Source organism: Molossus molossus, unplaced genomic scaffold (genome assembly GCF_014108415.1).
Source record: "Molossus molossus isolate mMolMol1 unplaced genomic scaffold, mMolMol1.p scaffold_m16_p_4, whole genome shotgun sequence".
NCBI classification, from domain to species: domain Eukaryota; kingdom Metazoa; phylum Chordata; class Mammalia; order Chiroptera; family Molossidae; genus Molossus; species Molossus molossus.
Window position 1 is genome coordinate 23,982,721 of NW_023425377.1, and position 69,298 is coordinate 24,052,018.

Sequence of the window (69,298 nt, forward strand, 5' to 3'; positions counted from 1 at the left end):
GAGGCTCACAATACAGGATGTGATTTCCTCAAGGCCACATGGAGTTTTCTTCCGCTAAAATCTGTCTTTGTTTGTGCGTCTGATTAATGTGATAGATACTCTTGCAACCTTCCACGGAACTGTAGCACTGATAAAGTAACAGCGGTGATTGTGCCTTGGCCACATGGTCAATGTTACAGTAGGGTGTGGGGTTTGGGAAGCACGGGTGGAGGACAGAGGAAACCAGGACCACTTCACTTTGAATCCTGGCTCTGCCCACTGGGCAAGTCACCTAACCTCTCCGAAACTCTATTTCCAGTTACTTATAATTTCTATCCCTTAGCTCCTGAAAATGTAGAATAATTGTTTGTACTCGTGGGCTTGCTATGAGGATTCAAAGGGATAGAGTATCTGAGCACTGATCTTAGTTTAAAACATGCTGAATTAATTATGAATTACTTCATCTTTTATTTCATGCAATTAATCATTGATCCACCAAAAAACCAATTTATCTTTTTGTTTTAATCCTCACACGAGGGTATTTTTTCCATTGATTTTTAGAGAGAGTAGAGGAGGGGGGACAGAGAGAGAGAAACATCAATGTGAGAGACACATTGATTGATTGCCTCCCACACTTCCCCCAACCAGGGCCGGGGATTGAACTTGCAACCCAGTATGTGCTCTTGACTGGGGATCAAACCAAGACCCTTTGGTCTGAGGGCCGATGCTCTAATACTGAGCCACTCTGGCCAGGGAAAACCTATTTATCTTTAATGCAGGGAGGATGCCTCTCTTGCCAGCTTGGTAGATACAGTCAAGTCCCCTGAAGATTTGAGTAGCTTGAGCTAGTGGTTAGAGAGCAGAGGCTGAATCATAAAGACTGTTTCCAAAGTGAGTCACTGTGCAGCTAGCGTTTTGCCTCAGTAAGAGTCAGGGCTGGAAAGCAGGGAGACCCATTGGTGGGGTAAGGGTTGCGGTTGGGAATGAGACATCTGCTTTTTACAGTGAGCAGCTCTGTAAGGACCATGTGGCATTTCACTGGATGCATCGTTTCAGCTGATTGTGGCTTCTGATATTTACATGTTCCCAGCTTCTTTCTTTTACTCCTCAAAGAACCTGCTCTTGGAACCATCAGCTGTTCTCGCTGTGTGTTCTTGGTCAGGTCTGTTCCCCTCTCTGAGCCTCATTCATTCATGGTAAGTGTTGGGCTTGTGTCTGCTATCCCAGAGTTTTATTGTACTTTGGTGTTCAGACCCTCTGGAGTGGGGGCTAGAGACTCAGGTGTGTCCTTTCTGTGCCAAGGAGAAAGAATGACACAATCATCCCACCCATCTTTTCCTGGATTCTGACACATCACCCTGTGATCCCTGACTGGCTCCCAGGGCACCTCATGCCAGCCAGTGGTTTTCCAGCCCCCTGGTAAGAGGAAAATGGTGCTGGTGCTGGAGAGATTTAGCATTTTCTAGGGTCCAAATATCCCAAGGGCCACTTGCTTTTCAAGGTCCCAGGTGATATCTCAGGAGCCAGATGGATGGCCTCGACATCAAACAAAACCTCTTGTCCGGAGTCACTTTCCATTTATGGCCGGTTGTTGTGGTTACTAAACAGATGGACATATATGGAATTGTATTTCTCTCTCCCTATCTCATTTTTTTAAAATAGTGAGGTGGGGCCCTTGTAGGATTAGCTTAGAGCTATGAGTCACTTGGGTACATGTTTCTATTTGTCTTAGCATTTTATTATTATTATTGTAGTGTGTGAGCCTCCATAGATATGGAGCCATGCTTGACCACCTCTCCTCCAGATGCTCTCCATGTTCCAACAGATGTCACAAGCATCATGAGGAATGGCTACGTAACTGTTCAGCAATGTTGAATTTGGGCCCAGAATTCTTTATACCTGACCAGTTTGCAGGCCTATAATAGTTGACAAGTTTGGAGAATTTTCAGAAAGGGGCAGATGGACAGAGCACTGAATTGGGAATAAAGAGTTTAAGCTCACATACTAACCGTAATATAAATTTGGGTCAATGATTTAACCCCTTTAAGAGAACAGGGTGATTGGGACAGGTTAGAAAAAGAAAAAAAAAGTTTATCTAGCTTGCTAGAAAATTAATTCAGAGTGGCTGTCTGATGTGGTGTGCTGAGAATTATGGGACATCCCTGGGGCCCTGGAGAAGAAAGATCTGGGAAAGTGTCAGCACTGGGGCTCTGTGTGCAGAGCACTGGGTTTGATTAGTAATGTCTGCCCTGGACTCTTAGGGCAGGAATGTCAGGGGAGGGAGTGTAAGCCATTAAGGCAACAGACGACCTCTAAAGTCCCATCTAGCTCCAGACTTTGCATAGTTAGAAACTAAAGAAAATAAACTCACCCCAAATCCACCACCACTTCAATTTTCTCAGTGGGACTTCACCACCAGTGCATTTAATTGTCACACATAGCCACATCGCTGGCAAGGCGGATGTCTCTGAAACTTTTGCGCAGCACACATTAGATCTGAGTAAAAGCTCCAAATAAGAACTATTAGAACTCCAAGCTGTTATAAGAGAGGTGTCCTCTGCAGTTCTCAAGGGGGGCTGAATACAGGGTGGGTGAATGACAGGTGCCATTTGGGGGAAAATGTACATTCCTAATACTTACTATTTTCATACTATACATTGCAAAAACCTCTTCACCTTTCCTTCCCCCACCCCCTTCCAGCTCTTGGCTCATGGTAGGGGCATGTGTCTAAAAGGGGTAAGAAATATTGCCAGTCATAAAGTGGAGGCAGCCTTTTGAGAAGTCTAAACGATGTTTGGATGGAGAGAGGGGGAGCTGTCTGGAGGAAAGTGGTGTAGGAATCTTTGCTAAACACAAACTCCAATAAACCATCTGGATTTTTGGGCTGCTACAAAGCTGAGCTAATCTCCCCTAAATCAATAAAAGTATGATAAATATAAATTCCCTCATAGTCTGGCCTAGCAGGCCTACATTTGGACAACTATACTCACGTCTGAGCATCACTTGTCAGAGCGGCGAGATTGTTTGCAACCGTGTGTGACTCTGCGCAATTAGACGATTGAAGAGAACAGACTGGGGACCCATGGGCGATATTAGGGTTCTCTCTGGGTGTCTCATTTCAGCTGTCACTGCTTAGCCTCCTTTCCTCCTCCCAGAGGGGATCCCACCAGAGTGACATAGTTTGGGTTCCCTGGGAAAACAGGCCCTGTGTTGGAGGTTTGCTTGGAGTGTTCTTCGGAACCACAGCCTGCGGGAGGAGAGGAAGCAGGACTGGGTGGAGGGAGCAAGTGGGCCACGGTGTCTCACAACAAAGACCCCAGCCCACTCCATGTGGAGCTCTGGAGCTGGGAGAGCCCCTTGGGGTTGTCCCGAATCGAGGCACCTCTATGTTAACCAGTCACTGGATGCAGGCTGGCTCCACCCGGAAAGGGCATGAGCATGGGCAAGGGAGCTCCCTTTGCCCAGAGGAAAGACCTCACTGTGCGCCTCCAGCAGGTAGCACTTAGTCCTGCATCTGATGTGCCCACAGTGGGTCCCCAGTTCTCTAGTACCCTGTAGAGGGGGTTTCTGTGTTTGCATTATATCAGAAATTAATAAAAAGCTTTAAAAATGATACTAATCGCTGGGGTCTGTTATCAGAAATTCTGATTGGGTAGGTCTGGGGTGCAGGGTCCACCCCAGGACTCGGTATGTTTTCAAAGCTTCCCCTTAGAGTCTCGTATGCCTACAAATGTGGAAACCCCAGCATATAAAGCAGGTATTAACGAAACTGTTCTGGTTGAACTGTTTGTGTGTTTGGCGCACCCGAGGGAAATGCGGGGGGAGGGACAAAGGAACTGTGTTTGTCCACCCTGTCCTTCGAAGATTATCTCCAAGCCATCTCTGTGGAACAGAATTTCAAATCCACCAGCCTACGTTTCTAGACTGTATTCCAGCTATAAAGCTCATTGACACCATGAATATTCCAGGTGAGATGAAGCAATAAAACAATTCGCTGACATTTCTAAACTGGGACTTATTTGGTGAAAGGAAGAAATTGATTAAGCCTGTCTTATTTTGGAAAGCTCCCTCAGGCTTGCACAAGGACAGCTGAATGTGGGTTCAGGAGGAAGTCAGAGAAGCAACACTGAAATCTCTGGAGTCATGACAGCTCTCTTCTGATTCAGTGGAGGAGATAATTGAGGAGTGACCAAAGATATTCCTCCTTAAAAAAAAAAAAAAGTACCTACTTACATAACACTACGAGGCAACTGAAAATAAACTTGTTTTGAAGCTGTTAACCCTTGTGTGTGGTTTCTTCCTATTATTATCAATGTGCAAATGGAGATTTTATTCAGCCCTAATGCTTGGGTTTATCCAATCTACTGTTTCATTTTTTTTCCCACTTAGTATTACTTTATATATGTATTTTGATGGCCTTATAGTTCTTTCTTATATAGTTACACAGTACTCCATTGATTTTTTTTTTGGTACGTGCCCCCAGCGGGAACCGAACCCGGGACTCTGGTCTGCAGGCCAGTGCTCCAACCACTGACCCAAATTGGCCAGAGATCCATTGCTTTAATGTGCCATGCTAGACACATTATCATACTCTAATTTGGGACATTTGGGTGGTCTCCATTTTGTTACTGTGCATGGCATTGTCATGTACCATCTGGTACATGCCTTCACCTGAAACCACCCCAACTCCAGCATCCCCAAATCTAAAGCCCTTTTCTCTCTCTACAAGCTTCTCTCTGTTCCCACAACCCCTTTACATCTGATCCAACACCTGTCTGGCTCACCACTCACCTGCTTTTCCTAGTCCAGCTGAGGAGCTACTGGTCACTATTGCTATGGAAGGTTTTCAGCTTTAGCATATAAGAATTGCCCAAGAAATGTCTGCTCATACGATAATGATTGTGATGGTGATCATGACTACTGAATTCAGGGTCATCTTTATCCAATCCACTCACCAAGAGTGTCTGACTCACAGACATCATTCCAAAGTCATTTGCTCAATGAATAGATGAGCTTAACATTCATTATTTTTAATCAAATATTCCATTGCATGTTAAATAACTATCCTTTTTACCTTTTTAATAAAAATTGTACTGAATTCCTGGAGGACAGAAAACTAATTTTCCTTTGATTACCAGTGAGTCTGATTTCTGTCAAAGGTTGATATAATTTTATCATGTATTTTTGATGGTTTTTGCTTTGGTTTATCACGTGAGTTTTTTTATTTTATTTTTTTATTTTTCCTGTTTTACAATGGTAGGATGATCTGTATTTAATCACAAAGAATAATTCTCTTACCACATGGATGAATCCTATTTGCTTAGACTCAATTTAGAATAATCCCATAATAAAAATCAATTACTTCAAGTGATTTTCTTGTTATTTAAAAACATGGAGTTTTTTTGGTAAAAATTTGAAGGAAAATTCCCCTGTAATACTGATCTTTTCATGGTAACAATAACAGTTCTTTAAGACTTTTCCAAGTGTTCCCTAGGTTCATTAGTCAGTTTACATCTCTACTTCTTTGGGGGTCAATTTTAGTCATTTCTAGTTTTATGAAGTCTCCCCTATGCCACTTGAAAATGCCTCATAGATTTTTATCTTTTATATCTATTAATTTATTAAAATTAAAAAATGAAACAAACAAGAAACAAAAGCCAAACTGAGCCAGGTGTAGACAGTGAGGAATAAGACGGTCACCATCCCTGTCCTCCTGGAGCTAACAGTACATACAAAGAAGCAAACATTGACTTCTAGTCAAGACGGCGGTGTAGGTAAATGCGGTATCACCTCCTCCCACAACCACATCAAAATTACAACTAAACTACAGAACAACCATCATTCAGAACCGCCTGACATCAAGCTGAATGGAAGCCCTACAACTACAAAATTAAAGAGGCAGCCACACCAAGACTGGTAGGAGGGGCGGAGGCAGATGGGCTGGTCCCACACCCACGTGTGACTGGGAAGGTCCACCCTGAGGACTGAGGGGTCCCCATCCCATAGCAGGCTCCCAGCTCAGGGTTCCAGTGCCAGGAAGAGAAGTTCCCATAACTTCTGGCTGTAAAACCAGCAGGAACTGAGGCTCAGGGAGGCTGAGGCTGAGGGAGCCCCAGGCAGCTCCTCTTAAAGGGCCCGTGCACAGACTTACTCGGACTTGCTCCCTCTGAGCTTGGAGGGGAGGCAAGTTGAGGGGCGCCAGAGACATACAGGGAAGAACTGAGATGTTTGACCTTGAAACGAGGGCTGGAGGGGCAGCTTTCTCCTGGACAGAGGTGCTGGCGGAGACTGATGTTCCTTTGGTGAGCCCTTCCCTGGGGCAGCAGACAGCCGCCATATCTGGGACTCCAGCAACCTGGCTCACACTGTTGGCCCCCCCTGGTGATCCCCTGAGGCCCCACCCCACCCAACTTTCAGGCCCACCCAGGCTGTTTCCAAAGGATTTACCATAGAATTGGCCTGTCTTTAATCCTGCTTCAGAGTTTCCTAAAATCTCCCAAACAAGGAGCATCTGGTCTCAGCAAGCCTCATACTTCTCATTAAGTGTCTCCAGGCCTGGCACTAGAAGCATCCAGCCTTGGTTCACAACTTGGCTTTTCCTGGGCACTTCCAAGCCCAGCACAAGAAGCAGCCATCTGCAGATCACTTTGTAGCTTATGCCTGGTGGCCCTGAGTAGAACACCAGGCAGTGGCTGACCTTGCCCCAGAGCTAGCAACACCCAGTGGGCAGCTTCAGACCACATCAAAATACCACCACCCAACCACTTCCACAAGTGACACACTCAATGAGCGGACTCAGTGGGTACCAGAGCCCTGCTGAAGTAAATCTTGCTCTATCCCGCTGATTCTCCAAGGTAGTCAGAGGCCAACGGCCAGTGGGCACAGCCAATCCTTGCAGCTGATCAGCCTGAGTAAATCCCTCCCATTGACGTGCCAACAGCAATCAAGACTCAATTACAAGGGAAGGGTGTAGAGTCCACACTAGGGGTGCACCACGAGGTCCCAGCTGGGGTGATCAGGGAGACTGTGCCACTGAATCCTACAGGACACCTGCAATAATACATAGAAACAATCTCAAAAAAGCAGCCAAAATGAGGACACAAAAAAAATGTGTCCCAAATGAAAGAAAAGAACAAAACTCCAGGTAAAGAACTAAACAAAAGAAGTACAAATTGGTTGTTAGACTGATGAATCTCAAAGGGAAGGGTGTGGGAGGGCGGGATGAGATAAACCAAAGAACTTCTAAGCATATATGCACAACCAATGAACTCAGACAATAGTGTGGGGAAGGCAGGAGGGAGTCAATGGGGAAAAAAGGGAGAAACATTTGTAATACATTCAACAATAAAGATGAGTTAAAAATAAAAAGGAAGCAAATATTAATGAATAAATTATAGAAGGTGTGATTTCATCTGCAGTAAGTGTTATAAAGGTACACCAGAAACAGCTGAAAGGCGAGTCTAACCCTGTTTTCCAGGAGAACTGAATACAGTAGCTTATCATAAAGGCGTGCAGCGTATCTGTGTTTAATATGAATCAGAGGTACTAAAGGAAGTCTTAACATTTTTTTTTTTTTTTTATCCTCACCCGAGGACACTTTTTCATTCTTTGTTCAGATAGAGCAGGAGGGAAAGAGAGAGAGAGAAACATCGATGTGAAAGGGACACATCGAGCGGCTGCCACCCGCATGACCAACCAGGGCCGGGGCCAAACTGCAACGGAGATACATGCCCTTAGCGGGAACCAAACCCGGGTCTCTCCAGACCGCAGGCCGACGCTTCAACCGCTGAGCCAAACCGGCCAGGGCTTAACATTTTTTATTTAAAATGTAAATCAGTCCAGCTGGTATGACTCAGTGGTTGAGCATCGACCAATGCACCAAGAAGTCACCAGTTCGATTCCCAGTCAGGGCACATGCCCAGGCTGTGGTCCCGATCTCCAGGGGAGAGCATGTAGGAGGTAGCCAATCAATATTCTCTCTCATCGATGTCTCTCTCTCTCTCCCCCTCTCCCTTCCTCTCTCTCTAAAATCAATAAAGAAAAAAATAAATTAAAAAAATCAGATCCCTGAGAACACCAAGACCCAGAAAAGTTCAATGACTTGTAGTGTGCTGTTAGAAAAAAGTTAATATTATAATTTAAATCTGAATTATATTCGATGTTCTTTTCATTTCTAAACTATGCCATCTCCCATAAAACATGCATGCACACATGTATCTGTATCTATATATACAGATATATGACATGTGACTTAAATGATTAAAAAGTACATTTTATGGACTATGAGGCCATTTAAATTTTGGATTTCACCCATACATGAAGAACACATTGTATATCATTCCAGCCTTTTACCTAGGTTGTCATAGGCCACCTGAATTCCTTTTTGGAAATAGTGACCTGGACATCATTAATTATGGAGTGGTAATTGCATCTGTGGTCTGGGAAGGCTCAGCTCCTGAATCTGGGGAACGCTTCACTGATGCTATTACCCTTGTTGGGGTACCTGCATCACAGGCTTCCCTGCAGGGCCTGGGAGGATTTTCACGGTGGGAACATTATATTTACTTGCACAGCTCTTAGCCCTGGGACTCGCATGGCTCAGTCACCAGGACATCAGTTGTGACTCCTGCATGCCACACAGGGTCTCTCTCATGCTCAGCAAAGAGGTCTGCTCTCAGGACTGGCAGCCTTTCCTGTGAGTCGGTGCCACACAGGAAACCCATGTTTATGGGTACAGACAACACCCTCTCTTCATTGAAATGCTCTTCTGGAAACTACCGAAAAGCAGACCACCAAACAGCACGTTTAATTTCCCAATAATATTATTGTTGGTTCTTTGTTGGTAAGCAAGGATTCTGGGTCAAACCAGTTAAGGCTAGGACCAACCGGAGATCTACAGAGCAATGGTACTGCTACCAATGTCCTCACATTTAAGGTTAGTACATCATGCTTACTCCCCTAGGAAAACAGTCACAAACATGTTGTGGCCATGGATCATTGCAAGGGGCTCTATCTGCTAAAAATAACACACACAGGACATGAAACTTAACTACACCATTAGGCTGACATTCAGTGATTGATATTGCTTACGCAGAAAATGAGAAAGCAAATGAGTTTTGGGACCAGCTGCATGGACGATGAATCTCGACTTTATTACCTCGGGCCAGATCACCTGGGAAAGTTATAAAATCTCTTCTGAGGCTTGTTTTCATTCCTTGTAAAATGGGAAAGATACCTACACAACGGGCTTATTATGAGGATTAAAGTGAAGAATGTAAAACCCCTAGCACAGTGCCTAGGTATTGTTGACCCTCCATAAATATTAATTTGCTTATCTCGGCCTTTTCCCTTAATTGATCAAATACAGAAAGTCTGGAAGATAGTTTGAATAACTCAGATCTCTGAGAATAACTACTCTGATAAATTTGAATGTTTTGTGGGAATATTTTAAAAAATACTAAGCCTGTTGTTTCTTTTTTAAGTAACCTCTGATAATACCTAAAACTTTTATAGCCCATAGTTAAGCAAAACATAATCTGATTGGAAAATACTGTTTATCTGCAAAACAAAAACAAACCAATCTTACTGAGAGGGAAAAACATATATTTTTTTTGAATCTGAGCTTTACATGTAAAGAGCCAAGCCAGGAAAATCGCAGCATGGATTATACGGTGACCATGGATTTGGAAGGACAAGGATATAGAATAAGGGACACTGCTGTCAGCCAGGCCAGGGAGCGATACATGTAAAGCCGGGGCAGGGGGTGGATCCCCAGAAGGGGCAGGGGAAAGCTACAGGCTTCACATTGGCAAGGCACATGGCACCTCTGCCCCCAAGGCAGCTCAGTAGGAGAGTAATACCCCAGGGAGGTGCCTGGGGCTTGGGGAGTGGATGTGGGAGTTGGGGGAACCCTGATCACATCAGTTTATTAGTGAGAGTTACCGGGGTCCTAGACGGACGTGTGAAGGCGCTGAGTGGTTTGACAGACCGGAGGGACTGTGGTTGGGCTGAGAATGTCCGAGACTGCAGACATCTCACAATCAGAGTCCACAGTGAGTCAGTGGACACCAGCAGTGGACGCCAGTGCCATGCCCTCAAACCCAGATAGCAGGAGTCACACCCGGCTGAGACCAGAGTCAGGCCAAGAAGGTTCAGTGAGGTTCTGGATTCCAGCCCACAGCTTGGATATTCCTCACTCCCCAAAGCAACCGCGCCGTGCTTGCCTCCCCCACGCCCAGGGGCCACAGCAGAAGGAAGGGGAGTGGAGAAGAACCAGAGTGGGAAGAACAGTCCTGCCACGGCATCTTAATTATACATTGCTTCCGTTTGTACCTGGGGTGGGAAAAGTCCTAAATTTTAAAACAAAATTAACTAAATTTCTGCACCCATTTTTTTTTTTTTTTTGGAGGAGAGGAAGACGCAGAAAGAAAACAGAATTGTTAGAAAAATAAAGAAATATTCATTTCTGCCCATTTGAGTTATCGAGCGTGATTTTTGTGCCTGCTTCAAACACAGGCCTCCACCTTTCCGAAGCTGATCAGCAGGAGAAAGCCGCCCAAATCCTTCGTCACAGGCAGCACCTTGCAGTGCGGATGTCTGCTCGCGTGTCTGTCTCCCCCACCATCACGGAGAAACCTGAGGCCAGGACTATCTGCTGTCCACTCTCCCCACTGTAGACAGGACCTGGCAACAGCTTCAGGTTGCTTGGGACGAAATCTCGGCTTTGCCTCTTGGCAGTGAATCAACCTCTCAGACCTCAGATCCCACAGGGGAAATAATGATCCCTGCCTGGCTGGGCTGTTTACATGAGATGAGCCCTGTAAAGAGCTTAGTACTCGCCTGGATGAAATACTTATTTCTCTTAGTCCTGCTGTGGTTCTGAGTCACATCCTCCTCCTCCTGACCACTTCTCGGGAGACTTCTCAATGTCCCATGTGCATGAACTTCAGGCAGACCTGCTCCGTGACGGCTCTCCTTGAACCCTGCAGAGAACACAGCTGACGTTCAAGGTGGTCTCTGCACAGAACTGATTAAATGACAGTAATTTAGAATGTGAGCCAAGTATTTAAAAATACATTTATTACATAAATTTGTTTAACTGTTTACATTATTATACAAATGATACAAGCGCATGATATAATATTCAAGCAATATAAGAACATTTCCTCTCCCTAGAACCTCGGTCCCACTGTCTACTTACTTTTTTTTTAAATCCTTACTCGAGGATATTCTTTCGTTTATCTTCAGATATAGTGGGAGGGAGGAAAAGAGAGGGGGAGAGAGAGAGAAACATCGATGTGGGAGAGACACATCGACTGGCTGCCTCCCACACGATCCCAACCAGGGCAGGGGACAAACTGCAACCGAGGTATGTGCCCTTGACCGGAATCGAACCCGAGACTCATTGTTCCGTGGGCCGACGCTCTAACTGCTGAGCCAAACTGGCCAGGGCCCACTGTCATTTTTAAATAATTTAATTTTTCTTTTTATTGAATTTATTGGGGGTAACATTGGTTAATGGAATTATATAAGTTTCAGGTGTAAAACTCTGTAATACATCATCTGTATATTGCACTGTGTGCTCACCACCCCAAGTCAAGTCTCTTTCCATCACTGTACGTGCTCCCCTCTACCCTCTTCTACCTCCCCCACCCCTGTTTTCCTCTGGTAATCGCCATGCTATTGTCTGTATCTATGAGTTTGTTTGTTTTTTTCCTGCTTAATCCCTTCACCTCTTTCACCCAGCCTCCTAACCCCTCCCCTCTGACAGCTGCCAGCCTGTTCTCTCTCTATGAACCTGGAGAGCATTATGCTAAGTGAAATAAGCCAGTCAGAGAAAGACAAGTTCCACATGATCTCACTTATATGTGGAATCTAATGAACAAAATAAAATGAAACAGACTCGGTCTCGCTGTCCTGCGGCAGCTCAGCTGCCTGCAGCCGCTTCTCCCATGTTCTCCAGAAACCTCTGATACACACACGCTGGCAGGCACGTGTCATCGGAACAGGTCCCAGTTTACTCCATGATCCTGGTAAAATGCATGTCTCGCCTGCAAACAGGTTGATACCAAATGAAATCTTTGTGCTTGAGGGCGTGCTTTCCTTAGCGGGTATAAGACTCAGGAGCGTAAAGGGTACAAACAGTGGGGAAGACCTGGTCCTGACTTAAGGACCCACCATCATTATTATTACTGTGGCTGCTCCATGCTGCTGGCTGTCACTGGCCCTCCAGATGAGCTCAGGGGTGGTCCTCATACCCTTTTTCTGCCCGAGCCCAGGCTCAGCTACAGAGACCCTCTCTTCTTCTCTCGAGAACACATTATTTAGAGTCCACCATCTATAGACATTTAGCAGTCAGCACGCCGGAAAGCTTCCTGAAACCAGAGCACTGTTGATCTCAGGGAGGTCACCTCTCAGTTGGACTGTTCCCTTTCTTCAGTGCAAATCCTGAGCTCCCATCCCTTCTGGGAATGCGCAGAAGAACCCTTGGATGCCTAGAGAGGGCTGGGTGGGGTTAGTCATCTCCTCATCCAGCAACTTCTGATTTGGGCTGTAAAACCAAGAGCTATCAACAATTCTCTAGGCAGTGGTTCTCAACCTTCCTAATGCCATGACCCTTGAATACAGTTCCTCATGTTGTGTGTGGGCGTATCTGCATGTGGGCGGAGCCGCCTGGAGACATAGAGGAGCGGTGTCTCGTTCCTAAGACCATCGGAAATCATGTGTTTTTCGATGGTCTTAGGCGACCCCTGTGAAAGGGTCGTTTTACCCCCAAAGGGGTCGCGACCCACAGGTTGAAAACCGCTGTCTAGAGCAAGTGTGCTCTAAAATCCTGTCTGATAAAAGAAGAAAAATGCCCTAGGAGTAAGGAATACAAACAGACACAGCTCTTGCATTCAATAGTTTCCTGTCTCACGTGGAAGAAAGTAAAAACAGGTGTGCTAAGCATTCACATAATAGGATGCATGCATACAATGAAACGCAGTGGAGATCTCTAAGTGAGATCTGGGGAGCCTCCTGGAAGGCTTCATGGAAGAAGTGGTACATAAGTACAAAAAAAGTGTAAAACATTGTTTAAAACAATAAGGCCGTTTGTATTGGGTAAAGTGTTCAGGCACCAGAGTTAGACATACTTGGGCTACAATTCTGGCTCCACCACTTGCCAGTTGTATGACAATGAGTGGGTGACATGTGTATTCTTTTAAAACCTAGCTTCAGTCCGGCCGGTGTGGTTCGGTGGTTGAGCATCGACCCATGCACCAAGAGGTGGCTGGTTCGATTCCCGATCAGGGCACATGCCCAGGTCGTGGGCCCGATCCCCAGTGGCAGGCGTGCAGGAGACGACCAGTTGATGTTCTCTCTCATCGATGTTTCTATCTCTCTTTCTCCCTCTCACTTCCTCTCTCTCTGAAATTAATAAAGGGGGAAAAAAATAAAGCCTAGTTTCATCATCTACAAAAAGGTGATGAAAACAGTACCTGCCTTATAGTGCTACTGTGAGAATTAAGCATAAAGCACAGGCAGCTCCTAGCTTGGTGTCTGGAACACATTTACTCTTCACTAAATACCTATTTGTTATTACTTTTATTGTTATCATTGTTTCACACTCTCATCCGTAATGGCTCTAATTAGATTTCCTAAACATTCGGTCCTCTCTATATTTTCAGAAGTGTTTCAGAAAGGTTTTATTCCTTCCTCGGAGGGGATGTGGGCAGAGGTCACAGACGCATTTCGATGCACGAGTGGACTGTGTGACCGGGCAGGAGAGGGGGTGTGTGGGACCCTGGGTGAATGCCAGTCAATCGGGACTTTTATCTGGAAACCACCCTGTACTTGGGAAACGAAGCTAGAAGCTGAAGTGGGGAAGGGCGGGGCTGCTCTGGGCTTTCAGCATCCCTCACACTGCAAGGCCCTCCCTGCTGGAGTGCATGGTGGCCCCAACAATGAGGCGTGCCTGCACCCCACCTCTGGACTATCTCCTCCATCTCCGAGAAAACACAAAGTGGAAGGAAGGAAAAGACACAATGGGCACCATGTTAGGAAGCACTTTTTTTTTTTGAGAGTTCCTGGCAGTGAGCAAGCTTTTCTGTTTTGGGGTACAATTATTTGGACATTTAAAATATCATAGGGTCACAGGAGGAGCCCTTTATGGAAGCCTGACAAAACGAGTCCATCTACCCATTTTAGAGGTGAGAAAGCCGAGATCCAGACAGGTTCACAGAGGAAATGAAAAGAATCAAGGGTGATGAGAACTGAAATCAATTACCAGAAAGTAATGGCAAAAGATTGAAGACTCATGAGTGGTAATGTTAGGAGGCAGGTTTCATTTAATAGAAGAGGGTTAATAACCTTCAAAGCTGCTCAGAGACAAAAGGGAAAACCTTGGGAGGCTGAGCCACCACCTAATGGAGGGTGGACCAGCGGAGAGAGGAGAGGAATGGTGGGCCTGGTGACCTCCAGGACCTCTCCGGACACAGGGCTGCTAACTTGTAGCCAGGCAAGCTCCGGCCAGGTAGCTCAGCTGGTTACAGCATCGTCCTGATATGCCAAGGATGTGGGTTCAGTCCTCGGTCAGGGCATATAAGAATCAATCAATGGCCCTGGCCAGTTTGGCTCAGCGGTTAGAGCATCAGCCCGTGGACCAGAGAGTCCTGGGTTTGATTCCCACTAAGGGCACGTACCTCGGTTGCAGTCTGTCCCTGGCCGTGGTTGGGGTCATGTAGGTGGCAGCCACTCAATGAGTCTCTCTCACATTGATGTTTCTTTCTCTCTCTTTTCTTCCCTCTCTCCCTCCCTCTCTATCTGAAGATAAATGCAAAAATGCCCTCAGGTGAGGATTAAAAAAAACAAAAGAATCAATCAATGGCCCTGGCCGGTTTGGTTCAGTGGTTAGAGCATCAGCCAGTGAACCAACGAGTCATGGGTTCAATTCTGGTCAGGGGCACGTACCTCAGTTGCGATTTGGTTTTCTGCCCTGGTCGGGGTCATGTGGGAGGCAACCAATTGATGGTCTCTCTCACATTGATGTTTCTCTTTCTTTCCCTTCCACTCTATCTGAAGATAAATGGAAAAAAATATCCTCAGGTAAAGACTAAAAAAAAAAGAATCAACCAATGTGGAACACCAAATCGATGTTTCTCTCTCTCTCTCTCCTTTCCTGTGTCTCTAAAAAGAAAATGTTTAAAAAGCAGCCAGTCAAGGTACATTGGGGTCCTTATTACTTGGGCAATTCAGTAATTTACATTTTAGTCATTCAGTACATCTCCAGTGGTTTTAGTAAATTACAGGTAGACATACCTGTATTGTGACTTACCTGTGTTCCAGAGGTGGCAGATGGCAGAGAAGAGTATGTGGAGCTCAGACTGCTTTGCCGCTTACCTTTTGTGGGCTTTTAGGAAACTCACTGGCAAAGTCTCTGTGTCCTCACCTGGAAAAAGGCGGTCGTGTTGACTGAATAAGATAGTGTATGTGCAAGTGCTTTGCTAAATTGCTGATGTGATTAATAATATTTAAAGATGGAAAATAGCAGTGACATATAGGACCACGCAGGTAAGACATCTGTGTGCTGAAACTATTTTTAAAAATAATGATTTTCTTTCACAGCTAATTCAGGCCATAACTAGAATCTCAAATGATTCATGTCTTTTATGTGTGTATAGACCAGAGATAATCCCCATGTTTTTCCAGGTCAGTTTTTCTAGTTGGGAGGGAGCTGGGCATGTAAGTCACCTTACAAGAGAGGGACTCTTGTAATAAGCTTGAGAATGGCCAATGTTTGTTGTGGCAGAAACTCCTTTAAAGTCTTGCTAGTTAAGGTGACCTTGAAATTATCTAGTCCAACATCTGGGGCAAAAGTCCTGTGTCCACCACTTAGCTATGTAACCTTGGTTAAGTTATTTCAACTCTTTGAACGTAGATATTCTCATTTGTAAAACAGATGGGTTTTCGACTAGCACCTGGACCATAGTAAAGTCTTAATACCTATAAGTGGTTGTTATTATTACTACTACTGATGTTGTTCACTTTATTATTAGAAGCCAGTGCCCAGAGAGAAGAGAGGGCAGGTCCAGGACCACACAGGGAGGTGTGCACGCTGAATGGAACCCAGATGGTTTTTTCCTTGCAGGTTAGTTCTCTTTCCATGACCGCCCTTCTGCTTTCCAGCTAGAAACCTGTGTTCATAGATGCAGCTTGTAAAAGCCATTAAGCCACTCATCCAGTTTCGTACCTCCAACCCTCACTTCTACCAGCTTCCACTTAGTCTGTCACTTCTGTGAAACCTTCCGATATAGCGCCCAGAGACATACTGACAACTCCCTCCCCACTGAGAAGCAGTGATCTTAAAACCAGTCCAGGGCATTTTGCCAGATTTGCCACTTTCCCTCTCTGGACTTTTATTTCCCCATTTGCAAAATGATAAGGATGTTAAAAGTAAATAAACAATTGATGGTTGACCAGGAGCTGGGCAAGGTGCTAGATGACAGAACAAAAGATGACGTCGACCAGCTCCCTGCTCCCAAAGATTTTAGAGTTTTACTGCAAGAGACAGAGAGGATACAGAGAGTTAAATGTGAAGTTAGAAGGCCTGGTATAAAAGCAGCTGCTCCCTAAGAGATAGATCCTTAATCGCGATTTGAATGAATAGGCAGGAAAATGATTGAGTCAAGAATGTGGGGAGTTAGAAAAAGGGGAATTTGATTGAGGTCTTCTTAATAGGAAGGGAAGGAGGAAAGGAAAGAAGAGTAAACAGTATGTCCAAAGGCTCAGAGGTGTCAAGAAATAGAATAAAGTGGTTAATTATGGCAAAAAATTCTGTGTGTTAGAGAAAATTTAGGGAGGGTAGAGGAGGAAGTGGAAGAAGACGAAGTTGAAACTGGTCTCTGCCCCCCTCATTAGACTCGGCAATGGGAGGACAAAGATCTCGGTCACCATTTCCTCCTTTTTCTTCAGCACAAACACAGCTGCTTAAAAATAAAAGGAAAGATTCCTATGCCTTGAGCATCATGTGCCATGCCATGGAATTCAGGCTTTCTCTTGTCCCAAAGAGGGGCCCTGAGAAGCTGTTGAATAGAAATGGCCTGATTCGATTGGGTCTTTGGAAATGATGGCCCTGGAAGCAGAGTTGAGGACAAACAGAGAAGATTGAGGCTGGACATGGGAGTGTCTGCTAGGACGCTACTGTACTCGTTTGGGTGGAAAGGGCCAAAGCTCTGCAATTGGGTAGTAGACGAACAGAGGACGTCCTTTTGTTTTAATCCTCACCTGAGGACATTTTTCCATTTATCTTCAGATAGAGCGGGAGGGAGGGAGGGAGGAAGAGAAAGAGAAACATCGAAGTGAGGCTCATCGACTGGTTGCCTCCCACACAACCCTGACCAGGGCTGGGGACGAACCACAACCAAGGTACATGCCCTTGGCCAGAATCAAACCCACGAGTCTTTGGCCTGTGGGCTGACACTCTAACCACTGATGCAAACAGGCCAGGGCCAGAGGAAATCTTAAGGGAAGAATTGCTGGGACCTGGCTGGGAGTTGACTGTTGAGAGGGAAAAGCAGGAAGCATCAGGCATTACTGAGATTCCTTTCATTGGAAGCTGGTGAATGGTATTCTGCTTGGCCTGTTGGGTAAAGTACCAGTGTATCATCTAGAAGAATATGGCCCTGCAGGCAGCTGATGTCTAAGTCCCTTCCAGGTCTCTCATTGTAACCTGTTCTACCTAATTCTAACTTTGCGTTCGCATCTTTCCAGGAGACGCTAATAACACGCCTTTCCTGTGTTACTGAAGCAGCTTTCTAGTTGTCCCATCTACTTCCACGTTGTTCTCCGTGAAGTAGCCAGAATACTTGTTTCTGAGACAAAGATATGACCATCGTCTCTCCTTCCTAAAGCACTTCTGTGGCTGCTCGTTGCAATGTGTCATTCACAAGGTCCTAGACACGATCCAAGTTACTGACATACAAAAGGGAGAAAATGATGGCTCATCCTTGAGAGAAAAAGCAGTCAACGGAGATTGACTCTGACATGACCCAGATGATGGAGTTAGCAGACAAAAATGTTAAAGCCGCTATTATGACCATGCTCAGGAATGCATTGTTGTAATACATAAGCAAATAAGGAGTCTCAAAAAGAAAAAAGAAAAAAAGACGATTAAAAACTGAAAATTCCAGAGCAGAAAAATACAATATCTGAAATATAAAAATTGACTGGATTGAGTTAACAGCTGATGGGAGATTACAGAAGGAAGACTCAGCGAACTTGGAGAGAGAGCAATAGAAATAATCCAGATAAAGAAATAAAGAAAAGAGAAAGAGTAGTAAAAATAATGTGATATAATTTTTTGTGACTTGTGGGGCCATATAAAAAATGATGAACTAGCCCTTGCCGGTTTGGCTCAGCAGTAAAGCGTCAACCCGAGGACCAAAGAGTCAAAGATTCGATTCTAACCAAGGGCACGTACCTCGGTTGTGGTTCATCCCTGGCCCTGGTTGGGGTCATGCGGGAGGCAACCAGTCGATGTGTCCCTCTCACATTGATGTTTCTCTCACTCTCCGCTCCCCCCACTCTATCTGAAGATATTTGAGAAAATATCCTTGGGTGAGGATTAAAAAATAATAATAATAATAATAATAATAATAATGAAGATGAAGTAAAATATAAAGAACATGAGAAGGAAAGAGTTGAGAGACTAGAACAGAAAAATAAAATCTTTGAAGAAACAAATCTATAGATTCAAGGAGAACAGTAATCCCAAATTATTAGAATAAATACAAGTAAAACCATATCTAGGTACATCATAGTCAATCTGTTAAAAACAAAAAATAAAAATTTGAAATCAGCCTAAGAGAAATGGTACATTCCATCAGGGAACAACACTAGAAGTCATCACTGACTTCTCTCTCTCTTTTTTTTTTCTTCCTCATCTGAGGATATTTTTTCATTTATCATCAGATAGAGTGGGAGGGAGGGAGGATGAGACAGAAAGAGACAGAGAGAAACATTGATGTGATAGAACTACATCAAATGGTTGCCTCCTGTACGACCTGACCAGGACTGGGGATGAACCGAAACCAAGGTACATGCCTTGGCCAGAACCAAACCAGTGACTATTTGGTCCATTGGCCGATGCTCCAACTGCTGACCCAAACCACCAGGGTGTCTCTGATTTTCACTCATAATGATGGGTTCCAGAAGAGAAAGCAACTCCCTCTTGAACATGGTGAAGATAAAAGAGAGAGAAAAGCAGCCATACTAAACTTGTCAACTTAGAATCAATCCTGCCTCAGTACAAGCATTGATCCTTCAAGAACGACAGTGAAAAAAAGATACATTCAGATGAGAGAGGACGAGAGAATTCACCATCAGCCGACCTACACTACAAGGGAAACCGAAAGACGTTCTCCAGGCTGAAGGGAAATCATACTGGATTGAAATGTGGCTCTTAAGTAAGAAAAGATTCCAGAAAGAATTCAAAACCATTTTTCCTCTTAACCTCTTTAAAATACATGACTATTTCAAGCAAGCATCGTAACTCTGAATTGTGGGGTTTATAATATTTGTATATGAAAAAACTCTGGCAATTAAAGCACAAAGGGCCGAATGAGGGGGTGGTAAATGGACATATATGGTTGTAAGTTTCTTTCATTTAACATAAAGTGGCACTATATATATAGCAAAGTATATATATAGTTGTTAATCCTCACCTGAGAATCTTTTCCCATTGATTTTTAGAGAGAGTGGAAGGAGAGCGAGAAAGAGAGAGAGAGAGAGAGAGAGAGAGACATTGATGTGAGAGAGGCACATGGACTGGTTGCCTCTCTCAGGACCCCAACTGGGGCCAGGAATCGAACCTGTAACCCAGGTACATGCCCTTGACTACAGTCGATCCTGTGGCCCTTGGGTCCGTAGGCTGTCGCTCTAACTCGGAGCCAAACCAGCCAGGGCTTAAGTGGCACAATATTAATGCTAAGGAGACTGAAATGATAAAAACATATGTTGCAACCCTCTACAGCTGCCCCGCGTAATGATAAAAATAACAACAACACAAAAAGATATAGCTAAAAAGTCAGTAGATAAAATCAAATTTCCAAACTATTACATTCTCCTTAAGAAAAGTAGGAAAGAAGAAAACAGAACAAAAAGAATGGAACAAGTAGAAAATAAATAGTAAAACGGTAGGCTGAAATCTCCATCAGAATGTAGGCTCCATAAAGACAAAGACCACATTTGTCTTTGGTCATGATTGATCTGAATGAGTGGGTGAGTGAATGAATGCACACTCCCTGTTCAATAGCTCCTCCAAGTCTTGGGGGTCTCCTTGGGCCTTCTTGTGATAAATAGGACTATATTTTGTATTTGTTTATGTTCTTTCTACTCACCAGAAAGTTTTCAACATTTTGGGGTTTGTAATTTTTTTGCAACTCCTTCAAATGTGTGGAAAGACATGGGCTAAAAGTTGAGTTGGATGATCTTTTATGTTGAAATTACACAAATCCACTGTACATGGAAACTTGACTGTGTACGGAGTGTTGCCAAAGAGGTCCCCTGGGATTTGCTGGGTTACTTTGGTTTTTGCTATGCGACATGGATGTTGAAAAGCTAATAATAAATACTTTGATCACATGATCAATGTTTAATTCAAGGGAAATCCAACTGTAGGGAAAAGGAGAAAGTCTCTAACCAAGTTCAAAGGTTTTATGGCATGAGAATGAGATCTTTTTGAGGACTAAAGTATTATAAATTTTTCTGAACTGACATTTATATTAATACTTGGAGACTTTTTTGGTACCCCAAAGGCCTCTTCTTTTGAAGACAACTCCTAATTGATGAGTTTCCACTGAAGATACAGTTTTTTTTTCCACTAAAAGTGGGATGGGATATGGGCTGAATGACTAATAATACATTTAGCAACTATTTATTGACTATTGATTGGGACCAGTCAAGATTTCTATTTTTTCTCAGCTGAAAAAACATGTTGCCTAATTGAGGAACTTACTTTATTAGTCAGACAGAATAGAAAGAGGAACAGATTGGGAGATCCTCACTCACCAGTTATTAATAGGATGTCTGTAAGTGAGGAGAGCAAGGCAGGTATGTTGGGTCAGGCTCAGGACTTAAATGTTAGGGAGAGACGTTAGACTTACATTTGATAGCCATGCAGGAGCTATTGCAAGTTCTTGAGTCTAAAATCAACACGAAGAAAGTATAGAAGGACCATTAGCTCTGTGTTGGCTGGATAAGAAGGTGGAGACCAGAGGCAAGAAGAACCGTTAGAGGGAGACTGCAAGGCTAAAGCCAGAAGGAAGGAGGCAGGAATAGGCAGGTGGTCCTGAGAGAGAACCTACCAGGATGCTTTCCACGCTGAGGTGCTGGCCAGCACCTTTAAAGGAAAACAGACATTTTTCATGGTTCTCAGAGTTGACATGTTTCTTCCAGTACAATGTTATCTACGTTTACACAAACATAAAAGTAGGACTAAATGGCTCAATTCATAGCTTGTGTGCTACTGAAACAATAAAAACAAAGTTATAAATTAAATGCAAATAAAATGACAGAACAGCTACAGTTTACATGGACAAAATTTATGATGATGGATAATTCTGTCCGGCCGAAAGGAATCCCCTGCTCACACTTACTCTGACAAGGTCCTAGCGAGGTTGCCTTGTCTGTACTTCCTTAAGCCTCAGAATGACCACCGTTTTCCATTTGCATCATTGCAAAACGTTTGTTCCCTCAAGTTCTGTGATGTCATTTGGCTCTCACTTGAGGTGAACACGTCACTCATTAAGACTACCTTTGTTGTTGTTGTTCATTAGCCTTGGGGTATTACTTGGGGCCAATTTGCTTATAAACTCAACAGATACAGGCACTGAAATATCATGAGGCAGCAACAGAGGTGACCCAATTACTAAACATGTTTGAACGATCATACAGTTCAAATGTATAGCTTTATCCTAAGCTGCTCAAGAATGTCTGGATCTCTGAGACTCCGCTGAGAAGCACTGGTGTTACGGAAAGGTTTACAGTGCCTGCAGCCTCTTTCCAAGGGAGCTGCCCTTTGAAAGCTTCTGCTGTTTAAGTGAGCATGTCCTGTGCCTTATCTCCTACCAGCCTTCCCCCTCTGGCCACGGTGGGGCGGGTCAGGAAGGAAGGGTGCTCTTGAGCCAAGGGTATATGATCCACTGGCTGGTCAGTAGCCACATAAAGAGGAGTTAGCTACATTTCCTCCTTCCTTCTCTCCCTGGAATTTGGAGGGAAGTTGCCATGCCAACGCACCTGGTGATCAGTGATGCTGAAGTGGGGCTAGAGCACCACGTGACCCACCAGCAAAATGAAGTTATGGAGAAATGGACACCATGAGCATTTTGAATCATGCTTCGGTTCCAAGCATCCAAACCCAGCACGAGTTAGTTTTAAACAAAAAAGAAAAAGAATAAAGAAAGGTTATTTTTCCAAGTTAGGAAAGCCAAACATGTCACTTGAACCAAGTCTTTCTCCTTCGGGTGGTTCTAGTGTCCTCTGTGTCCGTTTCATTTTCAGATATCACAGGACGGCAAGAAGGAAAGTTGGACACATCTCTCCACCAACCAGTAAAAGTCTTCTTCCATCTCACTCACTCTGGCCAAGTCTCCAGGCCCATCCCTGAAGTAACTTACGAATCTGCCCCAATTCACACGCCCCGTCCTAGGAGTGATGAATGGCATTGTCAGAGCGTCCCAAAGCACAGGGACAGAGAACAGGGGAGGGCATCCTCAGGGGAGAACTAGGAAAAGGGTAAAGGGACATTTGGCAGCCACACAACTTATCCACTCCATATCCTTTCTCTGTCCCTGAGTTTCTTTGTAAAATGTAAAATGATTATACTCATTCTGCTTTGCCCATCACTCAGAATTGCCGCGAAGTGAAATGAGGCAGTGGGAGTAAACACATTTCTAAGCTGCAGAATACCTAAGACACAAAGGAATGGTGTCTCAAGGGCTTCTTGTCCCCTGTCAAGTGCACAAGGGCACGATCAAGCTGAACGGGCAGTCTTCAGCCTACGGTCGCCATTCCCATTTCCTGGGGTTAGTTCCTCTGGCGGGAGTTAAGGGTATTCCCCTCATTTTATTTTGGGTAGCACATGCAGTTTGCAACGATTTCTATTTTAATGTTAGCTGCCGGGGATCTGTGGAGTCATGAATTTTTAAGAGTACAAAGACTTCCCATCATCCCAAGTCTTTTTCACTTCACAGCTTCAACGGCATGTCCGACTGCATTTGTGCCGGAACCTGGAAGGGGGGAGGAGAAGGGGCACTACGAAAGCCTGCGACCTCTGCAGGGGAAAGGCCTCTTGATGCTGAAATGTATGTGACTCAAACTGCCACCGAACACCACATTCTTTGCATGTCTGCTTTGGGACAATGCACAGTTTGAAGCAAGAGTTGTTAGGGTAGATTGGTGTCTAGATAAGCAACCCCTCAGGTGGGATGGCTGTTGAGGAGAGGGGCAGCAGATTTTGAGCCCAGAAAAACCTCTCATGTGGCAACAGTAATAGTGAAACAACGGGTCCTACTCCCTGGGTTCCTTTGATGTGAAAACTGAGCCCAGATATGCCTGAAAGAAGCTGAAAAACTGAGGCAGAGATGGAACGGTTCTGGAAGGACTTTGAGTTATAAATTGGAAAAATGTAGGTAAACTTGAATTTAGATCATGGTGTTGAATAGAAATCCCATCTTCGACTTTAAGTAAATCTGATTTATACTTTTTTTTTTTAACTCATCTTTATTGTTGAATGTATTACAGATGTTTCTCCCTTTTTTCCCCATTGACCCCCTCCTCCCCATTCCCACCCCCTCCTGCCTTCCCCACACTATTGTCAGTGTCCATTGGTTGTGCATATATGCATAGAAGTTCTTTGGTTTATCTCATCCCACTCTCCTTCCCCCTTCCCTTTGAGGTTCATCAGTCTAAGAACCAATTTGTACTTCTTAATTCCTTCATAATTTTACCCACCCTCCCAGCCCCCACCCATCTGGCAAGCAACAACAAGTTCTCTATATCTATGAGTCTGTTTCTGTTCTGCTTGCTCATTTTGTTTGTGGATTCAATTGTTAAAAATATGTATTAATTGCCATTTTATTGTTCATATTTTTGTTCTTCTTTGCCTTCAAGAAGACCCTTCAACATTTCATATAATACTGGTTTGGTAATAATGAATTCCTTTAGCTTTTTCTTGTCTGGGAAACTCTTGATATGGCCATCGATTCTAAATGATAGCTTTGCAGGATAGAGTAATCTTGGTTGTAGGTCATTGCTTCTTGAATATCTCTTGCCACTCCTTTCTGGCCTGCAGAGTTTCTTTTGAGAAATCAGCTGACAGACTTATGGCAGCTCCTTTTGTAGGTAACAAACTGCTTTTCTCTTGCTGCTTTTAAGATGATCTCTTTGTATTTAACCTTTGGCATTTTGATCATGATGTGTCTTGGTATGGACCTCTTTGGGTTCAACTTGTTTGGGACCCTTTATGCTTCCTGGACTTGTATGTCTGTTTCCTTCACCAAGTTAGGGAAGTTTTCTGTCATTATTGTTTCAAATAGTTTTTTAATTTCCTTCTCTCTCTCTTCTCCTTCAGGCACCCCTATGATGCGAATGTTGGCACGCTTGAAGTTGTCCCAGAGGCTCCTTACACCATCCTCATTTTTTTTTATTCCTTTTTTTTTTGCTGTTCTAGTTGGGTGTTTTCTACTTCCTTATATTCCAAATCAATGATTTTCCTCTTGGCTTCACCTACTCTACTATTGATTCCCTGTAAATTATTCTTTATTTCAGTTAGTGCACCCTTAATTTCTGACAGGCCCTTTTTTATGTTGTTGATGTTCTCACTAAGTTCCTTGAAGGTCTCACTAAGTCCCTTGTATGTCTCACCAAGTTCCCTGAGCAACCTTATAACCTGTGTTCTGAACTCTGCATCTGTTACATTGGTTATCTCCATTTTGTTTAGTTCTTTTCCTGAAGTTTTGTTCTTTTTTTTCATTTGGGACATGTTTCTTTATCTCCTTATTTTGGCTGCTTCCCTGTGATTGTTCCTATGCATTAGGCAGAGCTGCTATACCTCCTAGGCTTCGTAGGGTGGCCTACTGTTGTAGGTGTCCTGTAGGATCCAGTGGCACAGTCTCCCTGATCACCCCAGCTGGGCCCTCGTGGTGCACCCCTAGTGTGGACTCTACACCCTTCCCTTGTAATTGAGTCTTGATTGCTGTTGGCACGTCAATGGGAGGGGTTTACTCAGGCTGGTCAGCTGCAAGGACTGCTGTGCCCACTGGCCGCTGGCCTCTGACTACCTTGGAAGATCAGCTGTGCAGGGGCCCACCGCACAGAGCAAGACTTACTTCAGCAGGGCTCTGGCACCCACTGACTCTGCTCATTGAGTGTGTCACTTGTGGAAGTGGTTGGGTGGTGGTGTTTCGATGTGGTCTGAAGCTGTCTACCAGGTGTTGCTGGCTCTGGGGCAAGGTCAGCCACTGCCTGGTGTTCTACCCAGGGCCACCAGGCATAAGCTACAAAGTGATCTGCAGATGGCTGTTTCTTTTTTTTTTTTTAAAGAATTTTGTTATTTTTTAAAATCTGTTTAATTGATTCTTTTTTTATTTTTTATCCTCACCCGACAACATTTTTCCATTTTTTTGTTCAGATAGAGTGGAAGAAAGAGAGAGGGAGAGAGAGCGACAAACATCGATGTGAAAGGGACACATCGAGTGCTTGCCACCCGCACGACCCAACCAGGGCCGGGGACAAACTGCAACCGAGACACATGCCCTTAGTGGGAACCGAACCCGGGGCCCTCCAGACCGCAGGCCGATGCTCTAAGCGCTGAGCCAAACAGGCCAGGGTGATGGCTGCTTCTTATGCTGGGCTTGTAGATGTCCAGGAAAAGTCAAGTTGTGGACAAAGGCTGGCTGCTTCTAGTGCCAGGCCTGGGGCCACTTAACGAGAGGTATGGGCTCCCCGAGACTGGTTTCTCTCGAGCCCCAGCTCCATAATGCTCTTGTGGGCCGCTGGGTCGCACAGGGCCCTGTGGAGCCCCTGGTTTCACAGCTGGGGAGTGCTGCTGCCCAGTGGGGCTTAGCTCCTGCTCAGCCTTTGCTGTAGTTTTTTTTTTTTTGGCGGGGGTTGGGGGGGGGTGGGGTAGGGGTGGGGGTGGGTGGTAGATAGTTCTCTGCTGCTGGTCTGTGCTTCTGTTGCCTGGGGATGGATGTCTGCTCCCCAGCCTCTGTCGCTGGGGGTATATCTCGACTCTGATCAGGCTGCTGCTGTGGGGGATGGTGCTGGGCTCCCGGCCATTTACGGTTTCTGCAACTGGCACCTTGACAGCTCCACTACTGTGCACTGGTCTGTGTTTACATGGCGTGTCCACTGGCACGATGGGCTCAAGTACCAGATGCTGCTTGTTTGAGAGATTTTAGGAAACTCTCAAGCAGGATCCAAGACAGGCCAATCCTATGGTAAAGCCTTTGGAAACAGCTTGGGTGGGCCCAAAAGTTGGGTGGGGTGGGGCCTCGGGGAATCACTAGGGCGGGGCCAACAGTGTGAGCCAGGTTGCTGGAGTCCCAGATATGGCGGCTGTCTGCCTGCCCTGTGGGGGAAGGGCTCACCAAAGGAAAAGTGTCCCCCACCAGCACGTCTTTCCAGGAGAAAGCTGACCCTCCAGCCCTCGTCCAGAGGCCAAACAGCTCAGTTCTTCCCTGTTCTGTTGTGCCCCTCAAGCTGCCTCCCCTCGGAGCTCAGAGAGAGTGGGTCTGAATAAATCTGTGCGTGGGGCCTTTAAGAGGAGCTGCTGGGGCTTCTGCAGCCGCAGCCTCCCTGAGCCTCAGTTCCTGCTGGTTTTACAGCCAGAAGTTATGGGGACTTACCTCCCTGGCACTGGGACTCTGAGCGGGGCACCTGGTGTGGGACACGGACCCCTCAGTCCTCAAGGAGGACCTTCCCAGCCGAGGTGTCCTCCTGATATTTATCTGCCACACGTGGGTGTGGGACCAGCCCGTCCGCCTCCGCCCTCCTACCAGTCTCCATGTGGCTGCTGCTTTAATTTCGTAGTTGTAGGACTTCCATTCTGCTGGATTTCATGCGGTTCTGAAGGATGGTTGTGTTGTAGTTTTGTTGTAATTTTGATGTGGTTGTGGGAAGAGGCGATACCTCGTTTACCTGGCCGCCGTCTTCAGAAGCCCTCCCGATTTATGCTCTGGGCTGCCTTTTCCGATCACTTGCATCACCGTAAGAGTTCTAGAATTTGTTATTAGACTCTAACCTTCCTAGTGCCGCGGCCCTTTAATACAGTTTCTTATGTTGTGGTGACCCCCAACCATACAATTATTTTTGTTGCTACTTCATAACTGTAATTTTGCTACTGTTATGTCCTAGGTGACCCCTGTGAAAGGGTCGTTCTACCCCCAAAGCGGTCGCGACGCACAGGTCGAGAACCGCTGGTTTAGAGACAGATGGCTTGGAGATAGAGCAATTCCTACGCAACCTGCAAACGCAGAGTGCTTTCGCCGTGGCCCGGACTGGACCCGGAGCAAGAAGGTGCCTTGGCCTCTGGGCTAATGCGGTGCTTTCCCGAGACCCACGGCTGGACCCCCGGTGCAGGCGCAGAGTAGACACTGCCTGGTGAAACCTTGACAACCTAGGGCTCCTAGTGTGTTTGAATGTAGGGGAACAGGAAGGACAGAAGAGTCACATTTGCTGTTTTAGTCAGCAATTGGGGGGGGGGGGTCACCTGCTGAAAGCAGGTTCTTAGGGAAGGATCCCAATGAGAATGAACTGAATAGACATTTTTACATTTGGGTGAATAATTCTCAACCCAAGAAATCCCTTTTGGGGATGTCTGGGGTGAGGGCTAGACACGGAAATGCTCCCTGGGATCCAGTGATGCTCAGTCCCGACCTCGTCAGTTATTTCCCCGACCAGACCATTGAGCTCCATGGACGCCTCTCTTTCCTTCCTCTTTGGGTTCAGTGGGTTTCTTGACACATGGCCAGAAAGAACTTTGGGGGAAAACCCTACTCCCCACTTAGGGCTTTGCTCCCCTGCCATACCTCCCTCGTCTGAAGCCCTTAGACCGTGTCTTGCTCACACAACACTTATCACCATGTTCTCTGTTGGAGTTATTTATGAACACTGTCTTATCTCCTCACACACAAGCCCCAAAAAGGCTGAGACTCTGTTACACCCAGAGGTCACCCGTTGGCCCTTGGATTGCATCCATCTGCGGATGTATTTTTCTTGGCCTTCAGAGTGTTTTAAACTTTTTTTTATTTACTGGCCAGCTTTTAAAATTCAGAAGGTATTCCTCCCACCCCCAACTTTCCCCCTAAATATAATGACCATTGTGCAGTGGATTTTCTGTTGAAATATCTGAAGTCCTGTCAACACAGACTCCACATTCCTGCTTGGGCTACGATTGGCCAGAACTGAAGAACAGGTTCCCCTTTCAAACGGGGGTTGTATTTTCCAGTTCGCTCCAGTCCCCACCATTCCTTATTGTCCCACACGAGCCCACTTCGCTCATGAGTATTTCTCTCTTGACACCTGCTAGGCGTTTGAATTTTTCATCCTTTTGATTTCTACACAGTATCTGACCTTTCATAAGTGCTTCCTAAATATTTGTGGAATGGAAAAGTAAAAGGCGAAACTGCTCCCGGAAATGGGTGCTTAAGTGGACTTTTCTCTAAGCTGTCAGGTATGAGTTTGTATGAATAACCAAAGAGTCTCTTAGATTTTGTATTGTGGCTTTCCCCAGTCAGGAACTAGGAGTTAGTTTCACATTTTCAGGAGCTTTATCTAAATCTCTTTATTTACCATCTGCCAAGTAGCCAAGCAATTCTCCTGAAGCTGGAGGAAGTGACCCTAAACATGGGAATTTCGGTGAGCGGGTCATCCTTACCCAGTGGCTCTCTGGATTCTTAGAGCAGCCTGCTATTCTTCTGGGCTCTCGTGCAATTCTCCACTGGAAAACCCCTTGGGGGCGGGGATTTTTGTCTAGGAATATCCCTTTTTACGGCTGCCAGATTTATCATCTCCCTTTTTTGTTTTTGTAGGAGATATAAATGGAATCACCCTTTCAGCACTGATTTCTGAAACACCATCTCATCTCCTCAGTCACATCTCCCCATGTCTTCCATCCCCATATCCTAAAGTGTAAGGTGTGGACCCCACGAGACATTTTATTGGTCTCATATTTCTTTTGCCTTCTCTTAATGGCCAATGATACTCTTGAGATACACACACACCACATTAAGTTTTCTTTATATTTTATATAAGTAAAAAATAAGTTTAATAACAGAAAAATCAGGAAATAATAATGATGATGACACAGCAGGAATGGTGAGGTTGCTGGAGGGTGACTTGTTTGGGGAAGACTGGGCTCTCAGATAAAGCCTGGGCTCCTCTGCCAGTGGGGGACGCTGCCCACCTCTTTGGCCTCAGTTCCCACCACTTTCTTTTCCCCTTTCCCACTGCTCATCCTAATATGATAGGAACCTTTCATGGTTCCTCCAATATATTGGGAGGCTTTCCCACCTTTCACAGATGGTTTCACAATGGTTGGTCTGCTTCCCAAAGAGCATTCATCATTCCCTCTGCTAGGAGCATCCTCTGCCCGTAAGCCTGCCTCACCCCACCCCCTCCCCTCCTTGTGTGTATGACAGGTTCCCCTCATTCTCCACTGCAGCTGCAATGTTACCTCCTTGGAGAGGCCTCTCTGGACCACTCTGAATAATATAGATCTTGCTTTCTATTTTCTATCTCAGAATCTGACCATTTCCTTCCTAATTCTTCCCACAAACTGCAATTTTAAACAATGTATTTCCTCTCTTGATTATTAGATATCTCTCTTACTGCACTGTGAGCTCCTTAAGGACAGAGGGACAGAGCCCCTGTGTTCTGTTCACCACTGAACCCCAGTGGCCAGCAAAGCGCCGAGCACACATAGATGCTCACGGCTATTGGATGAACGATGCATGTTCTTCCTGCCTTGGTACCTTGGTGAATTCCTTCTCGTCCTTCAAGGTCCATCCAGCCCACAAGCTATTCCTCTGAGGACTTCTGCACCTTAGCCAAGATGAGGTTGTCGCTCTCTCCTCTGGCTCCGCTAAGCGTCATATATGCACCAGCATTATAGTTTCAAATACATTATATTGTAACTGAGTTAAGGGTCTATGTACTCAAAGAGACTGTGAGGTCCTTAAATACCCAACCTCTCCCTGCTCCATCATTCTCTATTTCTAACCACAATACTACCCACACCAAGGGAAACATGTTCTCATGACTTTATTTGTAGCCAGAACTGACTGGGGTGGAAAGTAAGAGGAATGGCAAAGACAACGAGGAAACAGTTATTGGTATTTGTGGGATGTTCAAGTTAAGTATGCACAACTTGTAAAGGTGCCCATAAAACGATCTAAGAAAAGAGAACTGTTTGGTTCCAAGGCAAATCCTCCCCCTACCCCCGCAGAAATCTCCAACAAAACAAAGGTTTCCCCGGCAGAGAAAAATGAACTTCCCCATCTAGTGGTAGAAATTTTGAACTGCAGACATGCCTTCGTTATTAATTCCTTCTTTCTCCCACTCAGCAGCTATTTATTGACCACCTGTTATGTGCCAATAGTTGATTCTGGCAAGTCTCTGTTCATTCGTGTATCGATCACTTTCTATGGGTGTTTGTTTGGAGCTTTGGTGTCGGCGGGTTTAAATAAACAGACCATGTGAGGCCAGGTTTCTTGGAGCAAAGGTCAAACACTGGCATCCCTGGGCCTCATACGAGTTGTTTCTCTGGTCTGATCAGTAACTATAAGAAATATAAACAATTTGGGGAGATTTAAGATCACACACACACATCCCACATGGACTTCAGGCTTCTCTGGGAAAACCTGGCAACAATGCCCTGCATGCTTGCCTTTCAGCTATTGGCTGCAGAGCCGGGAAGCAGCTTCTCCTCCTAGTCGGGGCTACTCCATCAGCCCACTTTGGCTGCCTCGTCCACACACTCATTTGAGTGTGATCTCTTTTCGGACACATGCGGACATTTGGTAGGTTTTCATTCTCTACTTTTATTCTTACGGAAGGACATCTCCAAATCTCTCCAGTACTTCCAAGAAAGGCCCTCAGGATAAACGGGGTAGCCAAAGGGGAACACCTGTGCAAACGCCCAGATTCAAGAAAATTGTTGGGAATGGAGTCTGAGGTCGGGAGCACCACCAAGCTCTGAAGAAGCACAGACTCGGTTCTGCCGGTGACGGGGAGCCAGGAAAGCCCCCGAGCAGGGCGGTGAATGTCCACCTTCACGCTTTCACAAGGTCACTCCATGGAGATGTCCGTCGTAAGAGATTTGGCCGAGAGCGAGGGCTGCTGGTTCCCTGGGACTCCTCCTAGGGCAAGGTGATCTGGGACAGTTTGGTGGTGAAGGACACTGGGAGCGGGCCCCTTGGCATCCTGAAGGCACAGCACCGACGCCCGGGGTGCACCCCTGTAACGGTTCTTGGTTTGCCCTTTAATTGTTGTTCTGTCTCCACTTTTCCCGGAGCGCTCTCTGCTTTCCCCGTAATTCCCTCCACTTTCTGCGTAATTCGGGCATCATCCCGGCGCTGCTGTGGGTGTGCAGTTGCCCAGAGAACCGCAGCAACAAGGCCGTGAACTTCCCACCCGCCCCAGGGAGCCCTTCTATCAAAAAGTTAGCTTCAAAGCCCAGTTGGAAGTGGTGGATATGAAGCAAAAAGTCAACAAACATTTCCCTGGAGTCTTGGCACCGAGACATCTTTTTCTTTTTCCTTTTGCTCAATTCCCAGCTGGTCCGCAGCCTGAACTTCTGCCTACCCACCCCCTCTCCCTGGCAGCTCCCCGTCGTGTTCTAGTAGGACCTGCCGAGGGAGGCACGCGACCCGACCCCTGACCCCACCCAGAAGCCCCGTCCCCTTCTGACAGGGGGCCACACTCTTCTCCAGATGAACTGGCCTCGGCCCGGCACCTGGGTTCTGGGGGGAGCTGCTGCGGGAGCCAGCTGCGTGGTCTCAGGAGACTTATTCCATCACCTCGGGCACTCTTTCTGTAGAGCGGGAAAGCGAATCCCCCTTCTCAGGGTGATTCCGGAGAGGAAAAACAACTACAGATTCACTCAACCATTTACAGCACTCATTGATTGCTCAGCCACGTGCCAGGCACTGCGGGATGAAAGGCCTCGTTAAACTGTAACTTGCTGCACAAAGATGACGTCCTCAGGTGCAGAAAACTTACTGCTAACCGGGTCCAACTGGGTGTGGTTGCTCCGTTTCCCTCGTTTCCCTGGCCTGTCTTGCCTCCAGGTAGGGGCGACCGCTCGTACCTGGGTACTGCCCATCCGTAAGCATTCAAGGCAAAGCTTTCGTAAGACTTAATACGTAGAAAAGATCAAGCAGCATTAGAAAGATCTGTGGTGACAAACCTCTGTGTGTTTGGAGCTCTCTTAAGTCCTGTCCCTGAAGGTCATCTGTAAAAGGATGGTCACATTTTTGCTACTGCGCCAGCATTGACTAGTAGGGCCCCAAACAGCAGCTAGTTGTGCATTCTCAAGAGCTGGCAACTGTCGGGGCCAGAACACTCTGCTCCCCACAATCCTCGGGGCTTCCTGACACTCAGCACCGACCCTGCCGCCTCGGGCCTCTCCGCTTCCCGCTGGCCCAGCCTCCTGGGCTCATGCCTTCAAGTCTGGTGAGAAGATAAGGAATGTTTCTCTCCCAGGAGCCCTTTTACAGTTCTCAAGTCTCATCGTCTTTAAACAGGTCCTGTCTTCGCCCTGATCCCTCTCTGGGGTCAGAAAGGTGAGGTGTACCAGTTGGATTGGGACAGCGAGAGCCTACTCAGAGCAGGGGAACGGGCGAAGTCCACCTAAAATTAGGATTTCCTAACAGCAGAGGAGTGTATCCAAATGCACAGGTGAACTCGGGGTGCTGTCACCTGAGAAGAGATGCTGGGGAGGCAAACAACAACCACAATAACCGGCGGAAGAAGGTACCAGTTTGAGGCCACGCAGCTTGTTCGCCTCAGCGCTAGGTCTAGGGTGGTCAGCCCACCTCCCTCTCTCCCAGACCTATTGCCCCTGACGGCTTTGTTCCCAGCAGTGGTCCTCGAGATGGAAGGTGGTCAGAGGCCAAGGGCGGGTTCATAAGAAAAATAAGAGGGATAAAAAAGCAAGAAAGGTCACAGTTCTTCAGGGTCTTCCTGTGACCCAGGGTCACAAACTGGCCAAAGGTGGACCGGAGGGTAACAAGGCAAAAGGCACTGCCCCAGGTGGGGACGCAAAGCAAGCTGGCTGGAAAAGTGGCCTGCTGGTGGCCACTGGCCCAGCCCACATTCCTGTGTCCTGGAGCAAGTCCGGCCACAAGTAGCCAGGGAACTTTCGAGACCTGTGAGGAGCCGGTCAGGACCAGCCCGCCGTGGTTTCTAAAAGCGTCTCCGGTTCATTTGCACTGTCCAGTTGTTCCATGTGACTCCGTCACCCTTTTCTCTCTGCCTGCTCTGTCACAGTCGTGCTGGTTCTGGTTATTTTTAGCTCAGTACGGGCCCTTGGGGATCATCAAATCCAACTCGCTTGTTTTGCAAAAGACAGAAATGAGGCTCTGAGGGAGGTGACTAAGGTCACACGCTTACTATGAGTGTTGATCACCCAACGGGGGTCTTCAGGCGTCTGGCTCAGGGATTCCCCTGCCCCTGGCTGCCTCCATCCACCTCTTCGTGGTCTCAGCACGACACCCCACCGGGCTCTGCCTTGTTAGAGACCAGTGTTCTTCCAGACTCACAGGCCCAGTAGCTTTTACCTTAGAAATAGGGTGAGTTCCCAAAGAAGACTGAGAACTCAGGAACGGTTTCCCCGGAGAAATAAATGGTTTTGTTTTATAGGTTCGCAGTCTTGCTACCAAAGCCCACGAGACCTGGGATACTGTGTCCCAAGAGTGAAAATCCGCTGCAGGCCATTGTTAATTCCTGTCTCCCCTCCTAAGGGCTGGGCACTGGACTTGGCACGTTTACAGGAAGGCTGTAGGGACCTCTGCAGCCTGCTTATTGTTTGGGAATTTGCTTGCGGCCAGTCTGGGCCCATTTAATGTCTTTGCTCTTGAATGATGGCTTCCCTCTTCTCCAGGGCTGGCTTCAGGGCCTGCGATCGTGTAGTTGCACAGGGCCTCACACTCAGGCTCTCTCTCTGCTGCGGCCTTTTTGAAATTCTTAACGGTCTTATCTTTGGACGTGTGTTTTGTCGTCAAGTCCAGGGGGACAGTGCAGCATGCATGGGGACAAGAGATAGTTGTAGTAGACTCGCACAGCCTTGCAGGCAGCGTTCATGACGCCCGTGAGCACAGAACTCAGCGGCACCCACGATGCGTGAAGTCCAGGGAGGTTCAGAGCGAGAACGAGGCAAGTGTGTTACACCGGGAGGCTGTGCTTCTGTTCAAATCAGAACCTGCTTCGAACACAGAAGACAATGGCATTCCAAGACACGCAGATGGCTCAGGATCCCCCACCACATCCTTATTCATGCTACCTCATGTGTGAGCCAACATTTGGGCTGAACTATGACATGGAGGAAAGGGAGAGGTGGGGCACGCGTAGTTCCTTGGTCTCAGTCCTTCTTACTCATTAGTGAGGCGAAGGCGGACAGGGTTGGTGGGATGTACACATATCAGGAAGTGACATAAAAACAACGGAGCCATTTATTTTTGCAGCATTTGTGCTGTTGTGATAAGGAAATGCATACACGTGTGTGAGCTACACAACACAAATTATGCAATTTCAGTGATTCTGCAACCGAGCTCTTATATTTGCCCTTAATACTGACTTTGTACAATATAAAGAAGAATGGTAACATCCACGCTCCTAATCTTACATTTTTCTTAGATCAGCACCAAACAGCAAGGAGAAAACACCGTAAGATCGGAGAGAGAACGCTCAACTTGAATGAAGAAAGAGAAAGCTTTATCTTCTAGTGTATTTAATGGCACTTCCCCCCCTGGGTTTTGAACAGGGGCCCCCTGTTTTCCCATTGCCCTGGGCCCCACAAATTGTGAAGTTAGTTCTGCCTTTCTAGCCTCAAAAATTCACTTCTCAAATTCTGTTGCTTCAAATGAATAGCTTGAACACACTTGCTGTTTTGATCCCTCAGCAGTGCCTAACATTGTTCTTTCAAATATTAAGTTGTTACTTATAGTTAATACTGTTTAGTTGATGAAGGGCTGGATTAATTTGCTAGGGTCACCGTAACCCAATACCACAGACTGGGTGGAGAGAGTAAGAAAACTTTATTTTCTCATGGTTCTGGAGGCTGGCAGTCCAAGGTCAAGGTGTTGGCAGATTGGGTTTCCTGAGGCCTCTCTCCTTGGTTTGTGGGCGGCTGCCTTCTGCAAGAAGACCTCGCCTGGTCTCCCCTCTGTGTGCACATCCCTGGTGTCTCTGTGTCCCTCTTTCCTTTTCCTATAAGGGCATCCGTCAGATGGCCGCATTTCCCCTTAATCTCGTCTTTAAAGGCCACGTCTCCAAATGCAGTCACATTCCGAGGTACTGGGGGTTAGAACGTCAACATGTGAATTATGAGGGGGCACATTCACCCCATAACAAGGGCTTTCACCTTTTTTTCTTCTTTTTATAATAGCCTGGAGGGAGCAGCCAGCACACATATTTTGCAAATCCATTCATTCATTAACTCAACAAATACTGGGTGCTTACCGAGTGCCAAGCATTAGGCTAGATGCTAATCAAGGAGACAGGCAGGTCTCCACTCTCCTGGAAATTCGGCTCCAGAGGGAGAGACAGGCAAAAAGCAATTAAACAAATACAACAATTACAATTACTTACAAACAAACAAAAAACAAACAAACAATTACTTACTATGTTAAGTGCAAGTAAGACCATACACACTGGGCAGGAGAGATTTTCGATAGGGTCAGGGAAGGCCATTCTGAGGAGGTGACAGTTAACCCGGTTTAAACACTGAGAAGGATTCTTGAATGCAAAAGAGTTTGGGAGAGGAAAGATCTTAGTGGAGAAAAGCCAGTGCAAAGGCCCAGGGGTGGGAAAGAGCTTAATATGTTCCAGGTATTGACAACATGCCAGTGTTCTGGACCAGAGGGTGTGACATGGTGTGTGGAATGACCTGGCAGGAGCAGGGTCAGACAGGGTCCGTCAGTCTTAGTTTAGGATGGATTCTGAGAACAACGGGAAGTCATGGAAGGTTGCTGGTGGGAGAGGCATGATCTGCTCTGCAGTGCGGAGGATGGATTGGTGGTGGACAGGAGTGGGAGGTGGGGAAACTGAGTCTCAGAGGTGTTCAGTAACTGCCTTCCACGCAGTTTCTAAGAGGCAGGGCTGGGCAGGACAGACAGGAAGCCGAGATGGAGCATTACACGCCCATACACGTGAAGGAGGGCGCCCCCTGCTATTTCAAGTACAGGTTACTCTTCAACCCTCCTTTGAAGGCAGGTGTAGGAAGCGAGGAAAGGAATGTCCCAGCTTTCGATTATGGCATGTACGGAAATTCTCCAATCACATTTCCAAAGCACACGTGAACTTTTTGAGGTGAAGAGGAGGGGATGGGGACGTTCAACCAACAGGTTCGAGCTTCTCAGTGAAGCTGGCTTGGAAAATGGCATAAACTGGCTCTTGTATTTTTAAGTGTAATTAACCACTTGATGGTTTTCTTAATTATACGTGCTCATTACAAAAAGTCAGGCATTAAAAAAAAGAAACAATGAATTGTTCCAGATCTTACCACTCAGAAGTAATTCCAAAAACACTATTTTAGACATGTGCACATATATACATATATAGGTTGGATTAAAAAGATCATTAATAGCCCTGGCCGGTGTTGCTCTGTGGTTAGAGCATCGGCCCTCACACTGAAGGGTTGTGGGTTCAATTCCCAGCTAAGGGCACCTACTTGGGTTGCAGGTCCATTCCAGACCCCGGTTAGGGCACACGTGGGAGGCAACCAATTGATGCGTCTCTCTCACATTGATGTTTCTCTCTCTCTCCCCCTCTCTTCCTTCCTTCTACTCTCTCTAAAAATCAATTTAAAAAAATATCCTCAGGTGAGGATTTACAACAACAAAAATCCCTTTAAAAGACACTCATTTTTAAGCCACATATTTAATTTTCGATACATGTATATTATACATATAATTTAGATGTATGGGAATTATTTCAGGGTTATAAAATGGATTAGCAAATGTTTTCTGCAAAGAGTCAGGTAGTAAATATTTTAGGATTTATGAACAAAAGACCTTGGTCACAACGATTCTGTTCTGCTGCTGTAGCAAGAAAGCAGCCAGATGCATAAATGCACCGAGTGTGGCTGTGTCCCAATAAATCTTTATTTATAAGAGCAGATGGTGGGCTGGATTTAGCCAAAGGTGATAGTTTGCTGACCCTACTACAAAAAGTAAGAGAATTACTGTGCTTACTCTTCCTCCCCACGTCTTCAGATTTTGCTTACATTATTTTCACTTTATTAGGGCTCACGGTATGTACATTCTTTTGTGCTTCCTTCATGTTCAAACATGATTAGCCTTAGCTGTGAAATTAACTAAACTTGGTGTGTATCTTAGTTCATTTGGGCTGCTCTTACCAATACAGTGATACCTCCGTTCTCGAACATAATTCGTTCCAGGACGACGGTCGAGAACCGAATTGTTCGAGAACCGAAGCAATGAAACCAATAGGAAAGCGTGACTCCACAAAGCGTGACTCTCTCTCTGCGCTCACACTGATGACGCAAGCAAGGCGCGCTGGGCCGAATGAACGCCATTCGGCTCAACTCGGCTCATCTCGGAAGTTCGAGTTCCAAATATTTGTTCGGATTCCGAGACAAAATTTTCTCGAATCTCCTGGTCGAATACCGATTTGGTCGAAAACCGAGGCATTCGAGAACCGAGGTATCACTGTATTTATTTAGTTCTGGAGGCTGGGAAGTCCAAGATCATGGCTTGAGCAGATTTGGTGTCTGCTGAGGACCCATGTCCTAGATAGATAGCCCTATTGTCACTGCGAACCTCCCCGCCCCCCCTGGAGGAAGGGGTGAGGGTGGCTCTGGGGTCTCTTCCACAGGAGCACTCATTCCCCTCATAAAGGCACCTCCCTTGTGACCTAATCACCTCTCAATACATCACCTTGGGGGTTCGGATTTCAACATACACCACACATTCAGATCACAGCAGTATTTCACACTAGTTCTTTTTTCCATAGTGTTTTCATTCATCGATTTTTCACGATTATTCAACTCTTGTTCAACTGGGATTATTTGTCCAATGGCTTTGTTGAAGTTGGTTTTTGCTTTAGAAAGAGTTCACGAGTTTTCTCTTTCTGGACTCTTTCATCTCAGAAAATATCTTTCTTTTATTTGCATACTTGATGACACCTGACTTGGTATAATCTTCTTGGGTCACCCTATTTTTCCCAGAAGTTTGGGGTCCCTGCTCCATTGTCTCTGGGCATTGGAGTTGCCATGGAGAAGCCTTAAAACCCACCTGACTTCTTCTCCTCAGATGGGTGACTTGCCTTTGTCTCCCTGAATGTCTGAAGGATTTTTATTATCTCTCGTGTTCAATCATTTAACCAGGAAATATCTCAATTTTGATCATTCTGTATCCATTTTTCTCGACCTAACCCTTTAAAAAAAAATCTGTGAATATAGTTTTTCCCTTCAGAAAATGATTCCTGGGTTATATCTTTAAATTCTTATTTGTTTTCCTTTATTCTCTAAGGATGCCAAGTATCTTCATGCTGGATACTTGTTTGTCTCAGAATCTTTCATCTTTTCCTTAATTGTGTTGTCTTTTCATCCTGCATTTTCTGTGATGATCCCGCCGTCTCTCCAGGACACCCTCAGCCCCACTCGACTCTCCTCTGCCATTTATAATTTATTAGATCTCTACCCATGTTGTTTGGTTCCTCAGTTTGCCCCTCAGCTCTGCAATCTCTTCTTTCATCTCTGTCAATTGTTTTAGCATTTTTTTTCGAGGTCTGATTTTATGGAATTCATATTTTTCGTGAATTCTTCTCTAGTCAGCATCCTCCCAACATTCAAAGGGAAGCAGCATATCTCCTTTGGATCTCATTTTCCTCCCTTGGCCTTTTTGATCGTGTGTTTTGTCTCTTTCTTGCCTGCTGCCTCGCTCGTTTTGCTGCAGTAGGTTCGCATCATTTCTTTTCATTTTGTTCACATTTAAGGAGCGGCTATGCCTATAGTTTCTTTAAAATGGTGTAGATGGATTTTCTTCTCTCCTTTTTTTTTTTAATCCTCACCCGAGGATATTTTCTCAAATAGCTTCAGCTAGTGTGGGAGGAGGGGAGAGAGAGAGAGAGAGAGAGAGAGACATCGATGTGAGAGGGACACATTGACTGGTTGCCTCCCTCATGACTCCGACCTGGGCCAGGGACAAACCACAACCAAGGTACATGCCCTTGGCCGGAATCAAACCCGAGACTCTTTGGTCTGCGGGCTGATGCTCTACCACTGAGCCCAACCGGCCAGGGCCAGAGGATTTTCTTTTTTTTTTTTAATCCTCACCTGAGGACATTTTTCCATATTTTTGTTCAGATAGAGTGGGAGGGAGAGAGAGAGAAACATCGACGTGAAAGGGACACATCGAGTGGTTGCCACCCGCACGACCCAACCAGGGCCGGGGACAAACTGCAACCGAGGGAGGTGCCCTTAGCGGGAACCGAACCTGGGTCTCTCCAGACCGCAGGCCGACGCTCTAACCGCTGAGCCAAACAGGCCAGGGCCAGAGGATTTTCTTAAACATCCTTTCTGCTTTATCCGGGACTTTTTGTCCGCCCTCCTTCACGGTACGGATTGAGAGCTGAGTGTAGCTTTCTGTCTGCTCTTCAATTAGAGAAAATCATTTTGAATTCCCTGTCTGTGGCTGACGAGCTCTGCTTTGGGGCCACGGGCGGCCTTGGGGGCTGCGCTCGGTCTCATCTGAGTCTCGTTCCTCGGCACCCAGACCCAAAGGGCCGCGGAGCAGGTGGTAGCCCTTTCCTCTCCCGCGGCTGCCGAATTACTGGCCTTGAAATACAACCATTTCATCAGATGTGGGAAGTTTCTGTGATCTTGTTTTGTCCTGCTAGCTTTAGGTGGAAGTTGGGTGTTAAAGCAAGAGTCAGGTACAGTTTTTTTTGTTCTGTTAATCCTCACTTGAGGTTTTTTTTTCCCCACTGACTTTTTAGAGTGGAAGGGAGAAAGGAGAGAGAGAGAGAGAAAGATTGATGTGAGAGAGACACATCGGTTGGTTGCCTCCCACATGTGCCCCGACTGGAGCTGGGGATCAAACCTGCAACCCAGGTATGTGCCCTTGACCAGGAATTAAACCTATGACCCTTCGGTTCACCCGCTGATGCTCTAACCACTGTGCACACCAACCAGGACAGTTTTTAAAATTTTATTTTTAAATTACAGTTTACATTCAATATTATCTAAAGTACAATATAAACAAACAAACAAACAAAACAGAAACAGACTCATAGATACAGAGAACGGAGGGGCAGAGGGGCTGGGGGATGGGTTGAAGAAGGTGAAGGGATTAAGTACAGATTGGTAGTTACCAAACAGTCACAGGGATGTAAAGTACAGCCTAGGGAACATAGTCAATGATAATGTAATAACGATGCGCGGTGCTAGGTGGGTACTGGAAATATCGGGGGCCGCTTTGTAAAGTATATGATTGTCTAATCACTGTGCTGTACACCTGAAACTAATACAAAATAATATTAAAGAGGTACAGTTTTGAAAGAACTGAATTATTAAAAAAGACAGACTAGATCAATTCTAAATTCTCTTTTAGCTTGACATTCTAAAACATGATAAATATGACAGCAGAGGTCACCCAACTATTACAAATGATCACGAAGTTCAAAACCAATTTACTGTTAATAAGAAGAGGCATTTCAATTTTCTGACCGCTAGAGGGCAGGCCTTGGCCATGACTTGAAATGGCTCCGTAACAGTAAAATAGTTACCAATGTCCAGTGAATTATACTGGAGTTCTTTTAAATTTTTGCAAAAAGTGTGCAAAGGGCAAGCTGGGAAGGGCATGGAGCTAGGGTTATCTGGCAAGTAAGGGCTGCTGCTCATTTGTCAGATGGAGCCCATGCTTCTTTCTCTGGTCATCTGCATCCGTCCCCAGTTTAGGGCTGACGCCTGTCAATCCCCCTAGTCCTCTGTGTTTGCAAATTTTTCAACAAAACCCCAATCCTCAGGCAATCGTGCTGTTTCCCAGCTACTGTACAGAGAGGTATGGTGACTTTGTCCAGAGTTACAGCCACCCAGCTTGCAAATGACAAAGACCTGAAATGGAGCCCCCGCCCCGCAGGCTCCTGGGCCTCCCCGGGCCTTGCAGACAGAGCAAGTCTTGCTACTAGTACTCCGTTTCCAGGATTGCAGCCACAAAGATCAGTGCCACAGAAATCAATCACAGTCCTCCCTGCAGCCTGGCTGTTGGCAGCTCCCTGTGGCATTCTGAATCATGACTGAGGACAAAGACTTTTGTGGCCCAAGGATATACCTCTTTACAATAGAAATGACGGAAACACACCTGGGCTGGCCACAGGACTCCATCTGTCTCTCAGGCTGGGTCTTGCTGCCCAAAGCACCGTTTTCCAACAGGAACTTTCAGCTCGTTGCTTATCCAAGTCCTCCTTCTATCACACATGATGCTCCACCAGAGAATCTGAAGCTTGTTTTTCCTTCTTGGGTTGCATTTTTAGCCTCAGTCTTTGGTGAGCTGTTTAATCATATACACATAAGACAGATGCCCGTTCGTGATACTCAGGGGGGCTCTGAACCCACAACACCACTCGAACCCTGCCGAAGATTGCAGATACAACTATGGGCCTGTCAGGAACACAAAGTGGAGCATCTTCCATAAGACTGTGTCCTTCCAAGGCATTTATTTTTCATGTAGATTTTCATTTGGACTATCCCAGGAAATCACTGTTTTTTTCCCCTTTGGGAAATATGTTGGCTTAAATATTGTAGTGAAGTTATCACAAAACAGATTCCTTTCAACAGGCAGCGGGCAGATCTGACCTTTCCCCGGGGATGAGGTGTAAACATGAGCTATAGATGGTGTTGGTTCAGTTCCCTGTGGATTCAAGTGTTCAGAGACCCCCTCCCTCCACCACACACACACACACACACACATCTTTTAAGACTGGATACGTGTATGGGGAGCATGGCACTTTCTACCTTTGGAATTGCCTTGTCTGGACCCAGCATGATGGGAGGGGCTTGTTCTTATTGTGATCTATTCTGGTGAAGACATAAATTAGAATTTTCTCTTAGGTTAGTGGAGAGGATGGCTTTGCATCTTCCTTTCTCAGAGGTGGGAGGGAGTAAGAGGTTAGACTCAAGGGATAAAGCAGAAAATTCAGCAACATCCCAATGGGGATGGTGAGCCAGCCCTTGGACTACAGCTGTGTGTAGTGGGAGGGAAGCCAATCCCAGCTCTATGGATCCTCGGAGCTGTGCATCTAATATCCAGTTGAAAATGTTGTCTTTCACATTATTCTTGAGATCGCAATAGCGTTTTATCAGCCATCACAGCTGGCAGGGGCTGGACCGGGAGCATTGGCACAGGACCTGTGTCCTCCTGCGTGCCAGTCCTAAGACAGGGGCCATGTCCTTGGGGCTGTGTCCTTTGAGCAAGTCTTGTAGTGAGAGCTGGAGAGACAGCTGCGAGAAGGTGAGAGATGACTGACGGGGGGCCCAGAGCAGCAGCCAAGTGTGAGAGATGATGGCAAGTGACGATCAGAGTGGACTTGCTGGGACCGTAGGACAAAAGCACAGCATTTTTCAAATCTTCAAATCTGCTAATTCACCAGGAACCTTGGTTTCAGACTCAAGGGTCACTTGCAGCCTTGACCTTCAGGTTGGATCCTGTAGCCAACAATGACCTTAGGAGTACATAGGTTCTTGACCAGCCAAATGTCAGCCCAGAGGAAGAATCAATCAACTTCTATAAACTTTGGTTTCCTTGGGTGTAAGGAGCATGGGCAATACTACCTCCTTGAGTGAAAATATAAATATATATATACACATACATATATATATTTCAAAAACTAAAAAAACGAAACGAAACAGAAAACACACAGATGGATAAAGTAAGGGACACATCAGAGTGGTTACCTACAAGGGGTGAGTGTGGGAATGGGGCAGATGGGGACAAGATTGAGGGGCGCTTCTCGGTGGACAGCTTTTTGTGGCATTTTACGTAGGAACCGTAGGAGAAAAGTATGCACTCAAACTATGGCCCTTCCAGGTCTGTGGTGAGGCTGAGGTGAGGTCCCACCTGGCACTCGGGTGCTTCTAACATGGTGCTAGTATTATTTCCACAGCAGCACCTTGAACCTCCTATGGGGGACCTGTCCCTTGTCTAGCACCTGATGGCCCGTGCACGAAGAAATGACAAAGGCCATCCGTTGCAGTCCCAGGGAGCTGGTCTAATGTTTATCCAGCCAGAATCTACGGCGACTCTTGCTTCCCTGCTGTCCGTCTGCGTTCTCCCCTGCGGCCTCCCTCCAGCCGCATCAAGTCCAGTTCGGGGCTTCCTGATTTCATTCTGGCTCGCCACTGCCCACCGCTCTCCCCTTCCACCAGCTGAGTGCTGCGGTTCTTGTACAACGAACCAGTAACTTGTTGTGTCTCAGATCAGACGACTCTAAGAATAGCAGGTGTCAAGAACTGTGCCAAGCAAAGGAGCTGGCTCTGAGCCGACGCGGTCACGTGGGAAAGCAACGGAGTGAGGACATTTAAGAGGCATTTGATTAATACCAGTAATTAAGAGATTCATTTGCCATTACTGGCTTCCAGAAACCTCCTGGGCTGACTTCATCGAGTTTCTGGGAGTCTCTCTCTGGGTCAGGGTTTATTTGTGATGAGATTCACTTTCCAACAGCGAAGAGGAGGGAGTTCCTATTAGTGGAGGGTTAGCACCGGGGCAGGAACTGGGACAAACGCAGTTTTGACTTGGGCCTAAAGGCAGGCAAAGCCAGCGCAAGAATAGCTGTCCGAGAATGAGGGCCTATTGCACCAGATCTTTCTAGGCATTGCCTTTCACTCCTAACATTACTACTATCACGCCACGAAACATTTACTGAGCACTTATTATGTGCCAAGGAGTGTTCTATGTGTTTTACATGGACCATCTAACCCTTACAACTGTATGATGCTAAATACTTTGTATTTCTATTTCTTAGATAAGGAAACTGGGATCAAGAACTGATTGAACCCCTGGCCAGTTTGGCTCAGCAGTTAGAGTGTCAGCCTGCGGACCAGAGAGACCCAGGTTTGGTTCCTGCTAAGGGCACATACCTGGGTTGCAGTTTGTCCCCAGCCCCGGTTGGGGTCGTGTGGGTGGCAACCAGTCGATGTGTCTCTCTCACATAGATGTTTCTCCCCCACCCCCCACTCTACCTGAAGATAAATGCAAAAATGTCCTTTGGTGAGGATAAAAAAAAGAACTGATTGAAGACTGTGACCTGGGGCCCCACAGACAGCAAGTGGCGGAGCTGGGATTATCAGCCAGGCTCTCTGCTTGTAGAGTCACAAACACTACTTCGTGACCTCAGAATTCCCAGGAGCAGCTCTTGCTTTGTGCAACTTAGAATTGATTAGATAGAGTCCCCGAGGCTCTGTGATTTGCCAAGGACATGCAGGACATTCTGGTGTCATCAAATGATAAGGGCACAGTGAAGATGTGTTGCCATCTTGAACCCTGGGATCAGCTACTTATGCCCAGCAGTCCCCTCCCCTTTGGCCCTAAAGCCCCCCAGCCTTTTCTCTTGTTAAGTTGATCCTTCCCAGGCATCTCTCACAGCCCGGAATACAAGTTTTTCCCTTCTAGTTTTTTCTGAGCATATTACTGTGTCCCTACCAGCTCCAGAGCCTGGCAGCGAGTTCCAATCTGTCCGCCAGCCTGATTCGTCCTTCCTTTGGCTGGTTTTATTCTACTGGAATCCTGTTTCAAACTTAGCAGAACTGCCCAGGACTTTGATGCCACCCGTCACGTGATGCAGAATGCTCCCTGTGCGTAGACTCTCGTAGCGCCCAGCCTCTGCCTCAGCACCCATGGAGACCTGAGCCTGCCGAGGCTGGGTTCAGTCCGCTGCAAGCCCACCTTGGGGTACCAGCTCCTTCCCTCACTCGGGTCACTCCTCTTTGTTTCCTGTCTTCCTGGTGCCAGTTCCAACTGTGATGATTTCAACTAAAAGATCATGTATGTTATCTTTCGATGAACTCCAGAAGTGTGTTATCATTTCAAAACCAAGTCTCTGTATTGTAGAAAAGGAATATATGTCAGAGATACACCAGGAATGGTCTTGGGCCAGAATTTCCTTTGTGGCAATGTGTAGAGACATAGACTCACTTTTTCATTCACTCTATTTTTCTTTTAAAAACATTCTTGAGAAGTACATGCTGGCACCCAGCACAATCTTGGTGCTTCTCTCGGTGGTAATTTTTTACTTTTCTTGGAAAATCATGAAGCATGCTCAGCTATCACGATGGAAAACCTTAGGATGTGGTATTTATAAAACAAATGTTGAAAACTAATGCAAATTGTATTTATGATACTGGTGTATTATTTTTCAGCGAGAAGTGTTGCTTGCGAATTCCACCCTCTAAGTGACATTTTGGGACGTTTTATTGAATGCATCCATTAAAGTAGGACCTGGACATGAGACCAGTGTGTATTTTGGCTTTTGAGAGAGGAATGTAGCGCTCAGAACACAGTCTGATTTTGTACTCTGAAGTCACTCTGTCCCTGGTTCGTGCAGGAACACAGAACGCATTTTCAAATTGCTTAAAACTTTTATTGTTGGGTATGGAAAGACTGGCTTAATTAAAAACTCGGTTATTTGGGCTGCAGCTATTATCTCAAATTAGGGATCTGTTTGAAAATTATTAGCATAAAAGTTAAACATGCCTGTTGTGCAAGACCACGAGAGATTCAGAGGAATATTGTTTCTTTAGCCTGGTCGGGGGGAGAAGCTCTGAGAAACAATTACACAAATTCATACACTTTTCACTACCTAACACAAAGCTTTTTTCATAAGTAATGGAGGTAAGGAATAAACAAAATAAAGTATCGACCTTCAGAGAGCTTACATTCTTGCTTAATAGGATCTTAATAGAATTCTAGAATTAAGAAATTTGGGGCCTGGCGAGTTTGGCTGAGTGGTTGAGTGTCGACCCATGCATCAAGAGGTTGCTGGTTTGATTCCTGGTCAGGGCACATGTCCAGGTTGTGGGCCCGATCCCTATTTGGGGGCATGTAAGAGGTGGCCAATCGATCTTCTCTCTCGTCAATGTTTCTATCTCTCTCTCCTTCTCCCTTCTTCTCTCTCTCCAAAATCAATAGAGAAAAAAAAAAATTACAAAGAAAAAAAAAAAGAAATTTGGGGAAGAGAATTTTTTCCATCTGGGAATTGGTGGTTGAGAAGAATTTTGACACATGGTGTGGAAGGTCCCAGACTAACGAAGACTTTGGACAGAGGCACAATGAGGTACATATAAATGACGGGCTCAGGGACTGTGATCATCCTAAAGGGATTGGTCACTGCAGTAACAGGCAGAAGAATGGTCAGATTACAGAGGGAGCACACTCCTAATTTTTCTTTCTATAGTGCTAAATCAAACATTTAACATGAACTACTGAGCAGAAGTAACACCTACACATATGTTTTAAGGAACACGAGGATAACATTTTGAAACCTTGGCCAAGCCATCTGATTGCACTAGAAATTTTTTAGGTAGAGAAGGAGACGGAAGTGTTACTAAAAAAAGAAAGAAGCCCATTGGCGGTCTTCCATTGAATGGGATTAACTCACCCTGGGTTGAAATGACCTTGGCAAACACAACGGCACTGATTAAGTCCACACACAACTGCCAGTATAGACCAGAATTTATACCTTGGTCCTTGGGAGTTCATCCAGTCAGAAAAACTGACAGGTATCATTGGCATGGGGCATTGCTTCTTGATGAAAGAGAAAATTAGAGCAATTAAGGTAGCTGGGTCAGTATAGGATTAAAATGAAAGGAAGCTGATATTTTTAAGCACCATGCTGGAACATTGGATGAATTGTCATCTCTCTGGGTGAAACTCTGCCTCATTCTCGGATTAGGGTAATTCAACTTACAACCCTTCTCAGTGGGTAGTGCTAGGGTCACACTGACCATTCTTAATCATCGTTTCTCATTTTTCCTAGACCCATTTTCTCGGGCTATCACAGAGCCACATGTCATGGGTCATATTGCTTGATTTCTATTTTAATCTTTCCATCATATATGAGAGACACCCTAGTCTAATCAGCAAGACACTCTTAGAGCTTATAATTACTTCTGCAGATGGTAATCTCATCTGCTTCCCATGGTTTCTCGAAGCTTTAGTTTTGGTGGGTGACTCATTAAAAAAGAAAATTTTATTGTTTACTTTCTTAGTGTAAAAGCCATACACATTTGATGTAGACAATTTGAATGTAAATGTAAAAAAAAAAAAAAAAAAAAAAAAACCCAATTTTTTATAATCCCATCTATACAAAAACATATTGTGTATAGCATTTGATAATTTGCTTTTGATACAATTAAAACATCTGTGCAGTTAAATGGTGACTGTCCGGATTCTTTGACAATAGCTATATAGTGTTTTATTCAGCGCATTGTCCCTGGTTTACTTAACGAATCCAATTGTGTTGAATATTTAGGTTAAACATTTAGGATTTTTAGGTTAAATTTTTGGCTGCATTGAAGATCCTTGTTATTTTCATTGACTTTCCCACTCGCCCATGGTTATTTTCATAAGGTAAGTTTTCTACATGTTTAATTTCTGGGTCAATCAACATGCATATTTTAAGGCTTTTGCTAGATATTGTCAAAGTGATCTCTTGGAAGGTTGCACAATGTATATTCTGAATGCACTTTTCAAGGATGCATGTTTCCTAGGTGAAATGTGCCCTTGTATGACTTTGTCTCTCAATTATAAAACTTTTCAGATTTGAAACCTGGGAATTATTTCATAAATGGTGACTGTCCGGAAAAAAATAGTGAATTTCCAATTTGATTCCTCCCCATGTTAGCTAAGTTTGTTAGTCAAATGAATGAGTTAAGTCAGGAGGTTGTTTTTGGGTACAGCAGTACCAAATTCAAAGTCTTTAGTACGAGGGGAAAGATGGAATATCAATTTCGATGACCTGGCCCTCTGATCTTAACGAGGCAATAGTTTTAGGCTTTGGTTTTCTCTGTAAAGTGGGGATCGGATCTGCCCTATCTATTGGTAGGTGAAGTAGACCATGTGGTCTAAATGTGGTTGATCTCATTTCCCCTTGGACGGGTAGGCTTTCATTGATATAAACCCAAAAGTTTAATCCTACCGATTACCTTACCTAATCATTAGTTCTGGGATGAGCAACTCAGTTTAAACTAATCAGCATATAGAGTTTGCAACAGATTCTATTATATTCAAGAGATATCAAGCTCGTTCCCTCTGGACTTTCCTACAGAAGGATTTTACTTCCCATCCTACTGACCACAGGCTTAGGCAGTGACTTTCTTTGCCCTACGGAATGTGGGTGGAATTTTGTGCCACTTCTGAGCGGAAATTTTCAGAGCCAGCATGTGGTTCTGCCATCACTCTCGTCCCTCTGCCACAAGATTAATGTGCCCTAGAAACTGGCTGCTCCTTCCGTCTTGCTCCCAGAATGAAGAGGACATGGATGAAATCTCATGTCTTGCAATGGCCTCTGTGTAAGTTGAATGAAAAAGAAAACTGTTGCTTTGCAGACCACTAAGGTTTTTAGGGTCATTTGTCACCACAGCACAACTTAGGTTGATTCATCCACTATTTCTTGGGTCTTAATGAATGTTTTTCAAGAGTGTGTGCCTAACTTCCTTTTGTTTGTTACAGCTGAAGCTCAAGGCATTTTTGTTGCATCTGGGAGAAGAAAGAGGTAGTCTCTTTCTTTGGATGCTGTGATATATGGTGGTGTCACCAGGATCTGATATAACATTTGTCACTGTATGATAGAAACCAGTCAGAGAAAAACAAAACAAAACATAAGAATAACACTAAGAAAACTGCAGAGAAACAGAGGAAGGGAACAGAGCCCTAATCTTAAATGAATGCCTGAAGTTGACACACCTTTGAACTCTTCAGTTAGTGAACCAGAAACAAGAAATTCCTTGCACAGTTGAAGCTCCTTTGAGTTGAATTTCCTTTTATTTGCAACCAAAAACAGCATGGCTGATTCAGCAGAACACTATTTGGGAAGCTTGGAAACAGGGCAACCCCAGGAGGTGATCATTTCTGGCGAGTGGATGTGCTAGTGGTGGTGGAAAAAGGACAAAGTTGGACCTTGGAAGAGTTCCAGAAGGTAAGGAATTCGGAGATTTGGGTGCAATATGGTTATTTCACTGAGAAGTAGAAGTTGAGAACTGGATGGAGGGGTAGTGTGGAGAAGAGGTGAGCACTGGTTTCACACATGCTGATTTCTAGTTTTCAACGCCATACAGGATTCTCCTTGTTTTTATAGTCTGCGTGGTACTTTTCACGCCTTCGCTGACCCTCCCGCATTTCAAACACTGCCTGCATACTTAGATGTCTATTTCCAGCCTGCCCTGTTCTGTCACAGTCTACACTTTTACCTGAGAGGTCTCTTCCTGGATTTATCACTTGACTGGTAGGGGGCTTAATTAATTAGCATTTGTAAGACATCCAGCTCTTTACTGGATTAGGGGTAATTAGGACAGCAGAGCCCAGAGCTTTTTATTACCTTCCTCTCTGCTGGTCTTTTTCCTGCTTCTTCTGGAGAAACTGGCATTGATGTTGACTTGAATGAACTTGAACTCGTGATGCTGTCTCCTTTCATTTTTCACTTAATGGATTCAGAAGTCTCCCAGGTCCCACACGGGAAACACTTTCCAAGGATCACTCAGTTCTCCTATAGACTAGGCAAAGTCAATGTTAATAAATAATGCAGGTTTATAATCTCCATAAAGGGCAAAGTGTTTGAAAGCCACAGGTAAAATCTGCTGGATTCTTCCAGCTTCGTCTTACAGGAAACCCCCCTCCACCAGCCACTTGGACATCACGATTATCCCATGGCCCTTACCTAGTGACTTAACTCCTCACAGATAATGCAATGTGCCCTGAAATCGATAGAATTTAAATGTTATGTTCTCCCCCGCACACACACACACACACATCTTGATTGAAATTTTTGGGCCCTGCTTTTCTTATTTTACCACATAGAAGCTGAATCAGTTAGGAACTGACTTTGGGTGCTAGTAACAGAAATCTGAAATAACATGATTTAACAAGATGGAGATTTACTTTTCTCTCAATTATAGGCAGCCTGGAGGCTGACTTTCCATAGTTGTTACAATGATCCTATGACGCAATGAATGTCCTTCTATTTTTTTGTTCTTTTATCATTAGTATGTGACTTCCATCCTCAAGGTGCAAGATGGCTACTGCAGCTCCAGACATCAAGTCTATATTCTAGGCAAGAGGGAAGGGAAAAAGGCAAAAGAATCTCCTAACTAAATTAACACCCCTCCTGAAATTATCCAGAACTTAGTTACCTTGCCTCTATCTTAAGGTGAAGCTTGAAAAAGTAGTTTGGCATCAGGACACATTGATGCCTCCAACAAGATCAGGTTTCCATTATTAAGGAAGAAGTAATGATGGATAAGAAGTGGGCAATTATCAGTTTCCAGCATACAGCATTCCTAGAAATAAGTCTTAAACAATAACCCTTAACTCAATAATAATTACTAATATTTGTATTGTGTGTTCAGTTGTCAAAACAAACCCCTCCACTGGCCATGGCCTCTGGGGAACACGAAGACTATTTTATATGGAAGAATATTAGAAAAGCTTTACTTGCCACATAGTGCCCAGCAATGACTCATCTACCATAGATGCAGAGGGAGAAGCCTTCTCAACAGTTTTACTAAGTTGAACATTGTACTCACTACCCCAGCTGCTTTCCATGAGGTTCACCTGCAGTTACTCTGGAGTGAAAGGGACAGGACATGACATCCCAGTGGTTTCTGTGCAGGAGTCCTGTCCAGGCTCTTGCTCTTCCAGCTGGACCTATGTCCTCTCCAGTAGATTCAGCAGCGCATTTTTAATGCGTTAGATATCAGTTGGCGTGCATCCCAACAGGGGATGCAGGAGGCCACTTACGGGATTCTAGACTTGGAGCAACAACAATAACAAGAAAAGATACTCATGGTGCAATAATCTGGCCATTAACTCCTTTCAAAACCTTTCTGCTTTAGAGAGATAATGACAGATGGTTGGGGGTTGGGACAGTATAAGGAAAAGACCAGACAATTTTCCAAGTTCGATGTAAGGAAAATACCCGGTCGATAGCAGGTTCGCAGGCCCTCGATCAGTGTTAATTTCCTCCTGTGCCCTTTGTGGTTCTGGGCCTAGGACATTGGGGAGCTTTTCACAAAGGTAATTGATCTCAACTCCTTTTTGTACCATCATCCAGGAAAATGAGAGAAACTGAGGCAAGAATGCTGAGATCTTTATCGTATCAAGGATTAGAAAACATCTTTTTGGGGACTAACCATTTAGCATTTGTGGATTCGCCCTTATCTAGAAGCTATTTCCATCAGCGAATGCAGCTTCCTTCTCTCACACCACCCACTTCTTGCCCTGTCTTGCCTCCATCGGCTGTTGTTTTCAGAGGGCAGGAAGTAGAACTAATCCACCCTTTGAATCATCCTAGTCTGGTAACTAGGTTGTGGTTCAAGGGTGTGGAGATGGCATTCTTCCCATGAGGATTCTTTGTCCTTGTCTTCTGCTGATGCTGTCTTAGAGCAGCCACCGGTGTGCAAAGTTCAGGAACAGTGTCATTGCTTAAGGAGAGCATATGGAACCTAAATGGCACCTCTCCCCTGGGACATATGCTATTCATGAAAGGCAGATTCTAAAGATTGCACTTGGTAGATGCATTGTCACATTGGAGAGAACTGAAAAAATCCACCAAGTGTGTTTTGCCTTCTTGTCAATTATTCTATATTTGAGGGAAAATAGTAACTATTTGTTATATACCTCATTTAACATAGGTGATTAAGATGCTGCGTAAGCCCTGGCCAGTTTGGCTCAGCGGTTAGAGCATCGGCCTGCGGTCCCGAGAGACCAGGGTTCGGTTCCCGCTAAGGGCATGTACCTCGGTTGCAGTTTGTCCCCGGCCCTGGTTGGGTTGTGTGGGTGGCAACCACTCAATGTGTCCCTTTCACATCAATGTTTCTCTCTCTCTCCCTCCCTCCCACTCTATCTGAACAAAATATCAAAAAAAATGTCCTCGGGTGAGGATAAAAAAAAAAAAAAAAAAAAGATGCTGCTTAAAATCCTTCAGGGCATTCCCAACTCTGGAGAAATTCTCAACTCCCTCACATAACTTCTAAGACCGTTTGCAATCTGGTCTCTGGTCATTCACCTCTTCAGCCTCACATTTTATCTCCTTCAAATATGTACTTTATAATCTAACCATATCAAGCAAATACTACTAAAAATAAAAGCTGATATTTTGGGGCCAGCATCTATACAAAACACTCAACATTAACTCCATTTAGCTCAAGATGGGAATTTCTGGAAATGGGATTGCTGATTAAATTAAGGTCTGTGGAGCATACTCCTTATACATGCTTGTGCACATTGCTCATTGGCTATTGCTATTCCCTTCTTTTCAAATTCCCTGAGACCATCATGTGTCTTTAATTACAGTTTCTATCAGTTTCCCTTCATTCAGTTTCTGGTTGATCCTCCTGGGCTGAGGGGATGTCCTTCATACCTCCCCAGGTCTGCACTCAACCCAGCTACCAGCTTCTCTACGTCCTCTGGGCTGTGGCCACTTCCTGGAAGCCTCCTGGAGCTGCTGTGACACTCATGTTTCAGCCTGTAGACGGATACCTTTCCTCTGTCACCCTTAGGGAGCCTGGGGAGATCTGGCACTGTCACCTGCCCAGTCTCGATCAGGCGTCAACACTGGTTGCCAGAATGCAAAATAAACGGCAGAAAGAAAATTAACAGCAGAGCAAACTACACATCTTGATGGATCCCCTCCAGGCCGCTTGTTCTTGAACTGTCATTGGCGGAGAACATGTGTGTGTGTATAGAGTGTATTGTAATGATTCATTCTATGTCATGTACTGCAATCATTTCTATGTACTCACAGCAGAGTTTAATACAACAATATCAAAGGCAACTTTATGACAGAGCAGGGTTTTCGCCCAAATCCTGTAATTTAAATAAATTAGATTAAATACTGTTATTATTGTATATGCAGAAACTGAGGCTTGAGATAGCTCAAGGGATTTGTTTTAGGAAGTATAGGTCAGAACAACTCAACTACTATGCCAGGGATAGCAAACAAATCGCTCTTAGCTTGAAATCAGCCATATATGTTGGGGGCTGGGGGCCTCAGAGATGAGAGCACAGTGAATTTTATCATGATAATGCTCAAGCACTTGAATTCACTAGCAATTTCATACACACACAACGTAGCACATCTGGATTGCTGTTGGAGAATTAAAAGCTATGGGAGCACTATGTCCTGCCTAGTGTCAATCTCTGGAGCTGTGGAGGGGTTGTCCCCATGCGTGGAGCATGACCTCAGTTTGCTGCAGTCTACACTACTCTCTCTTGTCTTCCCCAGGACCAAGCCCACACCCCTCGTTCATAGCACCTGCCTGGCTCCTGTGGCCATTGAGGTTAGGACCGCTGGACAACACTCCTTCTCTCTGTGGGTCCCACAAAGCACTGCGCTTGGCGATGTCCCTCTTTTTCAAGTGCTCAAGTGTTCAATCACTATTACTCAAGCAACTCAATCCACTTCCTTTCCTGCCTCGCTGTCACTCCTTCTTCCCAGCACCTTTTTCATCTCTGCTAAGGCTGATTCTGCTTCGACTCGGGGGGGACCTCAGTCCTTACTGCCATGTGTTGTCATTGTCCTTTAAATGCCTTGTTTACAGGAGCCCACAGAAAGCTGGGCTTTCTCCCTCAATCTTTTTTTTTTTATATCCTCACTCGAGGACATTTTTGCATTTATCTTCAGACAGAGCAGGAGGGAAAGAGAGAGGAAGAGAGAGAGAGAAACATTGATGCGAGAGAGACACATCGACTGGTTGCCACCCCCCCTACCCCAACCGGGGCTGGGGACAAACTGCAACCGAGGTACATGCCCTTAGCAGGAACCAAACCTGGGTCTCTCTGGTCTGCAGGCCAACGCTCTAACCACTGAACCAAACTGGCCAGGGCTCCCTGAATCTTGATGTCGGGCTTACTTCGCTTGAACAATGGATGAATAAATGAGGGGATGAATGGATGAGTGAATGTATGATTTGTTGGCTAAAACTCAGGTGGAAACCACTTTCTATTCCCCTTCCCAGAGTTTGAGAACTGAATATTAAAAGCTATCTGCCGTGCCCTGGTTAGAGCATTGGCCCATGGACCAATGAGTTGTAAGTTCAATTCTGGTCAAGGACATGTACCTTGGTTGGGGTTCGGTCCCAGCCCTGGTTGGGAGGCAACCAGTTGATGTGTCTCTCTCACATTGATGTTTCTCTGTCTCTCTCCCTCCCACTCTGAAAATAAATGGAAAAATATCCTCGGGTGAGAATAAAAAAAAAAAAAAAAGCCACCTGTCGTGACCTGCCCTTGTCTTTCGACCAAGCATGACATGTGCTTGAACTGCTCCTTGGTCTGCTCAGCTATTGCTTCTAAACCAAAAGCATCCAGGAGGAAAGGATGCAACCAATGTCTTTTTCCCAAATAAACTTAGAGCAGTGAGTAACATTAGGCCAGAGATAAAACTAGAAGTTATTTAGCTTTTAAGAATTAAAAAGAGAAAGTTTCTTAGATATTAATCGTTTACTCTAGTTCAGTGCTGAATTTAGTGCTAGTCTCCTTAAGAGAAACATTGATTAAACATGACATTATACTATCCAGGAAGTTAAAAAAAAAAATGCTTCTTTACCTAATCCCTTTACTGAAATCTTTTAGTTGACTTTTGTTTTAACTAGGCATTCTGCCATCTGCAAATAATGATATTTTATGTATACTTTCCCAACACTTAGATTTCTTCTTGTGTAACGTATGGCAAGTGCCCAATTCCTCAACCCAACATGAATTATGAAGTTCAATGCCAACCTTGTTCTGGCCGTTTCTAAAAATTTGTCGAAGTGATACATTCATGTGGTTAGAACCTGAAGTAGAGGCTCAGAAGAAACAGCTGTTCCTTGTCTGTCTTCTCCAGTCTCTCACACTACTGAAAATCATTTCCAACTATTTTTAGCTATCTCTTATTTTCATTAAGTTAGTATTTCTAAATGCTATGCTTTTACTTCTTTGTGTAGTAACTTTAGCTATTACCTACTTGACTCCTTGTTGTGGAAGATGATGAGTCAATGCTACCTGGTCCCCTCATCCTCGTCATATGGACAGTATATGCCATTATTTTCAAAATAAAATCCATATCCAGTCTTCAATACTTGTGCATGTGATAGCCCTGTTTCTACCTTTTCCACCCTACATTCTAGTCTCCACACAGCAACCACTGGGCTCCTTCTGAAATGCAAGGACAATCTCTTCACTTCTGTTCCCAACCTTGCGATGGTTCCTCATCTTACTCCGAGAAAAAGCCCAAGTCCCTAAAACACCCTAAGGCCCAGCATGACCTGGCTCTCATTTCCTTCTCATCTGGTTTTACTGCCCTCTCCTCTGCCCACATCTTTCCAACATCGTTGGCTTGCTTGCTATTTGTCCCACACCTCAGACTCACTCTTACCTTGGGGCCTCGAGAAGGACTGTTGCCTCAGAATATAACACTCTTCTCCCCAATATTTGTATGGCCAACACTCCTCCCCTCCTCCCAACCAGTCCTTCCTGCTTCTCTTCAACATTTATTCTGTCTCAGTTTATTGTCCGTATCCCTGCTCCTGCTAGAACAGAAGCTCCATGACCCCAGGGGCCTTCCTTTCTTGCACTATGGTATGTCACACCTAGAAGAGTGCCTAGCACATAGTAGCTGCTCAAAAAATGGGAACAGTGAGTGTGTCAACGTGATGGTTGAATGCGACGCACTGCGGGGCCAAGTGTAGCAGCGTGGTGAGGTGGTCTCCTTTCTTACCTGATTTCCTTTTCTCCAAGAGTTTATAATTGCCCTTCCCTTCTCTTATCCCATCTGTCATCCATGTGTTCGTCATTCCACATGTTCTATAATATCAGGGTTCTGTTCTTAAGGAGACTGGCTGATGTTTCTCTCAGTTTAATTTTGTCTTTAATCAAACATTTCTTGCATCATTTTAAGAGAGCATTCTTATACTATTTTAAACACAGCTTTATTAGGATATAACTCACAGATCACACAATTTGTCCTTTTAAAGCGTATAGTTTGACGGGGTTACAAGCTGGATTGTGCCTCTCCACCTTCCGCAACTTCATTTGTCCCAACTCCCAGTACTTCAGAATTTAACCATATTTGAAAGTTTTTAAGTTAAAATAAAATCTTGAGGGTGGGGCCCTAATCCTATATGACTGGTGTCCCTATAAAAAAAAGGAGGGGACACCAGGGGTGCGTGTGCATGGGAGGATGACCATGTGAGGACCAAGCAGCAAGAGAAGGCCAAGGCCAGAGGCTTCGGAGGAACCCCCTGCTGCCCCTTGACTGTGACTTCGGGCTCCAGACTGCGAGAGAATACATTTCTACGTCATCCAGTCTGTGGTATCTGGGCAGGGCAGCCCTAGCAAACTAATAGATGGTTTTTAGTATGTTCAAAAATATGTGCCATCATCACCACAGTTAACTTTAGAAAAATTTTATCATCTCAAAGAGAAACCCCATACCCTTTACCTATACCACCTCCTGTTTCCTCGCCCATCCCAGCCCTGGGCAACTACGAACCCACTTTTGGTCTCTATAGATGTGCTATTTTGAAAATTGCATATACACAGAATCATCTTCCAACATGTAATAATTTATCACATCATTCTATTTTTATTGAAAAATTCATGTCTCTGAGGGGAAAACTCACCTTAGGGTCTGTGTATATGCTTACCTAACCACAATGAAAATTAAGGCCAATATTTCCTGTTATGTAGTTTAGGTATTTTTGCCTTTATTTGCTTTTTCGAGGAGTGACATAGGTGGTTAGGCTTCTATTTGAAAATTTGGAGAAGATTTGATCTAAACAAGTCTTTCCAGTTGTATCAGTGCAGTGTGTGAACAATTTTTCAACACATTTAGTTATTGGATATTTAAATTTCTTCTTTCTTCCTTCTTTAATCCTCACCCAAGGATCTGCTTTTCTTGATAGAGAAGGGGGAAAGGAGAGAGAGAGAGAGAGAGAGAGAGAGAGAGAGAGAGAGAAGGAGAGAGAAGGAGAGAGAAAGAAACATTGATGAGAGAAACGTCGATTGATTGCCTCCCATATGGGCCTTGACCAGGGATGGAACCCACAACCTGGGTATGTGCCCTGACGTGGAATTGAGTCCTCGATGTTTCAGTGTATGGAATGAGGCTCCAACCAATTAAGCCACACCGACCAGAGAAAATTTCTTCTTTCTTATTGAGACTATCTATTTTGATTATATGTTTAGAATGAATGTGGAAAAGTATAAATGGTGTAGGCCTTGCAGATCTGAATTTGAATTTCAGCTGCCTCTCTTAGGAAACTGGATGTCCTTGGACATACAGCTTCATTCTTCCCGCTTCAGTTCTTGTTTGTGACAGGAGGACAGATATTTATCTCGCAGGTTTACCACACGTGATACAAAACACCCAGTACTGTGACCAGGTGCATGGTTAGTCCCCAGTAAGTGGCAATGCCCTTGCTTTAAAAAAAAATACTTTATTTCAAGTGGAATTTAAAATAATTTGCATTTAATTGTGCAGAGTGTTTCCTGATACTTTTTTTCCCTATTATCTTGGATGCTCTATTTCCTGTCTCATTTATAATTTTATTAGTTTTTTTTATTATTATTAATTTGCTGTCTGGTGGACATTTGTTAGTCTTTTTAAACAAGTATTCTTTGTTATATTAATTAATTTTTAATTTCTTTATTATTCAACTAATTAGTTGTTTATCTGGTCACATTTACTGTTTCTTATTCTCCAGAGGTTTTTGTTTGTTTGTTTGTTTTGTTTTGTTTTTTTTCACTCATTTCCTTGTTGGATAAGATAAGGTAGAAACTTAGTTAATTTTGTTTTTTTTGTTTTTGTTTTTTTTAAGGAAGAAAGCCAAGTAAAACTATATATTTTTCTCTAAACACTGTTTTGATCACTTTCCATAATTACTATGTTCTTTATATTCTGCTACTGGATTCTGAGCCCATGATTAGAACCAGACTTTCAGGGATGGGTTGGAGCAGGGAGACCAGGAAAAGACACCCTCACAACCATGAGCTGAAAGACTACAGACAGCTACCTAGACTGAGAACACAAACGGGTATTAGAACAGCTGGGGTCTAGAAATACAGTCAGCCCATACCAGCTGAATTCCTGTTCTGTGCTGAGCACTGTTCTCCTCATAGGCGTTTTGCACGTGTTTCTCCTTGGTGCCCACAGTGTTGTGACATTTGTTTGCTTACCTTTCTTCTGTCACTGAAGGTTTTGGAGCAGTCAAATGACTTGTCCAAGAGCATCGAGCAAGCATAATTTGTTTCTCGGGAATCCCAGTTGGGTATGCTCTCCACTATTATACCATGTTACCTTTTTTATGAATCTCTTATAGGATGTCAATGGTGAGCATTATCTTTTACTACCTCTTTGGAGACAGAAATGGTTTGGGTTTACTTTGTAGTGTTACTTAGATGTGACCTAAGAGAAGGCATGGGTATCAGTGAGAGCAGTTTTCACAGGTGGGTGAAGGCTTCTATGTGGAAGAGCTTGCTGGTGTATTCCACAAACTCCACAAGACCAAACTAAGTAAGAACAAGGTAGAGAATATTAATTGTAGCAAGAGCTAATTAAATAACCAAGCACTATCAGAACTGTGTACCAAGTTCTGTTCTCATAAAAATATTATATTAATTAATAAGAACTTATTAATTCTTACCACAGTCTCAAGAGATGGGTGTGATTATTTTTATTCTCCCGTATTTATAAATTAGCACATTTCCACTCCGAAGCATTAAGAAACTCATCCCAAGTCGCAGAACCAGGAAGTGGCACAGCCTGCATTTAAATGTAGGTCATTTAACTCAAAACCCCAAACCTTATCTTTTTCGCTTAATTGCCTCTCCTTGAAGCCATAAAAAGGCAGAATGTTAATCAATATGAAAGAAAATATTAAGAATGTGCTGCTTCAAGAGGTGGTGAGTCATTAGCTGCTGGAGAGATCCAATCAGAAGCCTGTGATCCTCTGTCCACAAAAATAGGGAAATCCATGACCTGCAGGCCACAGGATCTGACCCTGAAGAAGACCCGAAGAATTTGTTGGAAATAAGGAAGTGAGGTGGAAAGGCAGACTGTCTTGTGAGGTAGTGAGACTCCTGTCAACAGGTCAGGTGAAGCAGGTAGATTATTTTTTCGCAGGTGGAGTCTGAATCTGGATGGGCAGTTTAACTCAATGGCCTTTTAATTTTTTCCAATGACCTTTCAAAGACTTTTGCAAATCAAGTATCTAAATATTCATTTTGATTTTTCCAGAAAGAGAAATTAGAACAGCAGTTATTAGGTTTTTGAGTGTGTGGCTCATGTTCAAACACTAAAAATATAGACTAACCCCCTTCAAGAGATGAAGAGATTCAAAAGGGATCTAAACAAGTCAGCAATAATTGCAATGCCAATACTAGCCCCATGGACCAAATACTAGTCCCATGTCTCAGAGACTCCATACAAACAGCCACAGTCGCATACCGTGAACCTTCATCACACATCAGCGTGTGGATCTCCTTGAAGAGGGCACTCTACTGCTCTCTCCGGACCCCCCATATATACCCACATCCACATGCCAGTAAACACACACCTTCTGCTTAGATACCAGCAGGATATTAAGCTGTACCAGTTAATCCAAAAAGTTCTACCAGCTCTTTGCGATTTCAACAAACCATTCAACTCAGTATTATACCTGACAATTTGCCATATCAGTGCCAATCAACAGTTAAAGCAATATTAAATTACACACTGACCAACTCTAGGGTCACACCTGTGATAAGTCCACTGAACAACTGTTATATGATGAACATTATATAAACTGTTGTATTATGGCCATTCATGCTGCCTGGGCTGCAAGTTGGCAGCTGAATTCAGAAGCCCTTTATCATTACTGTCCCGGAACTAGACTTTCTCAGTGAATCTTGAATATATCTTAATTCAGAAGGAAGACCTGCCCCAGTCTCCTCCTGGGGTGGAATAACCCCTCTCCGGACTTCAGACTGAATGGAGACAGCTGGCCGTGACTCAGTGGCCACGCTTACCCAAGGCGCACAAACCCCACGAGCTCCCGTTTCCAAGCCTTATCCTCTTCTGTGCACTTACTGTTATGCATTCCAGGCAAGTCATTAAACTTGTGAGCCTCAATTTCTTTATCTATAAAATGGTGATATTAATAGTTTCTTCTCTGTAAGATTGTACTATGGAGGCGAAATGAAATAAAGACAAAGAGGGATCTTTATAAACTGTAAAAAGCCACGATGGAAAGAGTCATTCTTGTTATCGAAGTGGTGTTCTGGCAGGGCCGGGCTGTCGCCGAAAGCAGGCTGACTCAGAAGCAGGTCTGTAGGGGAGCTGGAAGGCTGCTGGGGCATCGCTAAGGAAACCAGCAGAGACACAGACGTCATGAGCCCCATGCGTATCTGCCCACTGCGGCGTAGCTACCAAGAGCACAGGATGTGCAAGGGACCAGTCATGGATAATTTGGGGAAAACACACATCAGATTCCATTTAAGCAGAGAGAGAAAGCGGGAGGAGTCCCAAAAGAAGGAAGATGTTTCTCTTGGTGACAAAGAAGAAAGCGCTCCCTGAACATTTCCAGTCGACATGTGGAATGCCCTCTGGAACAAGATGAAAGCCCTCAGGTTGCCTTTCAAAAAGGGAAGCCTTTGTCCCTGGCATCATTTGGGTATTTGTAAAGAGGTGGAGTTTGGTGGCATAAGCCCTGGGAGTCCCTCTGGACTGAGCTGATGGATTCCATTGTCAGCTTCTTTGTTGAGTGTGACACATTCAGGTAAAAATGAGTCGTGTGACCCTGGGAACTAAACCTGTAGCAAGTCCTTGTGTGTCCCTTTATGTCTCTGCAGCATCTCTCAGATAATCTTCTCCCTCTTTGCCATTCATACTTTTTCAACCATAGTCTTGATTTTCATGATGGATTATTTTCCTTGCCCTTTTTTTAAAAAAAATTTTTTATCCTCACCCGACGACATTTTTGCATTTATCTTCAGATAAAGCAGGAAGGAGAGAGGGAAGAAGAGAGAGAGAGAGAAACACCGATGTGAGAGAGACACATACAGTGGCTGCCACCCACACGACCCCAACCGGGGCTGGGGACAAACTGCAACCAAAGTACGTGCCCTTAGTGGGAACTGAACACGGGACTCTCTGGTCCACGGGCCGATGCTCTAACCACTGAGCAAAACCAGCTAGGGCTCCTTGCTCTCCTTATACCTGAAATGGAGGACACTTTGCCGATGTTCCAAACACAACCTTAACGGAACTCCATTCTCACGCTCAAGAACGTTCTTCCCCTGCATTAGAAACTCCGTGCCACCATTGGGCCACTCAAATGACCAACCGTGAGGTTATTCTCTTACCTAGAGTAATGGCCAAACATCCTACTGGTTTGTGTTCCTAGATCTGCCTTGTCCATTCCATTCTCCCATGACTTTGCTGGTTTGGGCCTTCATCATGTCTTGCCTGGACCATGGATCTGCACATCACCTCTAGCTTCTAGTTACCATAATCCCTCTTCCTGAAACTGCCAAAGCCGCCTTCCCAAAAGTCACACCACATGTGCCACTGCCTTACTTGAGAGTTTCTGATGACGCCCTATTACCGATAGAAGCTCACACTCCATGTTCCTTTTAGGGGCAATACTGGGACTCGTCTGACCCAACAAATAACTGTAGTGTCAAGTGGGGCTTAATGCAGCGTGGTTAGAGCTGAGCTCTTGTCGTGCTCGAGATTCTGCCAAAGGCAAGAAATCGTGGTAGGGAACACAGAGAAGACTGGCTATGTAATCAACGTTGTTTTAAAATAGGGCTTTCTGAAAATTCTATTGGTCAGCAGCAGCTGTTTAGGTTCCTGAATTACTTTTGGCTCAGATAACTGTGACTAGCAGGGTTGCCATGTGAAAAATGAGAGATGCGTTGAATAAACAGACTAAGAAGTCTTTTCCATTACAGGTTTGTAAGCACGAAAATTGGGCTTGGGTTCACCGTGATTGAGAAGAAGTAGGTGGGGTTTGTTGAAGAAAACCATTTATGGCCTGTTTTTAACGTGAGGTCACGCTAGAAATTATATATGTTTGTTTAGTAGCCTGTAGATTTTCATTTGAATCATGGTCTGTTATTTACGGCCTCAAGATAGATTTTGAAAACAAAATATCTGGCCCTTTTAGAAATAGAAATATTTGGCCGGAGTCCCTATTTCTAACTACTCACCACCCTTCTCCCAGGGGAATGGCTTAGAGATCAGACTGGAGGGTCTTTGGTAGATAGACAGTTCAGATAGCCACGCGGAGAAAAGAAATGAGACCACCATAGCGGATCCCAGTTAAGACTAATTAAAAGCAGACATAAGAAATGATCACATCTGCTTAAAATATTCAAAGAAATACACAGGAAATAGTGAACAGTGGTTCCTTCTGCAACCGGGAGGGGCAATTTTGCTTTGTATTTGAGACCTTCTACACATGGAATTTGTTTAACCATGAGTCTGTCCTACTTCTATTAAAAAATGATTAGACAAATTTATGTGTGTTGCCATGGATCCAGAATATAATGTTAACTGAAAAAAGGTGGTAAATGTGTGGAATGCATAATTGAATTTTTGAAAATATATATACATGTGTGTGTAACTATACACACACACACATCCGTCCGTATGAGAAATGTGACATTGTTATCTTCACATTATATAAAATGTGACTCTGAGTCCCCATCTTGACAGGAGGGCAGGAAACTCAATCCCTATGATTTGGGGGGAGTTTTTCTCCCTTCCTAGAGACACATACAAATCCTCTGGTCCCAGTCTTCATAGTGACAATGGATAACCTGTTGTGTCCACGTTCACATATGTCCTTGATGGGGCAGTAAGGGACCTTTCATGCTAAGCTTGGAGGGGAAACTTTGCTGAGACTAGACTTTCCCTCTGAGGGCCTGGTCCTCCTTGGGGACAGCTCTGGGAATCAGGACCTAGGATCCTACTACCTGTGGAACCTAGAGACACTGCTGTCTTGCCTTGAGGACGGTCCTTCCTCTGGTACTCGCTCCCTTAGCACACACCACTCCAGAGCTGCAGGCATCTCCTTCAGGCTCTGAGTCAGAGGTGCAAAAAGCCTCAAATTCTTGGAATTCTGTGTGTGCATTTGTGTGTGAGAGCTCACACACAGGCATTTGTGTGAATATACGTGCGTGTGCACACGTGCACATGTGCATGGGCGTTTATGGGATGTACAAAGAGAGTGAGAATAGAACACAATGAGATATCTTACTCAAGCATGGCGCCTTGTTCATTTCAGGCGAGGACCCTGAGACTCGGGGATGCAACAACTCCCACAAGGTTAAGCCCTGGTAAGGGGCAGTGATAGTTTACAATCCAGATCTCTCATCTTCAAGTCATTCCAATTTCCCCAGATTTAACCGGTCACATTTCTTAAATTATGTTTTTATTGATTTTTTGTTTTTTAGAGAGAAGAAGGGAGAAAGAGATAGAAACGTTGATGGGAGACGTAGCTGCATGCCCCCTACTGAGGATCGAGCCCACAACCTGGCCATGTGCCCTGACCAGGAATTGAACTGGGACCTCTCAGTTCTTGGGATGACGCTCAATCCACTGAGTCACACCAGACAGGCAAACCACAGTCACATTTTTGTTTTTTGTTTTAAATCTTCACCCAAAGATATTTTTCCACTTATCTTCAGATAGAGTATGATGGGGGGGGGGGGCAGGAGACATCAATGTGAGAGAGACACATCAATTGGTTGTGTCCCACATGACCCCAACCAGGGCCATGGACTGAACCGCAACCGAGGTATGTGCCCTTGGTCAGAATTGAACCTGCAACTCTTTAGTCCACAGGCCAATGTTCTTACCACTGACCCACACTGGCCAGGGCCACAGTCACATTTTATAGTAAACAGAAAGACTGGAAATTTCATACAAACCTCCCAGATTTTCAGTTACTTAGCTATTTTGAAACTTGCAGGGAAAATGCCTAATGACCTAAAATTTTTTATTCTTCCCCTCTTCATCCTGTATAGAAGAATGGATGCTCTGATGGAGAAACAACCTCATGTCCTGTGATGATGGGAGTATAACAGCCTGAAATGCTAGGATTGCAGGGAATTTAGGGACCACTGAGGCCATGCTTTTTTTTTTTCCTTCCAACAAGCACTATGCCTGGTTATTTGATTTTAAGCAACAGAAACCCACTCTGCCTAACATATGCCAATGAGGACTTTATTGAGAGGACCTGGGGTAAGTCACAGATTCAGGGAAGGTAGACATACCAGACCTTAGAAAGAACGGGTCTGGGCCTCTGAGAAGGAAAACTCGGGCCCAGTCTTTTCTCTTTTCTTGGGGATTAATGTGCTGTGTTTGCTGTGTTCTTGAATTCCAGGCTGTACTGTCCTGGGAAATCTGATCACCCCGACAGGGTTAGGGTACCTTGATTGACACCCCCATTGAGACTATGCAATGTAGGGGTGGAGTAATTGTCTTTGCCCAAATTGCCCAGCAGCTCTGCCCAGGAATTATAATCCAGACCTTCAATCTCTGATCCTCTACTTTTGATATCATAATTGCTGTGTGTTCTATTCTAAGCAAGATCAAATGAGGATCTACATTACATAGTTTATTGGGGGTATTTTTAGGTGCTAAGCACTTTTCAAGGGTTTTTAAAAACAACTATATCCAAACAGTCAAGAAGAAAAATTACAAACACTGTGGGCAGTGATTATCATTCATCAGCTGAGATCAGACATCCTACAAAACTGTGTTGCATGTAACTGATCTGCCGGCTGATTAGAGCTGAATGAAACCTGGAAGGCTTTACCCGTCACTTCCCGAACTTGGCTCCACGTCAGAGTCAACCCTGGATCCCGATAAGCGTTGGCTCTGGCACTGTTTGCCCTGGGCTGGAGCCCGGCTTCCTCTCTCCCCAGCTGTGTGACCACAGGAAGGATGCTTAAGCTCTCCAAGCCTCAGTTTCCTCATCTGTAAAACAGTGACACTTTCCCTTTTAACTTCATAAGGTTGTTGGAAAAAATAAACAAACTCCTCTGCGGACAGTGGTTGTTGTCACAGCCCGACACCTGATAGGTGTGCAACAATGTAAGTGGTACAGTCAACTGGACCCTCTTCCTTGGCCTGGCTCGTTGGGCTGTGCGAAACCCCGGCACATCCACACCTCATCAATCTTCAGTGGCTCAATAAGATCCACTATAAAAGCCAGACTCCCACCAGACCACAAGACGGGTTATTGCATGAAAGCAGAATTTCAGAAGTAAATTGGAATTGATCTGCTCTTAGAAATGAAAAGTATTTGATCCGGAAAGCTATTATATTTAAATCGAACGGTTCTTTCAAAAGCGGCAGAAGAGACTGTTCAAGGCAGGGCAAGTTGCTCTCCCCTTTGAGGGTACTCACTCTCTTCTAGCGGGAAAATTGTAGCCAGCAGCGGTCACCCTCTCTACTCATTCATCTCTGTGAGGCTGCGAAGCTGAAGGCCGAGAACAAGAGCAGAAAGCTGGTGAGTGGCCTCTTCGTCTGTTCTCTTTGCTGGAAACCTCCTCCTCATGGTATCAGGGCAAGAAGGGTGGACAGGCAGGTGGTGGGCAAGAAAGGCTGTGGCTGGCACCAAGTACCCACAGAGCAACTCCCTGCCAGCACTTGGGGAGACCTTGGAGCTGAAGTCAAACTTCCTGCGATCCCAGGAGGGATCTGCTTCCAAGAAGACAGGTTATGATGAGTGAGAAAGCAGTAGTCTGGTCAAATCTGTGCATGCAGACGGAACAGTGAGTCACACCGGGGTTGGTGACAAGGTGACACCTTGCGAGCAGGTGGTCACCTCGCCCAGGGCTTCCTGCAGCTAGGGAAAACTAGATGTGTGTTCGATTCTCATTTCTCTTGTAACCTTTGGTAGCTACTAAGGCTGATTTTGGCTTACCAGGTTTCCCCAGCCCCTCATTAGAGGAGCTATACTTCTGAAGAGAAGCAAGATAAAAATCACGAATTCTGTCCAAAAGTCTTTTTCAAATGCCCTCTCTGGTTTTGGTATAAGTGTTTAGGTTGCGTAATAGAATTGAACTTGTGAGCTGAAGCCACTGCGCCAGAATTGGAAGGAGGAGCCTTAGGTAAGGCCTGGGAAGGGTCCTATGTAGTTAAGTTAAGCACCGAAGGGACATAGTACTGGTAGGTAGTCTACACACTGAAAAAGGGGGGGGGGGGCATGGACAACAGTGGGGTTCAGGAAACCTAGATCTTAGGGTTTTTAGCTTCTTGTTCTGGTTACCTATTGCCATAATTTTCCTGTCCCCTTGCAAACCAGGAGAACAAAATCCCACCAACCAATGAATTGTGCTCATGGATTCTGGGGGTCGGGGAGTCAGAAGAAGTTCGTACCCGCGTCACAATGTCTGGGACCTGAGGGTGACACAGGAAGCCTTGAAGTGACTCAGCAGCTGGGGCTGATGCCGTCTCAGGGCTTGCTCACTCATGGGCCCAGAGGTGCACACTCGCTGGCCACTGGGGCCTCCGTGGGGGCGGGAACATTTCACTCGGTCTTTCCACATGATTTTCTTGCTTCTTCACAGATTGGGTTGCAAGAGGACCAGGCAGAAGCTGCAGACTTTTTATGACCTAGCCTAGGAAGTCACCTGGAGTCACTTCTCCTCACAGTCCTGCCCAGATTCAAGGGGAGGAAACATAGACCCCATCTCTCCTTGGAGGAGTACCAACTTCACATTGAAAGAGGAGCATGTGGGGTAGGATATGTTCTATGGTCATCTTTGAAAAATATAATGAGCTATACCTTTAGATACCATCTGTCATTAGCAGAGGTTAAACCCCTTCCACGATTTCTGAAGGCATATACCATGAAGTTCAATATCCTCAGACGGCCCGGCCTGGTCCGGCTCCCGCCTCTCTCTGACCTCGCCGCCTGCGCTGCCTCATTTGCGTTCGAGCTCCCGCCGCACCAGCCTCCTTTCTGTTCTCCAACACGTCAACGTCTTGCTTGCCTGGGAGCCTTCGAGCACACTGTTTCCTCTGCCTGAAGACTCTCTCTCCCCTTCTTATAACATTTCTCCCAAAGGGAGAGATCAAAGCAGAGTGACTCTCTGCTTTAAAACTTCTTGGCCCCGTTTCTGCAAGCTGTCAGATTCACCTGGTGCAAATGAGCAACCGAGCATGTCCGCTTCCCGTTGCTCACACCTCGGTCTGCAGACACTGCCCCTGACAGCGGGTCGGAGGACGCTAGCTCTCCAAGTCACGCCAGCGCCTGTGGGCCCTTCCTGTGTCTGTGCAGCAGGACGAGGGTAATGAGGATCACAGGTCCTCGCAGCCTTGGTGTCCCCAGATGCTGCCTGGCTGCTTCTGACATGGGAGATGACGAGTCCCATGGGCAGGTCGGTGCTTGTTTGTTTGTTTCAGAGGGGCCACTACAACTGGAACCCACCCTGCAAGCCACTGCCTCCTTCCAGTATGAACACACTGGCTTATTACGGGAAGCCTCCCTTATCTTTTAGGAACACCTGGGGCCAGAGAGCAGCACCATCATTTGTACACACACTGAAGGCACTTTTCCAGGAACCAATATAATCCCATTACTTCAAACATTCAAATCCTTCCTCAAGCAGCAACGTCACACTAGCTTCTCAAAAGCAACACTTCCTTATAACCCAGGAAAAAGTTAGGGCAAATGTTTTCTGCAAAAGGGCCTGAAAGCAATTCTTTCAGGCTTTGCAGGCCATCTAACCTGTGTTGCAACGACTCCATTCTGTGCTGTTGCAAGGAGGGAGCCAGAGACAATATGCAGAGGGTGTGAGCCTGTTGCAGTGAGATTTCATTTATAAACATTGGCATGTACATTTCATATTAGTTTCCCCTGTCACGAACTAGTCCTCAGTGAAAAAGCCATCTTTTCTCAGGAGCTGTACAGAAGCAGAGAGTAGGCCAGGTGTGGCTCGCTGGCCTTAGCAATTTAGCTCATTACTCTGAAATACTCAGTTCCCTCTAATTTACAGTTTAAATCGTCAGGTCAAATAATCTGCCAGGGACAACCTGGCCTGATGGTATTGTTTTACCCGTATCTATACCAGGGTATCACTCCTCTCTGCTTTAACTATTACACATTCTTTAAACCTCAAGGTGGTAGTGCTATTTCTCATTTTTAAAGGTACCTCCAGACTGCTTTCCACAATGCCTGTACCAGTTTACATTCCCACCAACAGTGCAGAAGGGTTCCCTTTTCTCTATGGCCTCACTGACACTTGTCGTTTTTGTCATTTTGATAACAGCCACCCTAACAGGTGTGTGTGCGGTGATCTCTCATTGTAATTTTGATTTGCATTTTCATGATGAGGAGTGATGCTGGGCACCTGTTTGTGGACCTGTTGGCCATCTGTATGTCTTCTTTGGAGAAATGTTGACTCAGATCCTCTGTCCATTTTTTGAAATTGATTTCAGAAAGAGGAAGGGAGAGGGAGAGAGAGAGAGAAACATAGATGATGAGGGAAACAGTTGGTGCCTCCTGCACGCCCCCTACTGAGGATTGAACCCACAGCCTGCGTTTGTGCCCTGACCGGAATCCAGCGGGGGACCTCCTGCCGCATAGGTCAATGCTCAACCCCTGAGCCACACCAGCCTGGCATTCTCTGTCCATTTTTAAATCATGTTATTTATGGTTGTTGTTGCTGTTGTGTGTGTGTGTGTGTGTGTGTGTTTGTGTGTTTGCTACTGAGCTGAGTTATTTATACAGTTTAGACATTAATGCCTCACCAGACATATGGTTTGCAAATATTTTCTCATGTTCAGTTTTGTTGGTGGTTCCCTTGGTTGCGCAGGAGCTTTGAGTTAGACCCAGTACTACTTTTGTTGC

The 69,298-nt window shown here is 45.1% G+C and overlaps 1 long non-coding RNA gene across 1 annotated transcript; it reads left to right on the forward strand.

Annotated features, from left to right (window-relative positions):
• The first annotated feature begins 48,549 nt into the window (after positions 1-48,549).
• On the forward strand, positions 48,550-60,506 carry LOC118616096. Its single transcript, XR_004956527.1, has 4 exons — positions 48,550-48,766; positions 49,258-49,392; positions 58,645-58,717; positions 60,356-60,506. It is a non-coding gene; the product is annotated as an uncharacterized LOC118616096 (long non-coding RNA).
• The last annotated feature ends 8,792 nt before the right edge of the window (positions 60,507-69,298 follow it).